Raw genomic sequence first — 70,866 nt, 5'->3', positions numbered from 1 at the left:
GCTTCTGAAACGGGTTGGCTCGTCGGATCCAGGTCGAACTCCAGTACAACAGAGAGGACTGGACTCTGGACCGGTTTATTGAAACGAGGGTTGCCATGGACAACCTGGCCCGGGACCATGAACCCCGTGTTTTCTGTGAAGTGCCAGAACCCATGCGAGTCTGACAGGGCCTTCTGACCCCCAAAGAGCAACAGCGCTGGATCAGGAACAACTTCTGTTTGTACTGCGGAGGTTCTGGTCACTAGTGCACATTCTGCCCTACCAGACCAGGACATGAGGTTAATGATCTCCGCCAACTGAGCACACAGTTAGCACTGCCGGTGGTGCTTACGTGTGGGGAGTATCAGGTCAGTGCACGGGCACTGGTGGACTCGGGCGCAGCAAGGTGCTTTATGGATATCGGTTTCATGAACTCCCGACAAGTGCCCAGGTGTGCCTGTGACGTTATGTTACGAATCAGTGCCTTTGATGGGCAACCTCTGAGGACTGGGGTTGTGGAGTCCTGCACAGTTCCAGTCCATCTGGAAGTAGGGGTCTCCCATAAGGAGGAGATTGAGTTCTTTTTTAAATCCCCAGAAAACCTCATCATCCTGGGTTTCCCCTGGCTAGTACAGCACAACCCAGTGTTCTGCTGGAGCAGAGGGAAGCTCATCACATGGGGGCCCCAGTGTACTAAGATGAGTGTGACCGTGCCGCGCAAGGCCACCTCGGGTCTACCCTCTTTCTCTGCCTGAACAGGAAGCAGTGCAGCGGTATGTAACCGAAGCGTTAGCAGCAGGCATCGTTTGCCCCTCAACCTCTCCAGCCTCTGCTGTTTGTCTTCATTAGCAAGAAAGATGGGGACCTCCGTCCCTGCATTGACAACCAGGGGCTCAATAGCAACACAGTCAAATTTCCACATCCCCTACCATTAATCACCGCGCTGCTTGAGTAAGTACACGGGCTCAGGTGTTCACTAAGGTAGACCTCCGAAGCACATATAATTTGGTTAGGATATGGAAAGGAGATGAGTGGAAGACGGCTTTTAGTACAACCCTGGGTCATTATGAGTACCTGGTGATGCCCTTCCACCTGGCCAATGCCCCCATTGTGTTTCAGGCCTTCGTAAATCATGTGTTGGGGGACCTGATTAACAACAGAGTCCTGGTGTATCTTGATGATATTCTCATCTATTCCCGGTCCCAGGAACAACACATAAAGAATGTAAGAGAGGTTCTCCAGCAACTGCTGCATCATCGCTTATTTGTCAAGGCAGAGGAGTGTCTCTTTCACCAGGAACGGATGGCGTTCCTTGGCTTCATCCTGAACAAGGAGAGGGTAGCCATGGATCCATTGAAGGTACAAGCGGTGACGGAGTGGCCCCGTCCAAGAACTGTGAAGGCCTTACAGAGGTTCCTGGGCTTTGCAAACTTCTATAGGAGGCTCATCCGAGGTTACAGTTCCGTGGCAGCCCCACTCACAGCATTAGCTGCAGGTAAGAGCACTCGAGTCCCCTGGACCAGTGCAGTACAGCATGCTTTCGAGGCCCTGAAGTTGCGGTTTACCTCAGCTCCTGTCCTCTGTCATCCTGACCCAAATCTGCTTTTTGTCATGGAGGTGGATGCTTCAGTCATGGAGGTGGGGCAGTGTTGTCGCAATGACAGGGAGACCCACCCAAGCTCCACCCATGTGCTTACTTCTCCTGTAAGGTATCCAAGGCAGAGCAGAATTATGATATAGGAAACAGAGAGTTCTTGGCCATCAAACTGGCCCTAGAAGAATGGAGGCACTGCCTGGAAGTGGCTGTGCATCCTGTCTTGGTCCTAACGGGCTATAAAAACCTGGAATACCTACAGAAGACTGGAAGACTGACTCCCAGACAAGCCCGCTGGGCTCTTCACTTGTTTCCATTTCCTGGTGTCTTACAGACCAGATAATAAGAACATCAAGGCTGATGCTCTCTCCTAGATATATGAGGGCTCTCCATCCCCAGAGACCCCAGACTTCATCCTGCCATGAAACTGTGTGCTGGCTCCGGTACAATGGCAATTCACCCAGGACCTACAGAAGGCACAGGAGACCGAACCAGGACCCTTCGAAACACCTCCAGGGAAGCAATACATACCAACCAGTGTGAGGCCAACTCTTTTACAGTGCGCACATGATACCCCAGCCACTGGTCATCCGGGTCTGAGTAAAACCCTTACCCTTCTCCAAAATCGAATCTGGTGACCCTCCATCAGGGAAGACGTCCATGACTACATCAGGTCATGTATCACCTGCGCACAAGCAAACACCCCAACCCAGAAGGCAGGGCTCCTCTAACCGCTGCCGATTCTAGCATGTCCCTGGTCTCACGTGGCTCTAGACTTCCTTGTGGATCTGCCCCCATCGGATGGTAAGACCACTGTACTTATGGTGATTGACTGGTTTTCAAAGATCTGCTGTCTTGTTCCCCTTCCCAAGCAGCCTACAGCAATGGAACTGCTCTTTGACCAGGTGTTTCCTCTCTAAAGCCTCCCTGAAGACATCATTACGGACCGGGGATCCCAGTTCACTTCCCAGGTTTGGAAGGCTTTCTGGCACAAACTGGGGGTCTCGGTGAGTCTGACGTCTGGCTATCACCCCCAAACTAACAGACAAGAAGAGAGTAGAGAGAACGGCAACCTCCCCTTCCTAGATGTTCTCGTAATGTTACGAGAGGTTGGGGGAGGTTGCCATTCTTCTCTTTCTCCATAGTGAACTGGATGTTGATGTGCCTTGAGTTCATGTGCTGTAAAAAATCATCCAAGGGAGTCGCTTCATGTCTCCAAATCAAGAAGATGTCATCGAGAAAGAGGAGAACGGCAACCTCCCCTTCCTAGATATTCTTGTAACAAGGAGGAGTGACGGCAGCTTCAGCCACAAGGTTTATCGTAAACTGACCCATACAAAATGATACCTCCATGCAGCCTCCCGCCACCACCTGCACCACCAGACCTGGCAAGCTGTCTGGGACGACCTCCAGCACTGTACTCAAAGGTATAAACAACAAGCCGAACGACAGGAGCCAGCTCTCCTTTTTGCCAGGGCAACGAGTGTGGTTGTCCACCAAGGACCTTCGCATGAAACTGCCAAACAACAAACTCAGTCCCAGGTACATCAGCTCATTCAAGGTGCTCCACCGTGTTTCCCCGGTCTACTACAGGCTCCAGTTGCCTCCACAGATGCAAGGGAATCCAACCTTCCATGCGTACCTCCTGAAACTGGTAGTGACGTCTCTTCGCCAACTGGTGGATGCGGCATCTCCCCCCCCCCAGTGCAGGTCGACGGGGGTCCAGCATATGCAGTGCGTGAACTTCTGGACTCGTGCCACAGACGGGGAGTCTTGCAGTACCTCATGGACTGGGAGGGGTACAGTCTGGAAAAGCGCTGTTGGGACTAGCAAATGATGTGTTGGATCCTGTCCTTGTGTCTGCATAAATTGTACTTTTGCTGAGATGTACGTCACTTTGGACAAAAGTGTCTGCTAAATGAATAAATGTAAATGTAAATGTCTGCTTTTCACAGGGACCACCCTGACCAGTCGGTGCCTCGGCGGCACCCCTAGGGGTCATAGAGTGGCCGGTGCCGTTCGTATGGGGGAGGGGGTACTGTCACACCCACGACCTCGGAGCAACTCAGCGCACCTGTGCATGATCAAGGACACAGAGCATAAAAGGACAATGCCGGATTGACCAGGTAGCGGAACCTCATCAAGCCATCTGCTCACCCACACCTGCGATCTCCTGCGATTTCTCCTGCGTCCTTGTTTTCCTCCTCATCCTTGTTCCCATACCTGTTCCAGTTCCTGTTCCTGCCTCGCCCTGTTCCTGGCCTCCCAGAACCCAGTTGCCCTGTCTCCTCGTTCTTTTCGTTCCCTGACCATTGGCTTCATTTGCTGGACTACGGTTTTGGATTGTCCTGGTATTGACATCTGCTCATCGGTGACCATTGCTACGACAAAGCGTTCTGCCTGCCGATTATGTATAGAATAACAACGTACAACTGCACTTGGGTCTGCATCACCCTCGCGAACATGACATATAGTAAATAAAAATACTTAGTCTAAGACATTTAATTTGAACAATTTACACTGAGATATTGAACGGATGCTTTTTTCCAATGCAGTTTAAATTATTTACCTATAAATAAATGTAGGCAATTTTTCTTGTACCGATTCACAATAATCTCTTTGCTGAGAGGTACAAGAGCATGATGTAGAATTCAAATCTGAGTAGTTCACATGTGAGGCAGCAGCTTTCACTGCTATGCCACCTGGGACCCCAGGTGACTTTGAGCTACAGGAATTAAGAATTAGAGAATTAAGTTTTAACTTAGAATTAAAACTGTTTTAAAAATGTCTTTCTACAAACTTTTATTCAATGCCAGCTGTTGACAGATTCATCGCATAAACCTCCTTCAGCTTGGTACTGATTACCATCACCTAGGAGCACCAGACACGATCTGCGAACCGGATTAAAGTGGCCCCACACTCCTGTTCCATGTGACTATGTTTTACTGCCAGCTAAGGACTGGCTTTGGAAACAAAATTTTGATGTGCAACAGACATAAATTTTGGAAAATGACATTAAAGAAAATTGTTTGAAAAAAGATTAAATATTTTTGAATCTTCAAAAATCTGGAACTCTTTTTCGGTACCACGAGGGGTCAAGTGTAGCACGTTTGGAAAAAGTATGCAACGAGCTCGAAATACTGACTTTTTAGCCAAACCTCCTTAAGTACCTGTTTGTTTTAAAGGTTTAAAAGGGCTGTGAATTTTGTATGTGGTTTTCTTTAGAACACAATATCGAAACTAAAGATGAAGTAAATTATTCATTGTCTGCTGCACATTGTTAGAGCTGTCGGGTATCTCCAGTCATAGTTAATTTTTACAGTTTTAACGGAGGACAGAAAGCAACACTGTAGGAATGCAGACCAACATGGAGCAGGGGAGGCATTTGGGGATTTTCCACTATTGTCAATAATTCTTTATTTATAAACTCGAAGATGCTCCCCACTGGGAAGCTGACTTTATCTGCAGAGCGCTGCTGTTAATGGGAAATCATGAATATTTGATGCTCACTTTGCATTCAAGTGGTAGTTGTGGGTAGGGGGAGGGGTAATTTACAGGAGGAAAACCCTGCAAGAGGAGCAAGCGGGGAAATTCTGAGGCCTGAACCAAAATCTTCCCTTAGGGACTCGCTTCCCTGTCGTATGCCAGCATCTTGAAACTTTGATGCTACCATTACTAAACATTAATAAAATACCAAACAGCAAATTAGCATCTGTAAATTAGTCCCCAGGAGGGACCAATTGTTCTGATGGGGTCTGCATAATAAAGCATGGGCACCTTATTGAAATAACCTTCAGATAAACATGAGCATGTTGGCCTGATTAGGTTGTATTGTCCTGAGAATGCAAATAACAACCTCTAACAATGGGACTTATTGACTTTCAGTAAGAACCCAAAGGATTTGTGTTTTTCTCAGGGCTAACATGGTTATTACAGGGATTGAACACATTACAATCCTCCTGGCCACACAAATTATGTTCGAACATCCTGTCCTGAGCACGTTATCTATAAATATCTATGATTACACATTTTATCTAGCTACAGAGCAAGTCAGACAAAATAAATAAACACACACTATAGAAAAACTACCATTAGCTGGGAAAAGACTTGATCAACTGCTACACCCCAACCAGATTGCTTCACTCTTCCACATCTGCCCGCTTTGTGGTCCCACACACGAAAGGTAAAGCACGAAAGTTCTCGGTTCTGGCTGCGTTGTGGTGGAACGACCTCCCCCTCTCACTCAGAACTGCTGAATCTCAGTCCACATTTAAAAAGGGTCTTAAAACTCACTTCTTTCACACTCACTTCACCCATAATCTCTTAAGTTCATGTAAGACGTAAATGTTCATGCACCACAACTTTAAGATCATGCCCAGAGAAACCGTTATGCAGCTACTCCTGTAGTGTAACGTAAATGTTTCTATAAATCTCAAAAAAAAAAAAAAAATTACTAGGAAGGTGATCAGGAATTGTGGATTTTCTAAAAGTTTTATGCAGGTACTTGTATGATGAACATTGGTTCATATGGTGGAAACAAACTAACTGCACTTCAGAATCACACGTCTGCATCTATGTCTCTCTTTCTCCTAATGTAATGAACACATTGTATTTTCTATGAGGTTTACATCGCTTTGGAGAAAAGCAATTGCTACATGGATAAAAGTAAATGTAAATGTAAAAGTGGCGCAGTACTGAAACAACGGTGTCATGGGCTCCACACTTCCATAACGTAGGTACTGTAGCTGTAATGACACAAACTGCTCATGCAATCTGTTTTTCCACAAGGCTACAGTTTATGAGGAAGCAGCACATAATGACCAAGACACAAACCGCCGACACAATGTGAAACATTCTCACAAACAGCCAGCATTCTGTCCCCCGATTACTGCAATGACTTTACATCCGTTCAGACAGCAAACAGGCAGCACCCCACCCTTTTACTGGCAAGCAAATATGTATCAGGAAAGAGTCTTGTTCCTGTTCTCAACTGGCAACTTTCTTACATTTATTTAGCAGACACTTTTCTCCAAAGCGACGTGTAATGAACTCTGTGCAGTGTTATCAGCCCAGACACCTTATTCACCAAGGTGACTTACCCTGCTAGATACACTAGGTCACTCATCCATACATCAGTGGAACACACTCTCTCTGTCACTCACACACTATGGGTGAACCTGAGCAGCATGTCTTTGAACTGTGGGAGGAAACCAGAGCACCCAGAAGAAACCCACACAGACATGGGGAGAACATACAAACAGTACACAGACGGAGTGAGGAATCGAACCCATGTCCTCTCGTACCACCCAGGTGCTATAAGACAGCAGTGCTACTTGCTGTGCCACCCACTGTGCCACCCTGCCACCCTAAGGCAACCTGTCTGTCTCGAAGCCGAACACACAGCAAACATCATCTTCTGCAGGACTAGGCTGCCTTGGTTCTCCATACATCCAGTTTGAAGTTGTTCATGTGGACTGTAGGAGGAATACCGCCAAAAGTTGTAGCATTCACATCACATGAAACCTTCACTAAAAGCAGAGATGCTATTTCCACATTCTCTTTAAAATCCTCTGCACTGTGGTGCTGAATTTCCTTTTAATCTAAATGAGCACCAGCAGCAAGGTCTAGTTTGGCCGCCAAATAGGCAAAGCTTCATTCATCGAGACCGAAGGCTCTCATCAAATCGGCAACTGAAAAAAAAAGCAAACTCTGGAGCAAAACATATAGGAAATGTCAGACTATCCATGCTCAAGCCTTACATGCTTACGATAAAAAACCTGTATTGGTGGTTTTAGAGTGAAAATGTGCAGTCTGGAGGTTGACGGTCAGGTGTCTACCACTGCGAAGGTACTAAAATTATTAAAGTACCTCTTTGGGTATCTCTGCTGTTGCTTAGCACCCTTCAGAGATCCCCTAGAGTTCCCTCTCCCTGGAGATTCAACCAGATCTCAACTCTTTTCCCTGCAAAGTCCAGCTGGACATAACTGCAAAGAGCTGGGCCAGATGTGATTTTAATTTTCATTTTCATTCTGGATTCACAAGCCAACCACCCCTTCCCTGAACTCTTTCTGTAGTTCAGCCACATCTAACAGGGCAGCTGGCAACATAGGGGTTAAAACTGCTTCCTTTGGATCCAAAGGTTGCTGATTTAAATCTTGCCTACTGTTATTGTACCCTGAACATGGTACTGACCCTAAATTGCTCCAGTAAAAATCACTCGGCAGTATAAATGTGTAAAGAGTTATAAGTAGCTTAAGGGTAAGACTGTGGAGAAAAGCATCATCTAAATGAATAAATATAGTAAATACAGGTCTTACTGGATGACTGATGGGTCGACTGTTCTTGTCCACATGTAGTCTTTGAGTTATAACATGTATGACTATGACTGATATAAGCACAACTCAGACTTACCACCACATTGAGCTCATTATATTATTTTCAACTCCTGCTGTTTGGTTCAAGAGTCTACGGACAACAGTTCCATCTCATGTCTAATGACATCGGCTCACCTCGCTAATGAATTCCTTACTGATAGTTACGACAGTTTGATACTTACGATTTTTTTATTATCATAGTTTGATAGCTTGATATTCACAATCATTTACAAAAAATGCTGCTTTCTTTGAAATTCCATTCCAGTTACATTTTATTGAAAATGGCTGGTTAGCAAAGATGTGAGTGGTGCGAGGGTGAAGAAAAGAAAAAAGTGAAAGAAAACAGATTTAGAAACACAAGTGAAAATAACAGTAGAGTGTGAAAATACTGTACTGTATCCATGTTATTAATATTGTGTATTAGTATTATTTTAGTATTAATAATGTATGAAATTAGTGAAAACGATGACAAAGTCATATTATACAACATAACATTCAGGCATATTAAATGTTTTTATATCCTTATGGTTTATACTGTATAATGCAGTATTAGAGGATTTGCGAATCATAACAAAGACTAAAATCTGCAGCATGTGCAGCTTTATTTGAAGCAGTGCGCATTTTATGTGATGTGTACATTTTTCAGGGTAACGCAGCCAGAAATGCATTTCCCAGAAATAAAGAAAAAAAAAAACATTTTTCAAGGCTTTTGTAAAGAGTTTGGAAGAGCGCATATGTAGATGGGTATTGATTGACAGATCTCGCAGGGCTGCTCTCAGAGCCATTGAGTCTCAGCGTGTTTTTCCATTTATTATCGATGTCAGAGAAGGTGGCTGTTTTCCAACAGGAGCACACAAGCACCACGTCACACACTCCACTCTCCCCGACGCACAAATCCGGAGAAACAATCAACACAAGTCATATAGAAAAGCTTCTGGTTCGCCTCTATACTCATTCATGCATTTTATTCTTCCTTTATTTTAATGACTTCTACAGGAGGCGTACTTCTTCTATCAAAAGTCATACTTTTTATTAATGTGGGTGATATGGTGGTGCAGCGAAGAGCGCTGCTGTCTCACAAAGCCTAGGGGGGTGTGACAGGATGTGGGTTCAATCCCCGCTCAGTCTGTGTGGAGTTTGCATGTTCTCCCTATGTCTGTGTGGGTTTTTTCTGGGTGCTCTGGTTTCCTCCCACAGTCCAAAGACATGCTGTTCAGCCATAGTGTGTGAGTGACAGAGAGAGAGAGTGTGTTCCACCGATGCATGGATGAGTGACCCAGTGTAAGTAGTGTATCTAGCAGTGTAATTGACCTTGGTGAATAAGGTGTGTGGGCTGGTAACACTACATAGTGTTCATTGGAAGTTGCTTTGGAGAAAAGTGTCTCCTAAATAAATGAATGCATTAATGTACACACAAAGAAATTATTATGCGGTTTGCTTTACTTCTCAGGAACTGATTGGCCCATTGATTAAGGACTGATTAAGCCTATTGATCAACCTACTGATTGAACAGTTTTGTTGAATGGCTAAAGAACTGTGTGCCGTGCTGAAGGACGACCTGTAATGACTAGAATCATGAGCTGGCCCTGCTAGAGAGAAATGCTTCTGAGACACGATTAGCGATATTTAATAAGCATGAGGCCCATAACACTGAAAAACCACCATTTACCGCAGCTGAAAGACAACGACTTCATGTTAGTAAAGAGGAGCTGTCGATGCTGCTGACACTAAGGACATGACTTTCAGCAGTTGTGCCTCTTGAGCATAAACAAAACGATGCAAGTGTATGTAATTATAAAAGAGGGAGTCCAATTCAGCGCTGTTTGTCGTCTCCAGCTTGTTAGAATAAAATGGAAGTTGGGAGGGACTCCGCTGTTATCATAGGACTGGGAGTAATGGCTTTTCTGCACAGCAAATTACCTTTTCAGTCGTAGAACTGCTCTTTCTTTACAGTTGCATGGCAACCGGTTTAATATATATCTGTATATTAATGCGGTTGCCATGCAACTATGAAAAGCAGCAAGGAGATTTTAAAATTAAGGCTTGAATGAGCAACAAAAACAAAAATTCTGATTACAAACTACATCACACATAGTAAGTTCTTCATTTTAACCATTTCAGCTGGTGTCATATCTTACATATTATAAGACACGCTTAAATGTTATGTAACAGCGGCAGCAGGCTCCACAATGGTCAAGTGTATGGCCTTGTAACTCCAAGGTTCCCACTTTGATTCCTGGGAGGCACCCTGCTGCAGGACTCCATTAAAAATAAAAATATCCAGCTGTATAAATGGGTGAAATGTTGCATTGAACGAACAGTGTCCCACACAATGAAGTAACGCATTATTTACAGATAATAGAAACTGTATCAATCCAAAAGGAAATTGCCCGAGGCCACACAAGCATACCTAAAACAAAGCAATGCCAGAAGACACTGGAATAACAACGACAAACAGCAGAAGCAGGAGTACAAATAAAAAATATGCAAATAAACAATAAGCGGCACTGTCCACTCAAGGATTAAAAAAGTGTGAAATTCTACGTTGGACATATTAAGGACCTATTAGGGACAGCTGGTAGTGTAGCGGTTAGAGCTGCAGCCTTTGGAGCCACAGGTTCAAATCCCACCTCCTGCTATGGTACCTTTGAGCAAGGTACTTACCCTAAATTGCTTGAGTAAAAATTGCCCAGCTGTATAAATGGGTAAATAATTGTAAGTTGCTTTGGAGAAAAGCATCAGCTAAATTAATGAATGTAAGGTCTTCCACATTGAGTGGTGATGTCAGTGGGGACTCAGTAACCCTACCTAGAATAATATAGTGAAAGTGAAATGACCTACACATGCCTTGCTGACGTGTACCTGTGTGCTATGTCAACAAATGTCAACGATGATTACATTCTATGATCATCGTAACTATGGGGGCAGAAATAAATCCTGCTTCATTGGACCGTAAGAATGAGATAAGTCCAAGTCAAAGGTCACCTTTGTCTACCAAATTTATCGTGAATGTCGCTGCAAGAAAATTCAGAGTGACTTTCTCTTACATATACTGTATATTTACAGCTGTAATAATCCTCGTACTTCATTTTTATATGTTTCTACACCTAATGACTTTTTTGCTTTAATCCGATTCTTTTGACAAACAAACAAATGGCCCATTAGAGGTTCCTGAGCGGACATGGCTCAGTAGAAATGCACTTGAACTTTCCGTTCCATCTAGCAAATGTATCTGTGCCTCAACATTAGTCTCATCCTCATCTTTTTACCCAACCTCCCCTCCAGTTTCCCAGTGCTGATCTTTTTTCCTGTACAAAATAATTGGCAGTGCTTATTTCAATATTTACTAGTGAAATGTAACTTTTTTCGTTTTTATTGTTATTATTGCAACGGGACATGAGAAGTCAGATGAGGTATCGTCTGGTGCAAGTGAAAAAGCAAAACGAGAAAAGAAATTTTTGCCATTATGAATCATATTCCAAGTGTTAAAGCACTTAAGGGCGAAAGAAAGGAACGCACATTCGTTGACAACTGTGCATGTTGTTTATATTTTGTATGACGATTCAGGACTGGATGGCAGGGAATACATTTCCTTTGTGTTTATTTTTTATTTTAAATTATTGGACATTTTTGTTTCACAGATTTTTGCCTTAAGGGCAGTTTTGGAGGAATGGATCACCTCTGTGCAATGGGGAGTTGGTATGAGAGATTGGCTCATAAATATACTATAGCTAGTACAGAAAATAAATTAAGATATATTTTTTAAAAAAAAAAAAATGTGTTCAGCTGCAGTGTTGTTTCAAAGTACTCTGAATCCCTTCTGTCCCTTAGTCTTACCATGAGATGGTTATTTAATGAGAGTCAGTGTTTCTCATGTGACATAAGAGGTGTGTAAAGACCAGTTCCATATGTTGCTTTAGAGGAAATAAGGTGTGTAGTAGAAACACGCAAGTAGTGCAGGTGCAAAAAATAAGTGAAGCCCAATTTGCATTGGTTAAACCAAGTAGGTAAGCAAAATCAGGTGTGTAAATCGTAATCATTTATTCATTTTATAAGTTTGTTTTAATATTTTATACAAAAAATTACCATTCCTATAGGGTTCCCATACTTTCAAGCTGCACCTTAAACACATGAACCCACATTTACTGACTGCATATAAACTAAATTAATACTTCACAATGACAGTTTAGTGTTCCAGAAGATTCCAAAGGCTGTGTTTTTGCTCACTTCCAATTTCAAAAAGACCATGCAACTGTAAAACTGTCCAGAGATGGTTCTGCTCTGACCTCTTCTTCCATTCATCAGGTGGCTTAGACATGAGGTGGGGGACCGTGCAAAGAACATGAACGCTACCGCGCAATGACTTTGGGTTTGGAAGCTATGACGGCACCTTAAGCCCCTTCTTTGGGTGCACCGGCAACCTGCATCATGTTTGTTGGTTCTCATCTGTGTATTATAGGAGAACTTTGTTTATCCTAAGCAGAGAGTCTCCCTACAAGGTGGATTACATTTACATTTATTTATTTACCAGACGTTTTTCTCCAAAGCAACTTCCAATGAATTCTGTGCAGTGTTACCAGCCCACAAACCTTATTCACCGTGGTGACTTACACTGCTAGAAACACTACTTACAATGGGTCACTCATCCACACATCAGTGGAACACACTCTCTCCGTCACTCTCACACTATGGGTGAACCGTAACAGCAGTTCTTTGGACTGTGGGAGGAAACCAGAGCATCTAGAGGAACCCCACACGGACACGAGGAGAACATGCAAACCCCACACAGACTGAGCGGGGATCAAACCCACGTTCTCTCTCAAACCCCAAGTGCTGTGAGGTGGGTAACACAGCAATACTATCCAGGACCCACAAAGCAGTGGAGGAGACTAGAAGGTGCTTGCTGGGGATATTATATTTCTGTATGGAGTAAAGAATGCTACGGTATTTATTTATTTATTTATTTATTAATCTGATATCTTGAGTCACGGGATATGACGTAGGTCGCAATAACAGAAATGTACATGCATGTAGGAGACTATAGGATGCAAGTATTCACATGTGAAAGGACATATCTTAACGCTACAAGTCATGCATGTGTCTATTTTTTCCACCAACTTTTGCTCAACAGTTCAGCTAATTCCAGGAAGTGAACCAAGTGCTGTTCCAAATTGATTTTCCAATATCTACCAGTAGGGTTGGTGTGGACTTCAGTGATTTTTCCCTTTACTCCCCCCCCGAATCCTTGAAAAGCTATTCACTGTTATCTGGCTGGGGATGGATGTGGGCCAGATTTGTGTGATCAGCCTGCACCAGGCTTCCTGCTTTTCTGAGCAGGACGAGAGACTGGGCATTTCCACTGGTTCCGGAACGCTGGACCCGAGCTTCTCTCTTATCTCAATGTTCTGAAGACCAACACATTACTCATGTTGCTAATACCATTTACTGCATGTTATTAATTGCCTGCGGTGGTGCAGCGGGTTTGGCCTGGGTCTGTTTCCCGGTGGGTCTGGGGTTCAAGCCCTGCTTAGGGTGCCTTGTGATGGCCTGGTGCCCTGTGTCCCCTCCAGCCTTGCACATTGTCTTGTTGGGTTAGGCTCTGGTTTGCCATGACCCCACTTGGGACAAGCAGTTTCAGACAATGTGTATTAATTGCCTGTTCCTTGAATACGCCCTGCTTACTCAGATCATGTTTTTGGTGTTGCTGTATTTCCCTAAAAAGGATGCTATGCGCGATTTTCTGAGACAGCACACACCAGCGTAGCACATTTACCCCTGGGCTCAGCACGTCCAGCTGAAACTCAAAAGGATCAGCATGCCTAAGTGGCAATTTTCTTACCGTCATCCCTGACATGCTACGTCTTTCATTCCCGGGACACAAACCGAGCAGCGAGTTCACGTAGCGGTGTGATGGACACACCGTAGAGGGCGTTTCACTGCAGCATGTGTTTAAAATGCCACTCATTTGAAACTGCCCTGTCATACATCAGTCTCATAATTTACGTAGCCTAATCGTAAAATACACAACGCACATTTTTTAATTTCATTATCGCTACCGAGATTAAAATGCCGAAATAATAAAGAAACCGCAAATATCAACTTCATCGATCACTTGTCAGGACTTGAATGTGCTTTAGCTGCTGACCGGAATACTTCCATCATAATTTTATTGCTCCATTACATTATAAGGGATGCTGTTTTATATTTTATCTATTTTTATAGTTACGCATTTTTTTTACTGAAAAGCTGAGGTTAAATACTCACTGGTCAACCAAGGGTTTGATGACAGACTCAAGTCCACAAGCACTCAGCTGCCTGTGGCCCCGCTATAATAAGCAGGCTGACGTTGCTCAGGACGAAGGCCCTTCCACGGTGGTGTGTCCTACACGCCAAAGACCCCTCCGAGTCCAGCTGGTGTGTGACCACCTCCACGAAGCCCAGGTGTTCCACTAATGAGGTAATAAACTGAAACAGATTTCCCACTTGCTCCATCACACATGTTGAGGAAATAACAGATTCTCAGCAAACGTCGTTTCCACCAAACAACGGATATTGGTCTAAGAATCTGAGTTGGTGCTGCGTGAGGATTTTTTACAAATACGCCATGCCAAAAGAAAACCAGTTACAAAACAGCCAAAAACAGCCAGTGGTATAAATACAAGGTAGCGATGCAAGTCCCGTTGGATGAAAACATCATGTAAGCAATTAAATAAAAATAAAAATATGAAAACATAAAGCCTACACAAACAACACATTAAAGAAATATAATCTCGATGTAAAGATAACTAAAGAATGAATTTCAACAAATGCGCAAATGTAATGCACAAATTGTATTTCTCTGAGATATAAGTTGCTTTGGAGAAAAGTGTCCGCTAAATGAATAAATGTAAATGTTACGTAAATGTGCTGAGCACAAAAATGCACATTACTATTGCTATTATTACTGTTATTACTATTACTTTGTTCATTATAGTATTACATTATTATAACATTACTATTATTACTACTATCACTATTATTACTCCTAATTACTATTAATATTACTATACTATCATTACTGTTATTACAAACAATTGTACTCTCCAGTGAGGAAAGCCTATGGATGACCTTGCAAGAAGAGCTATTCTTTATGACTCTGATAAATCCCAATAGTTAGACTTACAAAAAATCCCATAACTTCAAACTGCAAAAATTAACATAACATGAAGTCATTGTATTACTATAGTTATCTGACACTTTGCACCAAAGCAAGGTAGAATTAAAAGGCCAAGCCACTTAGAAGCATTTAGCCACCTTGGCAATTTCAGCAGAACAACACAGGATAAGTACCCTGCTCTAGGATATTAAAGCAGGAGGTGGGGTTTGAACCTGCAGCCTTCAAGTTTAAAAGCAGCTCTAACCACTAGGGGCTAGTTTGGTTTTCATTGGACCTGTACTTCCTGAATGGGTGGCTCAAATTATGTTTTTGGAGTTACCCTGGTAGTGTGGGTTTTCAAAAATTCCTCAGTCCTAAGCCAGACACTGTTGAGATCTGCATGACCACCCGTCTCTTCAACCCAATTAAACACCAGCAATCTCCCATCTCAACTCCCATCTGTTTAATGAGACCACCGCCAAGCCGTGTGACTTTATTTATGCTGCAAAATGTTTCTGTCGGCATGAAGAGATTCCATTTCAGTAACTCGATAGCACTGGGGCAAGAATTAATTTGCTCTACACACTCTGCCATATGGACTAGATGAGTTCCGACACAGTATTTCGCAATTTTTGACTTGGGACTCTTGGATAAAGAGCGTAGCTGAAGAACGAATCATGACTCGTATTCTGAAACGGGACTCGCGAACACGAACTTTTCCGAGAGAGCGGGACATGATGATCAACGTATTACTGTTATTATTTTGTTGGATATTATTAGCTGGTGCTTGTTGCTGAGCTGTGTTTCCAGATAGGTGTATTTCCTGCTGAGCAACACTGCTTGTCGCACCTCTGCCGGTGCCTTGGGAGCGGCTGCAGAGTCATCGGCAGGGAGCCTCACTCATCAATGTTTCGCTCCGTTAATCACGGAACACCTCCTGGTGGTGGGCCAGTGCCATAGAGTCCTCCAGCTGCCTTCGTGAGCCGTGTGCTCATCAGTTTTTACCCAAAGCTTTCCGTTTCTACCTCCTTGACCAGCTCCTTCAGTACCTTCCTCATCTTTGCTGCAGTCACACTGACACCCGTAGTAGACGCAGGGAAGATGTCCTCGCACAGCCTTGGGATCCTACCTTTACCAGACAGATGATTGCCCTCCATCCTCCTTCCCTACATTTAGCCACAAGCTCTGAGCATTTCTGCCTATTCCTTTCACGGGTCGCCTCCAAGCCTTCCTCCCAAGGGATGACCAGCTCCATCATTACAACTGTTCTGACTGCTGAACACTGCACCACAAAGTCTTAGTACATCGTTGAACATTTTCGGCTGGCACTTCTTACTTCGCAATGTACAATTCCACCCATTTACCCAACGTGAGGGTTCACTAGTCATTTTGATGAAGAACCCTGCTGAAGGGTACCCAAATAAGACCACTTCTAGGACTTCAGCCTGCAGCCATCATGTTATAAGCCTGAGTCCCCAACCACTATGCCTCCTCCTGCTTTGGTTTCTTGAACAAGACTTTGGCAATACTGATCGGCGGCCAGGAGAAGCACAGTGTAACACTGCGATTTGCCTCCCCGTCAGATCTCCCTGTGTTTGTGCAACGTGACGCACGTGACTTTTCAAAAGGTGTGTTCCACTAAAGCAGAAATACCTGCTTGCGCAAGCAGAGGCCACGATCGCAGCAAAAGGTCAGACAGGGAACCCTGTCCTTTAACGCATGAGCGTCAGCCGGCCGTGGTACCTGATCTCACCGCCTCACTGCTTATCGATCCTCTGCCTGGCGTGTCCTTGAGCTCGGCAGCGGCCATTCATTTGGAATAAACGGGGAGCCACGCGCAGAACCTCTTGCGTCTTTCCGAAGGCGTGAAGTGTAATTGAATTTTAATTTTTTATCATACCAGCGGAGTGATGAATTTCACCCAGGTCACCGATGAGAGTGCGTATGGGGTTCGCTGCAGGCGGCAGAATGGCCAGAGCTCCGGAAAGATGCCTGAGCGCTGATTCTGCCTGTCACATCTGATCACGAACACGACACACTGATGCGAGCTCCTGAAATGAGTTGCCTTCACATTACGCATTCTTCAAATATATCCTCATCTCTATGAGCTGTAGTGCGGTGATGTGGGAAGCAATGAGCGCAGACATTTTTTTCATATAAATACCACTGATTTAACCGTGGAAACCTTTGTAATTAGAGGCTCTGCTACCACCTGGTACAATACACCTTTGTATCATTAGTGAATTCTGGAGCATCAGGCAAAAAAAGGAAATTATTCCCGCTTCCACTGACCAAAAAAACTGGAATATACTTGAGATTTTATCTGCATGTCAATGCAGAGGCATCGGAGCGGCGCTCGCTTTCTACTACTGAATAATTTAAATACAGTTTCTTCATTTCAGGCGGCATCAACATTTTTACAGTGATGTTGTGTTACGTACACCTTTAATGTTTTATACAACGTCCAAGTCAGGCAAATGAAATTATAGTGTGGGAGCTGTAAAATGTCTCACTTTTCACCGGAGAGGTGAAAAAATATTGATTGCCAAGGCTTTACCCAAATATTGTGATCGGTTCACTTCGTCTACATTTACATTTCCATGTATTCATTTAGGGGGGGTGCGGTGGCGCAGTGGGTTGGACCACAGTCCTGCTGTCCGGTAGGTCTGGGGTTCGAGTCCCGCTTGGGGTACCTTGCGACGGACTGGCGTCCCGTCCTGGGTGTGTCCCCTCCCCCTCTGGCCTTATGCCCTGTGTTGCCGGGTAGGCTCCGGTTCCCCGTGACCCCATATGGGACAAGCGGCTCTGAAAATGTGTGTGTGTGTGTGTGTGTGTGTGTGTGTGTGTGTATTCATTTAGCAGATGCTTTTCTCCAAAGCGACGTACATCTCATAGAAAATACAACGTGTTCATTACATGAGGAGAAAGAGAAACATAGTTGCAAACGTGTGATTCTTAAGTGCACTTAGTTTGTTTCTTTCCACCATATGAACTAATGTTCATCACATGAGTAGTTGCGTAAAACTCAGAATATCCATGATTGCTGATCATCTTCCTACTTTTTTTTGAGATACACAAACATTTACGTACATCACAGGAGTCTAAATTATATTGTCATTCTTCTACCTCGCTGATGTTTGGATGCAAAGCAGCCAACATGTCTATGTACTTATACAGCTGGACACTTTACTTTCATAAAGCGTTAATCGTGATTTCATTCATTCGATCTACACCAATCCAAGGTGCATCTCCGTCAGGGGTTTCAAAAATAAGGTGAAAAAGCAATTTGTACTCGAGATGCGGAACGATCTTCATAAGCAGAATCTTGCACAGTGGACCAGGACGAGCCCTGGGAGACCCGACGAGCCAGCTGTCTGCTTCTGCTTTTATGACTGCGCCAGTTAACTGTGCTCACACCGATCCTCTTGGATCTCAATGGACATTCCAGCCAAACCTAGACCAACTCCATCATTACAGCTAAACCTACACCAACTCCATCATTACAGCTAAACCTAGATCAGCTCCATTCTTCCAGCTAAACCTAGACCAACTCCATCATTCCAGCTAAACCTAGACCAACTCCATCATTACAGCTAAACCTAGATCAGCTCCATTCTTCCAGCTAAACCTAGACCAACTCCATTCTTCCAGCTAAACCTAGACCAACTCCATCATTACAGCTAAACCTAGATCAGCTCCATTCTTCCAGCTAAACCTACACCAACTCCATCATTACAGCTAAACCTAGATCAGCTCCATTCTTCCAGCTAAACCTAGACCAACTCCATTCTTCCAGCTAAACCTAGACCAACTCCATCATTACAGCTAAACCTAGATCAGCTCCATTCTTCCAGCTAAACCTAGACCAACTCCATTCTTCCAGCTAAACCTAGACCAACTCCATCATTACAGCTAAACCTAGATCAGCTCCATTCTTCCAGCTAAACCTAGACCAACTCCATTCTTCCAGCTAAACCTAGACCAACTCCATCATTACAGCTAAACCTAGATCAGCTCCATTCTTCCAGCTAAACCTAGACCAACTCCATCATTCCAGCTAAACCTACACCAACTCCATCATTACAGCTAAACCTAGATTAGCTCCATTCTTCCAGCTAAACCTAGACCAACTCCATTCTTCCAGCTAAACCTACACCAACTCCATCATTACAGCTAAACCTAGATCAGCTCCATTCTTCCAGCTAAACCTAGACCAGCTCCATCATTATAGCTAAACCTAGACCAGCTCCAACATATATGCAGATGGCATCGCTCCTTTCATCCTATGTGGGCCGTGGGCAGCGCCTTCCACCGCCTTCTTATTGACCAAGGAGTCTCACGGCTTAACTTTCTAACTGGCACCGGTTTGGTTGCCCCATTAACGCATCGGTTACGTTTTTGAGTTCCTCCTGTACCTTCTCTATTGTCCTGCATTTTAAACAGGCTGCGAAAAGCACGACGCAGCTATCGAGCTGGAATTTCCACCACCTTTGTTTTCACGTGCTGAGGATATGCTCCGCACTCTTGCCTTTAGACGGAAGCAACCAGAGCACTTAGCACTTCTTGTCACTTGTCAGCTTTTATTACTCCAGAAAAAAGCGCTTCTTTGTCTTACATCCCCGCTCTCGGCTCTTCAAGCAAGGAGCAGAGAGGCAGAACAGACAAGTAAGGAGAACGGCAAACGCTACACTGCTTCAGCTATAGCTACATGCATAGTGGCAGTGGGTAGTGTACAGGTTAGTGCTGCTGTCTTTGGACCCAAAGGTTGCAGGTTTGATTCCTATCTCTAGCTGTGGTACCCTTAAGGAAGGCACTTACCCTAGATTGCTCCATCTTAAAAAAAAATAAATAAATAAATTAAAAGACCCAGCAGTGTGAATGGATAAATAACTATGAGTATCCTAACACCTTAAGTTGCATTGGGGAAAAGCATCAGATAACTGTAAATGCCTATGAGTTGCAAGACCCTGGCTGTCAACTGCATACAGTGCTGGGTGGAAGTTTTTTATTTGTTTGTTTTTGCCAAGGCGATTCTTCCCTCAGCGCTGTTCTGTCCACAGTTTTGCAAGTCTCATGTGATTTGATTCGAAGTTCATTTTGTTCTCCTTGAGCTGTGTTTCACCACATTCTCAGAGGGAGCTGCCTGTCTGCGGTCAGCAGCACCTCCCCTAATTTTTATTCATTTAGCTGACACTTTTCTCCAAAGGTACTAACAGTGTTACGGTACCTACAATGAGTTTACCCATTTACTGTATACACGTGAGCTCCTTTTACTGGAAAAATTCAGGGTAAGTACCTTGATTAAGGGTACTAGAGCAAGAGGAGGGTTTCGAACCAGGGACTATCAAGTGGAAATCAGTGGCTCTAATCACTATGCCATCTGCTGCCCATGAATCACATACCTCTGATTGCATTCTGGTTAGACCATGTCCTCCAGCTGGACAGTGCTGGAGTTAAAAACATGGTAATTGACTCTGAAAATTAAAAACTTGACTGACTGATGGACTGGTTAATGCAGGGTAGGCAGTACAATACATGCAGTGGACAAGTGATTGCTTCAAATTACACTGTAAGTGCACTGAAATCGAAAAATGAGGCATTTCCAAACTATGATCTATTAATATTCAGCATAATGGAGAGATAATCTCTCATTTTGCCCTTTTTATTGCCTTGCCCTAGGAGAACCCCGTTGAAATGAAAGACCAGAGCATGGCGGGACAAAAAGTCCAGCACGCTACAATCTGCTGAAGTGCAAATACTTAATAATTTTATCAGTGTCAAGGGAACAAATCTGTCATATACACCTATACAGAGCATTTGAGAAACTAAACTGGATTCAGGATGAAGTTTTGAAGGTGCCGGTGGCCCAGTGTAGCTGTCATAAACATATTCCTTCAGGCAGAATGGAGAGTTAAATATTTCACGAGAGCATTTTCAAAGCAAAGTCCCTCACTGGGTCATCTTCCTCTTCTTTGGTTTTATGGGGGTGGGTGAATAATTCAGACTTGCCATGCCAACTCTGTAGAGCGCTCACAGTGCCAGGGGACGAGCCATGGTGGATGGCCCAGGGGTTGAGTTTGGACCTGGATCTGAACCCGCAGCCTTTGTGCTTCGACATGAATCCCATAGAATGAACTGTGGTGGGTTGAAAAACACTGATATGTGTTGAAATGGATTGAGGTGAGGTGACATGGATGGAGATGACCTCAAACAGCCTGCATTGTGCTGGAATGGCTTGGAATTGGTTGGAATGGACTGGGATCATCTGGAAGGCTCGGAATGGATGGATGATAATGTGCCGAGATTTTACCGAACATATTTCATAATGAGGTATTTGACTCCGAAACACTGGGAACATCTGGCAGCATCAGGCGAAAAGAGCCAACAGAGGGAACAGTGTGGGTACAGCAGTGGAGATGTGGATATGGCCTGTCAGGAATAGCTCAACAGCACTATTGGTAATTCACTTTGAGTAATGAAGGCATGCAGAAGGCGCCTGATTTGGGCTAAACAGTGTATAGAGTAATTTATATCAGAGAGTTGGTTTGTGACACATCCTTCCATTGCTCTCATAGCAATGGCAATAAAGTGGGATTTTATGGTGTTGAAAACAGAGGTTCATTGTGGCCCGAAAAACATTTGTGTCTTGTTGGTGTGCGGCCTTGTGGTTGTTATTGACCAGAATTTTTTTTCCATATAATTGGGATTATACCAGGTAGAGTTCCTCTGCATGTGACCAGCCCTAGGTGACCGAATTTTGGAATGACCAGAGAGTCCAGTGCATCACAGTACTATTTTTTAAATGCACTTCCCAAAAAGAAAGAAAACATTGGAGAACTGGAACGTAAATTGTCAAAAAAAATCATTTTATTCCAGTATTTTAACTGACTCACTTGCATAAAACTTTGAATAATAGCATAAAAAATATTTGATTAAAAATGGAAATTTGATAAGGAAGTAAATCACTGCAGTGCACTGAAATGGAAAATGAGGGGATAATCTCTCATTTTGTACATTTTATTGCCTTGCTTTGGGATGGAGAGATAACATTAAAAATATTTTATCATAAATATTTCACTATGCATGCAAATTTGATAATAAAATGTCATAAATCTTCCAACATGCACTAGTGATCGTGACCACTAGTAATTCTTCTCTTGAGTGGTTGGTTAATCGTCCAAATATTAAAAATAAACCACTTTATTTATTTTAACAAGTCTAATATCGTGTAAAAATTTTGAAATAATCACTTTACATGATAATTGGATACGAGTGGTAAATTACTTGTCCAGCGCCCCCCTCCCTCCCATCAGTCCACATGAACTGTATATTTAGAACAAAGACTTTCACCAGTGCCTGTTCAGCTCAGTACCCAAGGAGCTCCCCCCTCCAACCCAAACACAGCTTCCACTGTGCTAATCTGATAAGCTGTGGTGAAAACACCGTACAGTGATCAATACTAACAGGCTCAGGAAGGGTTAGAAGGACATCTCCAGTTTGCTTTAAGTGGATTTTCCTGCCCTGGCCCACGTGTTTGGAATGCGTGCGGCGGGAAAAATCAGCGTCATAAATCCAAACGCAACGTACAGACGGCCCAGCTGTGCCATGGATGTAATGGTGCCTGAATTGTACTGCAGGGCAGTGCAGTAATGGAGAGCGCAGACACTCCGCACACCGCAGCTCCGAAACCGTGTGCTGGTCCTCTAATTGCACAGCTATTAAACATGAATGTGCTAGCGGTGCGTTATAATTAAATGTACCAGGCTGCTGCGTACCACGCCGTTCCATCATCGGTAAATTTCTAACAAAAACGTCTGTCTCTCGGCTAATGGGCTCCGCCAAACAAAACACGTGTCAGATTGAATCACCAAAATGTTTACCATGGTGCGTATTCTCTAATTTGCATTTACAGTAGCTCAGTTGCTGAGGAACAGCTGGGGACAGACCTTTGGCCTAAGTGTTTACCGGGGGGCTGCTGATGTGTGTATCTGAAAGCTGGGAGGTGGCAATGGGGCGAGGCGGACGTGTGGTGGGGGTCATTTAGGGTCTCTATTGCTTCTCTGCTCCCAGCTATTTAGTCAAAATCATTTACTGCCACTGAGCAAAATTCTTCTCTGATAATTTGCTGGGAGGTGGGAGATGTGTGTATGCGGGGGTGCAGGGGGGTTGTTGCACGTGAAGCACGAGACTTTGAAGCGCGGACCACTTTGCAGAGCTACGAATGATGAGAGCTCTCGGTGAGGATGCGGGGCAGGCAGAAGGGAGAATGGGAATTGGCGCGGGCGCTGAGGATGTTCCCCTGCTGGCTCCGCACAGCCTGTTCAGGGACATCGATCTGACGGCGGCGACAGAACACATTAGCGCTCAATTCCAAGGAAATGCCTTGAAAGGTTGGAAATCAGCAGCGGATGTCATTCGTCTCGAGGAGCGAATAGCTACTCATGTGTGTTTCTCAGGTCTGCGCAAAATTTTTCAAGGCTGCATTCCAAGAACCCTCTAGACCAGCTGTATCAGTGTGTAATCCTGACTATCTGAGGTTAGAGTAACAAAGCACTCTCTTTGTGGCACAGCATGTAGCACTGATGCTTTTCCATGCCTGGGATGTGGGTTCAGACCTGGCTCTATGCATTTGTATGGATTTCCTCCAAGTGCTCTGGTTTCCTCCCACAGTCCAGAAGACATGCATTTCAAATGGTCTGTGTGTACATCACATAGCTTGGTCACACAGACAGGTAGATGACTGGAGTTCAGCAGGTCTAGCAGTCGAAGGTGTTATTGATTTGACACTTCTCTCCAAAGCAACTCACAACATTAAGGTATTTACAATTATTTACCCATTGAAACAGTGGGGTCATTTTTACTGGAGCAATTCAGGGTAGAAGTGAGATTTGAACCTGTGACCTTTGGGTGCAAACCCTGCAGCTCTAACCACTACACTACTAGCTATTTAGTCCACTAACTGCTTTTTTCCAATGATTTACCAGTTTACCAGTTTAAAGAGCTGGACAGTTTTTACTGTATCCACTTAAGGTGAGTACTTTGATCATAGGTACTGCAGCAATAGGTGAGATTTAACGGACGACCCAGTTGTGTCTCCAGGGACTTTTTACCGCGGTGGACTGGTCCAGTTGAGTTCTAGTGCTTTGTCTTTCGCTGTTTGTTCACATCATCACCTGCTGAGCTGTGAGTACTGCAAAACGCGGTACACCTGCTGAGTATATGTGACTCCTCGTGTTACCAGGGTTACATTGACCTGCACCCGGTCCTCGGACAGCACAAGGGACAGCGCTCTCCGGGACGGGACGGCAGTCCATCACAAGACACTCAAACTCACACACTCTCACCCACACACACTCATACGCAGTGGGCACGGAGTGGAGCGGAGTGTGAGTGAACTGAAGCGCTGCACTCTCGCAGCAGGGTTATTTACACCGTTCCCCCCAGGCTTTCTGCTCAGCCCTCTTCGGCGCAGAAGGAACGAGGAAATCCCGACGAGCGCACGGTCTCCGGAACTCTCCTCAGCGACATCTGCTCCTTTCACTGATCTGCCCACACACAGAGCAAGGAGGCCCAGCAGATGGGGAGTCGGCGCTCTCGCACAGCTGCGTGACACACACACTTACACTCCCTGGATAACGACAGCCACCCGTACATGACATGCAGCAAAGGCGCACTTCCTGAAAAAAATTAATAACCCTACCTGTGAATGAAAGGAGCAGAAATGCAACATAGGGGAGCAAAGAAAGTCAAGGCCGGTGGACAAAAGCCCACGTGGGGAGTGAAGTGAACGTCCTCCAGAATAGAGACAATTTCTGTGGACTGATGCTCCATGACAGCACCTGTTCCGCAGTTTAGCCTCGCACCTGCGGAGCTCCCACAATCCTCCCTGCCGGAGTGCTGGGGGGTGCTCTGTGAAAGCAGTGGGGACACACACACACACACACACCTGGCTGAAGACCTCCACCTGCTCCTCTCCAGCGCTCTTCTGCGCTCTCAAGCTCAGCTGGATAAATATGAAAAAATATGTATATTTTCCCGACCTATACCGAGGCGTCACTCCCGTAAAAGTTCTAAGAAATATTTTTACGAGTCTTTCACCAGCAGTTCAATAGATGTGCCGGCGGCCCTGGGCGCGGTGCAGTTTTTTGCTGGTTTTTTTTGTACCGCACAGATGAACACGGAACGCGACGCAACACAGGAAATAAAACAAAACCTAAATAAATGAACGGGTAAATAACACCGATGGGAAATGTGAGGCTGAGGGGCAGAGCGCGCTGCGCCGCGTTTGCTGCATTGCACCTGTCCACCCCCCACCCCCAGGGAGCCGCGCAGGTGGGAGAACTTGGCGCGGGACGAAGGCGCGCGTCCCGCCGCCGGAGCGCGAGCCGCCGACGGCACAGCGCGAGGCACCGTCCGCTGCACGCGAGCAGCGCGGAGCGCCGCCGTTTCCATCCGCCAGGAGTGTAACATAACTGAGTGTAAAAAAAATAAATTAAAAGAAAAAAAAAACAAAGTCGGGGAGAACACGAATACGGGCGACGTGAACTCGGACCGACGGCCGGACATTAATCGTCTCAAAACAGCACATTTTACTGCCCTTAGTCTTAGTTAAATATCGCCTCTTTGTTTCATATGAGGTATAAGAAAGACCTTACCTGCGTTCACTGTACTGCGGGCGCCTTTGGGGGTGGGGGGTGGGGGGCGTGTTCCTCGCGCTCGGTACACGAACGTATGAATATAATAGTTCCTCGCGCGGGGTCTGCGGCGGAGGAGCACCGGCTGCTGTTCGCGTGCAGCCCCTTCAGAACGCGGGGGGGGGGGGGAGGGGCGGGTGTGTGTGTGTGTGTGTGTGTGTGTGTGTGTGTGTGTGTGTGTGTGTGTGAGAGAGAGAGTGGGGGGGGCGCGGTCACAGCTGTGCAGCGCGAGGACGGCCACCGCTGGATCCCCGCCGGGGCAGCGCAAAGACTGCTGCTCTTTCCTTCTTCTTTCTTCTCTTTAACTGTCTTTCCCCCTACAGCTTCTCTCTGGCCCCACAAAATTCCACCCGGTACGACACCAGCACTTCATTCCATTAATAATATATTCATAACGTGTTATTAAAACGGTTGCCCTGAGAAATTAATGTGAGATCATACTTTAAAGACACGTGAGCGGGATCTTTTAATACATAAATGTAGCGACTGGCAAATGAGCGAAAGGTTAATCACAGTTTGGGGGGAATGTGTCCCTGTGGATGCGAACAGCATTTACATGGGCGTAATATTTCTGTTATTACAAGTTGTTACACCACTGCAATATTATATAAAACAGACAGTTTCCGAACGAACCTTGAATGACTTTCATATTTAAATTATGCGTATATTACGCATCTTTGCCCTTTACCGGTCTGATATGTGGACCTTTTTACACGCCAGACTTTCAGACGATTACTGTCGTGCACTTGATGTATCGAAAAACCTTTAATTATTGTACATTAACATGTGAATATTAATTTTCAGGGTATTTTGGAAGTACTGCGGCTCTGAGACTGGGTTTTAAAAACCAAAGAATGTCATGTGTCTCCATCTGGTGTTAGACTGTACTCATTACACCACCTTTTTATATTTACCCTGGCTTTTCGGGTCACGAACCTTCCACTGTCGAATTTTTGAAGATATGCGCAATTTTAAAAATAATTTACTGACATATTTTTAAATTGTATTTTTTTTTCCACTTGTGTTTTTCAAAAGTAGCGGAGTTAATGTTCGCTGCGCTTCTGCAGCTCGCCGTTAGGTGGCAGTAAAGAGCACCCAAACCCAGCAGGAGTGAGAGACCACGTTCACTCCGTTCGCTTCCAGCGTTTCCATGCGCTTGGTGCTGCTGAGCGGTAATAGGATGATGAATACTGTACATATTAAGGGAAGAAAACGGTCAAAAACCATAATTAACATAGGAATGTGCGGGGATCACACAATTTTATTCCCAGTCACTCTTTTAAGCATGAATCACGTCAAAATAAACGTCTTGCAATGTCTGTATTATGTATTATTGCTATCTCAAACTCTTACAGGAGCAAACTCGTACCCACGCAGCAAATAAATCTTAAGTATTTCTCTGTTATTACACTTTCATTGACTGTATCCATAATAAAGCACATGATGAGAAAGTAGCCAGATGCCAGAGCTATATATATGTGCTCAGGATGGACTCTGACACCGCGTAACTGTAAAAGATGAGGAGCTGCATAAAGTAAAATAAAATAAAATTCAATTCAATGCAATACACGTCTTACAGCAAAATTTTTGTTCGGCTTGCCTAGGGTTTTTCTAAAACCATCATTTCCGCAGCACTGCACAGCCCCCCCCCTCCCTTTCTTTTAGTCTGACCTTCGCACTCCGATGTAGTTCTGTGGAAGTCATTGCGAAACATGAAAATAAAGCGCCTCACATTTCAAGAATGAAACACACACACACACACACACAGAACCGCTTGTCCCATACGGGGTCACGGGGAGCCGGAGCCTAACCCGGTAACACAGAGCGTAGGGGACACACCCAGGACGGGACGCCAGTCTGTCGCAAGGCACCCTAAGCGGGACTTGAACCCCAGACCCACCGGAAAGGAGGACCGTGGTCCAACCCACTGCGCCACCGCACCTCCCGGGAATGACATACTTCTGAGTTTTAAGGTAAAAAAGAAGCCCGATGCGAACACGCAGCGAAGCGCCGCTCCGTATCGTGTCTGCGGAGGACGTTCCACCCCTGCGCGCTAGGGGGCGCCAGAGGAAGCGCCGCTCCCTGTCGCCCGGCTCGAGCTCCCCGGTCTGCGGTCACCGCCCGTCAGAGTGACGGGTAAACAGGAACCGCTCTGTGCGAGTGTGTTTGTGTGTGTGCGCGCCTGTGTCAGGGGAGTGTCTACGAAGGCGGACGTGGCTTCAGCTGCGCGGCTCCCTGTGCTGCCTTGACTGTACGTGTGGGAAACAATCATGGAAGAGTTCCACTCCGGCGACGAGGTGACGTTTCTCGCGGTGTTTGTGCGGCGGCGGCGGCGGCGAGGGGGGCGAAGTAAAAAAAAGCGCGCTCGGCTCGGGCGGCGCGCGGCGGTGTCCATCGTCTCTGCGGGCTCGCGCCACCTTTAGTTTACCTTGCGCCACGCGCAGACTCGGTGTCAGCCGGGGCCAGTTGGGCCTCGCGCCCCTGCAGGGTGTGGCCGAGCGCGCGCTCTTTCTTTCTCTCGCCCCCACAGACAGAGTCAGTCACACACGGCGCAGCTCAGCATCCCGAAAATGAGCTTTTTCGGCTCCGAATCTCCTTAAGCTCAGTTTAATCCGATATTCGGCCCAAACAACCGGGTCCAAACTTGTCCGCGAGTTTAAATGTACAAAAATTTGTAACAAATCAATCATTGTGCCCGTTTGTAAAACAGCAGAGAAAACGAGCATTTGATTTGTCGATTGATGATAATAGGAGGAAGAGCCTTGATTATACTCCTGTGTGCGACAGACCAACACATTTCACCTGTCCTGTGTCTGGGGGGGGGGCACTGAACTGCTGACTGACACCGTGTCCCTCCTTCACACCCCACACCTGCCTGTGGGCCCTGCTGTGCTCCTCTTTCTCATGATTTAATCCTCACACCTTCTGCTTCTCCTCCCCTGAGATGCATCCAGTGCCTCGCACCGGGTGTGAGAAGATCCATCGGAAGGAAGGAGAGCAGTTGAAAGCGTGCGGATGGAGTTTCAAAGCGTCAGTGTGCAACAGGAGCCGTTGGAAGTGCTTTTGATCTCGCAGCGTCTCGTGTCCCATAACTGCACCGCCGTGTTTTTTTTTACATTGTAGGTGTCCTTCAATTCCGATGAAGCCAGTAACTGTGTTAAAGAGGTAAGTCGCTGCTTTAATATTACACGTTTATTTATATTCTGTGCCTGTATTTTGTTGGAGCAGGTAAAGTACCTGCAGTTTAGGGTAAGTACCTTGCTCGAGGGTACTGCGGCTGGGGGTGGGAATCAAACCTGCAGCCTTTGGGGTTCGAAAGCAGCGGCTCTATCCACCGCGCTACCAGCTGTCTGTTTGTATGCACGGTCCATGACGTTTTGGTGTTTTTCCACCCAGTGAAGTCGACGGAACGTGGCTAGATGCCTACGGCAGTGGCTTTACACAAAGAGGGCATTTGTGATGTTTAAAGCGCAAAATCAGCTGAAAAGGGGGGGGGTGACAGCAGTTCTCGTGTCAGCGCCACATCCCCAGGACATGTTCCGTTAATGCTCTGCCTGTGTTTTCCAGTGCATCGAGAGCATCATCGGTGGGCTGGACTACAACCAGAACAAAGTGAACCAGTGGACAGCCAGCATTGTGGAGCACTCCCTCACCCAGCTGGTCAAACAAGGGAAGCCGTACAAGTACATTGGTATGATATTCAGGTTATGGATTCGTGCATCACGTTTGGTCGGTGGCTCAAACTCTAAAAGGGTCGGTGGGATAAGTGCTGTCGAGTCCAGTTCGGCTCATGCTGACCGAAGGCAAAGGAGGCTACCGACGTGGTTTACCATCGGCTTTTCAGGGCGTGCCTTTGGACTGTGGGAGGAAACATGGGGTGAACATGCAAACTCCGCACAGGTTGTGTGGGAATCGAACCGCTCGGGCGCTGTGGGGCACCTGCGTTACCCTGCATGCCACTGTACCGCTTAGAACAGCGGAAGTGATGTAAATCCTCTCATTGCATCATCAAGTTAATGTTACCCAAAAACTTCAGTGTTTTTGCTGGGTACAGTCAGGAGTCTAAGCTTCTCATATGTGGATATTAATTTCAGTTTATTCGTTTATCTCATGCTTCTGTCTAAAGTGGCTTACAACTCTAAGCTTCTAAGTGATCGAACCATTTATACAGCCGAGCAGTTTTTACTCGAGCGGTTTACTCCAAGTGCCTTTCTTAGGGGTATTACAACAGACGGTGGGATTTGAACCTGCAGCCTCTGAGTCCAAAGGCAGCAGCCTCAACTGCTATGTTATGTGCTACGCTTTGCTGACGTACAGGCAGAATCACGTATATACACGCGTTCAGAGTGTGTGGTTCAGTTCCCACAGCCTTGTGAATCCATAAATCTTCTGGAAATTCACCCTTTTAAAATGCCTCTAATGTGCTATTTACATAGAATCACTTAACATCAGTGTTTTGTGATGTGTATAGTTAAGAGTGGAGAAAACCAGTCATTTCTGAGCTAAAACTGGCCGTTGTGCAGGAGCCTCGTGTCAGTTCTCTCCGCCTACATGCGTTTGGTGTGTGAGCTGGAGATTAGCAACCCATCGGCTGCTGACCCATGGGTTGCTAATCTGCGGCTGGGGAGACTGTATTTGGTAACTCCGAGCCCTGTGTCCTGTTTGTGAAATCAATGATTGGTTACTGCGAATTTTATGCCCTGCAGTGAATTCTGCTATCATGCAGAAGAGCGGAGCTGGTCTTCACACCGCCAACTCTTGCTACTGGGACACCACTACTGATGGTGAGCCATCATGCTTCTCTTTGTCGTTGCTGCTGAGCTTGGTTAACTTCCCAGGCAGAAAACAGTTGCGTAATCCCACGTTAATCACAGCAAATGGAAGTGTATAAAGACCCCTTATAAAAATTATGATAATGCTTTTCATTTAAGGGGGCGCAGTGGCGCAGTGGGTTGGACCTGGTCCTGCTCTCTGGTGGGTCTGGGGTTCGAGTCCCGCTTGGGGTGCCTTGCGACGGACTGGCGTCCCGTCCTGGGTGTGTCCCCTCCCCCTCCGGCCTTACGCCCTGTGTTGCCGGGTTAGGCTCCGGCTCCCCGCGACCCCATATGGGACAAGCGGTTCAGATGGTGTGTGTGTGTTTTTCATTTACTAGGACTCAAAGCCGTGTATTAGCACAGTATCTGGTTTTAAATGCCGAAAAACATTCCTCCAATTTTTCCCCAAAATTTAAGTGACAGAGGTGACTGAAGTGAAACTTGTGACAAACTGTTGTGTTTTTCCTTGGCAGGGAGCTGCACAGTGCGGTGGGAGAACCGCACCATGTACTGCGTGGTTAGTGTCTTTGCTGTGGCTGTGGGGCTTTAGCCACTAAGTAAGTCAAGGTTGTGGATGGGGGAGGTGCTACTAACATGTCTGCATGTGCCACCAATGAGAGGCACCCTTCAGTGCAGGAGAACCACCAAAGCCTTGAAGATCTGATTCTGAACCCACCTGTGTGGAGGCGCATGGACGTGTGTTCAAAATCGCCACAGACCACCCGGAAAGTTGTCTCCTTGTTGTGTATTGACATGCAAGTTTAAAATGTTATCCTCCTGCTGTGCTTGACTTCCATACCCAGCCACTCTGCTTCCATATTTATTAGCATTGTTATTATTTAGTGTTATATACAGATTAACAGTCTACTGAAGGCATAGTTTTAAATAATTAAGTGCTCGTTGACTCATTATGTATGCTGCTCAGAGCTCCTTCGAAATCATGCGTACCTTCAACCGTTCGTCAGAAATGCTTCGTAGTTCCACGCTTGCGCTTCCTGCTAGACGACGCCCCGGTATTATCCTGTTACATACACATTACATAATATACATTGCACTTATTTATGGCAATATGTAAAACATTGTCCTTTCAGATTTCAGATGAGTCTAGACCTGCCTGTCTCCATAATAAAACTCCCTGTCCAGGCATGGGCTTTAAGTTGGAATAGAAAATTCCAAAAAACAATTTTTTTTGTAATTGAAGAATTATTGTATCATTATGCTGGTATGCAAACTAGCAGAAGTGAGTCCCGCCCACTAAGTGAGAGAGCATGCGTGACATGCTTAAAGTGATAGTTAACCCTTAATGTTGTCACAGTCTCTTGTAGAGTTATTAATGACGAGCTCCAGATACTGAAATTCAGGTACTTTTTCTTTGTTAGACCGGCTCATGGTCTTGTGTCATAACGCTACTTTTGCATTGCTGCTACAGTATGAATTAAAAAAAAAAGAAAAAGGAACCCCTCAATTCATACAGATCCCACTTTCCAAAAACAGGGAGATTTGGTGGGGAGTTATAGTACAGTGCTGTATGTGTTTTGTACAGCACAGAGGAGATATTTATCGTTGCTTCCTGCTCCTATGTACTGTGACTGATTCGTTGCTGCAATAATGTATGTGCAGCATCCTGAAAAACAGCCAAATACAGTACTGCGGCCATCAGTGAGAGCTGTAACAATAAGCATCGAAATGTATCAAATACAGTAAAGGGTACATTAGAAGGGTCAATATGAAATATAGATGACGCATTTCCTACACTGTACGCATTCCATATTATTCACCTCCACAGAATATCTATTAGCTTTGTGCTACTAGTGTCTTATGTTTTTGTGATGTGTGTTTATCCATCCCAAGGGTCTTTAAAAGTTTACCAAACAAGCTAAGGTGCCCCCAGCAAAAAAAAAATGAAAAGGTGAACTTTTCTGAAAAGGGTGCTTTTCTGTCGTTTAATAATGTGAAATTACACCTTATTAATAATGTGTTCCATTATTTCTCACAGGAGCCACTTTCTCAGTTGCTTCACTTTTTTGGTTCACGTTAGTGTTGTACAGCGAGGTCCTCTGCGCTCTGCATCCTGTGTCGCACTATTCCTCGCATCACTCGTTTTGTTTCGCTTCACATCTCGAATAGGGGAAGTGTTTTGTACAGGGAGCCAAGCACAGACGAGCAGCTGCTCATTAGCTCCTTGAAACAGGAGTTTGAGACGAGTTTTTTTTTGTCTGAGGTCTGTTTGCCTTCTTTTAATTCCCTTTCTCCTCTCAGTGAAAGTGAACTTTGAAAAAAGTTTGTTCCTTTACTGCTGACAATGTCTGTAACAGTGATTGTTGCAAAGCTAGAATTCCTGTTTGCTTTTGCTTTAATTTAACTAATGCTGCCATTGTTGGTCACCCTGTATTTAATGGTTTATATTTTCAAGCAGTAGAATGTTTTACCTCTTGTGGGGGGGGGGAAGTTGAATGACTTAATATAAACAAAATAATTTTGTTCCCGTTTTATGGCATAGTCTTAAAACCGCAGTTAGTGCTGATTCTGTCAATGTGCTAAAAATGTTACCTAACCTTATTTGCATCCCCCCCCTCGAATCCCATAAGTTTAATTATATATTCTTTAATGTTATTTTTATTAATAGACATTGCTAATCATCTATAATGTTTTAATGGTTATTATACAAAAAAGGCAGAAATTTTCTCCCAGCAGAAGTTAATTATCGCTGTGACAGATACTGTAGTGTTTACTGTACTTTGAGTCTTGTCCTCCTGGGTTACTCTGAATGTATGAGTGGACCTCGGTACTGCACAAGTAATGCTTTTCTAAATTGATGGAGCTTCCAGTGCTTTGGTTTCAGACGCTGTCAAATGTAATCACCACCACCACTATGAGGAGAGGTGTGGCCAATTTCTGAATGTCAGAATCTTTACAGCTGCGTATCTTGTACAAAATATTTGCCATTTTGTTCTTGCATCAGAATGTCTTTGACCACATATTGTAAAAAATGATGGGGTAGACATGTTTTTTGACTCCCTGTGTCCATCGGGCCCTGACTGGGGAGAGTGGGTGGAGGACAACGGCTGACATTGGTCACCATTGTCTGGCAAGTTGAATTGGACTATGTCTCTAGATAGGCAGCACAGTTATCTGAAGACAAATGCATGGTAAATTGAGATGTGAATAAACACAATTAATCCTTGGCATGTCGCGAATTGTGTATCTTTAATAAGCTGAACATTTTAAACTTGCACATTTAATCAAAGAATTCCGATTTGGTCTGTCCATATTGTACATAAGGAGCTGTCCATAATGTGTGTCTCCTGCATATGGCAAAGGCTTGGCTGTGGTTTCTGCAAGTGGAAGTTCAGAGAAAATTCAAATCCTTTATTAATCCCCGTGGGGAAGTTCACTCAGGCTGCTGCTGCTGCTACAACAGCAGCACATCTTTGAACTGTGGGAGGAAACCAAAACCCATGCAAACACAGGGACGCCGTGTAAACTCCACGCAAAATGTATGGGTATCGAACCTGTGTTGTCACATCATCCAGGCGCTTTGAGACAGCAGTGCTATCTGTTCTGTCACATCCACAGTCAATGTGACGCTGGCCTTTCACAACACTGAAAAATCCACTTTAGAAAAGAGGAAGAGTGGTTTAGAAACCCAATAACATCGTGAGGCATGACAAGGGCAAGAGCTCATATCAAGGCCTGGTCTATTCTAAAAAGTGATTTCTTAATACATTTTGGTAAGAGAGCTATTTTGAAACCGCACAGTGCAAACAAATGGAATGTCAAAGTGTGACCGATGTCCCAATAACCGCTTCCTCTTTTGAGACTCTTGGTTGAAACCACAGAGATACGTGCAACCGATTTCGGTATATCTACTCAGCACTGCTACTATCTATACTTCACTGAATTTAGGAGTTGTAATACCAACGTGCAACCGATTTCGGTATATCTACTCAGCACTGCTACTATCTATACTTCACTGAATTTAGGAGTTGTAATACCACTAATTGCATTTAATTGTTCTTTATTGGACAGGGCTATTAAATAAACAGTATGTGACTGTCAGACAGTTCTTCTCCATATCAAAGTGACCGATTCACAAAAAAGTTGAAAACGATCATAGTCGTAATTCAAATGAGGCTGTAGGCTAATAGCTTCCTTTATGTACAGCAACAAAACTAAACATAAAAATGTAAAAATGACAAGTTCATGTGCTAGATGCTATTATAAAGTTAGCAAATGTTAGAGAAAAATACTAAAGCACTTCACTTTGGATGAATTTAACAAAAACGTAACATTGGAAGCAACTACTGAGTGTCAAAGCTGCCCTAAACTGACGCCATTGTTCCGCAGTACGCTTTACTCGTCCGCCTTAACTGCTGTGTGTTTAGCTCTGTGACGTGTCTGCCGTTCAAGCAGGATGGCTGTTGCCGTGGTTTCCAGGGTCGAGGGGTGGAAGGTCAGATAGGAGATGAGCTGTCAGTTCAGTTGCAGCAGATTAGAAGTTCTCCTTGTTGAAGATGAATTTGACTCCAGAAACCGAATGGGTACGGCATTGTTTTCCCAAGGTTTTTGCCAGTCCGAGTGGTCCGCAGAGGAAGACGCCAACCTTTGCCCTGTGACACACACGCACAGTAGTCCTAAAGCATCAAGCCGAAGTACTTAGTCCGTTCACACCTCTAAAACAGAATCAACCCTTTTATCTGCAGGGATTTCCTATGTGAATGTAAGGTATGGACTTCTCCTGGACGTGAACCATTAGCCGTCAAGGTTCCTGCAGCGTCCTTATCCACTGTGCTACCTGCTGAAACTCAACCCATATCACGCCAAAACATTTTTGCTCTCAGAACTTCCTCTTTTGCCAATAGGAAGTGAAGGACTGCGGGGATGGGAAACTCCGTGGAATAGAGCAGAAATTCACAAAACTGGAGGTGTCTATGATACTTGCTCATTACACACATGAGGTTTCACACACCAGCACCGGTGGGTGGGATGGCCAACCTTGGAAGACTATAACACATCTATAAGGAGTCTTGCATATGCTCACCCGTTGTGTTTTGCTGCAATATTGTTGAACTCAGTGGTCCAGTTGGGCTTCCCATACAAAGTCTTCTGCTTCAGTCCAGTGATAGGGTCATTTTCCGCTTCATGGTGAACTGTGAAGTGGGCAGCCTTCACAGAAAGGTTGAATAATGGGGTGAGATGCTAGCGTGTTGAGATGTCTGTCCTATTTTATATTTTACAGTTAACACCATTAGAGAAATACAATCCTATTGCACACTACAGCCCACAAGGGACATGGATGCTTGTTTGATGCGTCAGCTGATTGGAAAACAATTCCGACACCGATAAAAATCACTTACCTCGGACTCTTTCCACCTCGTCAGGTAAATATTGCAGCTGAGGAAGTCAGTCAGGCCTTTCTCCACCATCTGACCCTCCAAACTCTGCAGGAGGTCAGCAAACCACTCAAAGGCCTCAGTTTCTGGGCACAGCCAGTAGAAGTAGATCTGAAATAGAGCGTGGAAATCCACGGTTCACATTAAACCTCAATGAAAACCAAGTCCAATTTTCTTCAAGAGCTAGAACCAAATTTGAGCTTCTTATGTCAAACCAAAATCCATCCAATTTCAATAACCCCTTGTCCTGAGCAGGGTTGCAGTGACCCAGAGCCTATCCTTGAATCATTGGGCTCAAGGCTGAGGAAGGTACACCAGTTCATCATAGGGTAGCCCTCCTACACACACATACACAACAGGCAGTTGAGCATCATAAGTTCACCTGAACTGCATGTCTTTAGACTCTGGGAAGAAACCAACAGACATGGAGATAACATGCAAACTCCACACAGACTGAGAATCGAACCCAGCGCGTTCTCACACCACCCAGGCACTGCGAGGCCGCAGTGCTGCACGCTCTGCTACCTGCTACCCTTTAATCGCAAACCATCTAAAGTATTTAGGTATTAGGATTCGATTCCCAGGTACTCATGGGAATTTTAATTATGCTAATTAGCCAGCATTAAAAGCAATGGCAAGATTCCTTTATTCCTCACCTTTCGGGTGAACACGTTGGCATTTTGTTGAACGTACTTGTACCACACGGACTTGAGGATGGAGGCGAAAGGTGTGACGCCAATGCCAGCACCCACCAGCATGACCACCTCGTAGCGGAAGACGTCCTCGCTGGCTGTGCCGAAAGGCCCGTCGATCGCCATTCTACAAACAGCCAGAGAGGACAAGTAGATATCCAGGTGTACGAATGAGAAGAAGCAAAACAAAAAAAAAAATAGCGGCATCTTTGAGCTGCATGCTGCATGCCGTGTACTTCTTCGTTTTCCGTTTGTTTCTCAATGCTACCGAGCTGAGCTGATGTTGTGTTACATCCTCTTTTACAAAACCATGTGTCCTGGGATGTGGTGTTAGAAAGCAACTAGAGTACAGTACTCTAGTGTGTGGGATTTACCCCGTAACTTGATGTGACAAATTAGAAAAAACTGAAGTTTTACTCACTTTGGGAGCGTCCAGGCATCCTGGACTTCGGTCTTATCGCCTCCGCAAGCCTTGTACAGAGCTTCCGTCCAGTCCCCCACGATGCGGATGTGGACGCTGAAATGGTCTTCTTCTGGGGCTGATGTCAGTGTGAAGGGGTGCCACTCCAGCTGGGAGATGGAGGGGCACTGCATGAACACATACTGGCCCACCTCCATCTTGAAGCCCTTCATTCGCATCTGCAGCTCCAGGGTTCTGGAGGGGTGCATCACCACCTTTGGGGTGAAAGGGGAGCAATGTGACATAGGAGCTGCAAGGATTCCCCAGCTCTTACACAGCAGGTGGAAACCAGAGCAGAGCCCAGCATCGCCTTTCTACTGACATAATTAAGACGTTTCAGTGTTCGTATCTCATCGAACGTTTTCTCTTTACATATCAGAGACCCTTGGCTCGTGGCCAATACATATCCTGGCAAAGCTAATCGATAGTTGAGGACACAATCATTAATAAGAGGTCATTACGTTCGGTCGGTGAACACTAACCTTTGTAATGACCACTTTCTGCTGAGAGCGGACGAACCTCACCACTCGTTCACACAGGTAGAGAAACATTGGGCCGACCACCCACTTCCACGTCTGCAACCACAAGACCAAAGCCGTACAAAAGTCAGAGATGCGGAGCAGAGCGAGGCATACCCGGCGTCACTTCTCATCCAGGTAGATTCATTTGGATGGAGAAAGAACAAGAGCAGAAGTGATGTTTCTGCAGCAAAGCGACTGACCATCGGTGGGTTGCCAGCAAAATTTGGCACGGGGCAGAAGGTGCCGTTTTTCCCCCATTCGCGGTAGTATTTCTCGCACTCCGCTGGGTTGTTCTCCTGGAAGCTCGTCGGGGTCTGCCCTCGCACGATTCTCCTGTCAATTCCAGAGCAGCACCGTCATCAAGAGCGTACCACTCTTTCGCTGGGCACAGAGTACCAAGTGGTCGTCGGGCCAGTGGGAACACCTACCCGATTCCATGGAGCACCAAGCCAATGAAGAATATGACGAAGAGGTGGTGGGTGAACCAAAACACCTCGAAGTAGGACCTGCGGATGACCTCAGTGGACGACGTGATCATTAGGATGAGAGCCAAGGTCATGAACACTCCAGTCAGGCCGGCAATTGTAGTGAACATGACGTAGGTGGGATTCTGAAAAGTACGACGCACAGATGATCACTTTTAACTGAGTGTAAAGACATTGACTTCAAAACTTCACCGCTCCCTGCAGTCTGAACCGTGTTAAAAGTCCAGGTTCTTTTATTCACTTGGTTCTGCTTTTCAGTAATGTTGTTTTCCGAAGAGGGGGGCGCGGTGGTGCAGTGGGTTGGACTGGGTCCTGCTCTCCTGTGGGTCTGGGGTTCGAGTCCCGCTGGGGGTGCCTTGCAATGGACTGGCGTCCCGTCCTGGGTGTGTCCCCTCCAGCCTTACGCCCTGTGTTGCTGGGTTGGGCTCCGGTTCCCCGCGACCCCGTATGGGACAAGCGGTTCAGAAAGTGTGTGTGTGTTTTCCAAACAGATGCCAATGTAAGGTTTTAGCTTAGTAAATGTGCCTGGGAGAGTCCATTTACAGTTGGAGAAAAAAGGTCGGACCCAGAACCTCCACGTTCTTCGCGCTGCATCACCAGCCATGATGTCTGGAAACTTTCTTCTCCGACTAATGCCGGGGGTGAACGTCCAGACTCGCTGTCCAAGCTCATTCTTATATGTGTGTAAACCAGCGCAACCGAATCGAGTTTCGTCCCCGTCACGCACTGCCACCTCTCCGATCGCCCAGTCAATGGAGAAGGAGGAGGAGCTCACCGTGTCTTTGGTGCGGATGGGATTCAGATAGGACCGGTTGTCCCCGTTGCCAATCTGGGAGAGCACGTACTGCAGGGTGTCATTTTTGTCCAGCTGGGCATCCATGAACCGCTCAAAGTTAAAGAGGTGAGCCAAGATGTGGATCGCTGTAGCACCGAAAACAGAGGTCATGGAGGCGCCACGGTAACTTCTAGTAATGACCAGTGTGAGATAGAATGGACCGGTTACAGTGTGATTGACCGTATCGGTCCCGAGGGAGGAAAAATCAAGGAACCTCTTGAGTTCTCTAGACAAAAAAAAACAGAACTTGCTACTTCCGTCTGAGTAACACATGAAAAATGATCATTTAATGGATGAATTACATCCTGATAACCGGGAATTCGGTGTTTGTCCATATGGAACAGTGCCAGGCAGCCTAGATATGGATGCGGGGGTGATAAGCTCGGCGGCGCTTCGCATGTGAGCGTGTGCGAGATGCCCCTGCAGGGTGGGTTACCCGTGTGCAGCGCGATCATGTAGGCCACCAGCTTGTGGAACGTGAGGTTTCGGTCCAGCTGCCGGGCAGCACTACGACTGCAGCGCTGACAAATACAAAAAACGCACACGAGTTCACACGTGGAATTCCCATGCACAAGAATCGTGGCCACCTACCGTATACTTGAAAAACTTGAAAAACATCCAAATATGTAATAAGAATGACAACAGAATATTTGTAGAAATGATAATTGGTACATATATAGCATATATAATAATATACAGTATAATTATATACATTATAACAGGTACATTTTTGGTCATTTGAATATAATGCAAAATCCCATCACCATCTACATATCACTAATAACTGTACCGCACACTATCTTCATAATTATTTGCGTTTGTTCTTTTTTCGTGTTTTACAAATGCCAGCCGATCAAAACGGAGATGTCGAGAAATAAAATCAGGAAACGCTCTGCCTTTGTTATATTGTTATCAGAACACGTGTTCACATACGACACAACCAGGCACAATGTATAAGGAGCTACAGAACAGAAATAGCTGAGATTTCCCAGCATCCACACCTGCAACTGATGTGTACATGACTAACCGTATCCCCCCCCCCCCAACATTTACCAGCTCATTGACAGAACACAAACACAGCCAGCACTGCATACTCCCTCACACACACACACACACACACACACACACAGAGTCACACACTCACTGACTTGGATGGACCCGCGCAGGAAGGAGAGAAGGTTCCGGCACACGGGCAGCAGTATCAGCATGCAGTTGAAGTTGAGGCAGGCGGCTGGGGCGCGGGCCCAGGGCAGGGCTTGCTGAACCGCAACGACACCACAAGGGCACTTACTCTCAATTCCTCCAACGGCTAATTAAAGCACACACACCTGCGCCCCCCCCCCGTTAACTCCCAGTTCAGTCATACATCTAAATCTGTCCGCAAAAGTGACACGGGATCTATTTTCAGATGAAAAAAAAAAAAAAAATCAACTTTAAAGAATCGATACAGAGGTGTCCAATGATTTTTGGTCAAACTCCACAGCTATGACGGCGAACTGGAAAGAGGGACACGTGTAAAAATCATAGCAAGTGTCATTCTGAATCTTAAACGTCTCCGCTGAAAAATTCTTATTTATTTCATTGTATTTTGTCTAGGTTCAAGCGTGCGTGTCTGTCTATTATCATGCAATCCAACAGAATTATGGTATTTATGGAAAGTACAGCGTATTTTCATTTACAAATGTTCTTGTGAGCCACTTGACATGAAATGGCGAGCTGCACGTTGGGCACCCCTCTATTAATATTTCGAAAAGTTCAAAGAGTTGCATAGAACCCGGGTTAAAAATCCCCTCTCCTCGATCAAGGTGTTAAAACTGAATTTATACAGTAAAAATGACCCAGCCGTACCAATGAGCTAAACGATGCAAGTCGCTTCGGAGGAAAGCGTCACATAAATAAATAAATGTAAATATCCTACTTCAGGTGTGCCAAAGTGAGAGAAAGAAGAGCCGATGCCGATTAAGTTTTCTTACCTTGGTTTACCGTGAGTGGGTAAAGGAGCAGTGTAAAGAAGAGAACCTCACTTACCCCCAGGATGGCCCTGCTGTAGAACCACCTTTCCACGAGGAACTGCATGTAGAAATGGACAAAGAGGAAGGCGTTGATTCCCAGCCACACCAGCTGAAAGAGAACCAGTTCGCCCGGTTAGCGGCGGAGTGTTCCGGGTCACCCCGAGCGAAACCGCACCGCGCGGTCCGAAGCGGCACACTCACGATGACGAAGAAGGAGAGCCCGTCGTTGGCCAACCAGTTACCCATTTCGAGAGGGAGCGCGAGTGACCTGCTGCAGCTGGAAATGGTGGAGATATAGGCTCACAGCAAGAGGAAGTGAGAGCTGCGAAGTGCGGGGAAAGGCCTGCTACCGCGTTTGAGGAAGTGCTGTGCTGCATTACGGCATTCTGCTCGCAGCTTTCGCTTCGCGGTATCGGGCGTGTTGCCGATAAGCCTGGACCGTCGTGTTTATTCCAGGCATCTATTAAATGACCATCAATTCCTTTTTTCCAGAGCAACTTGCAATGCCTTACATTTATTTATTTAGGAGACACTTTTCTCCAAAGCAACTTCCAGTGAACTCTATGTAGTGTTATCAGCCCACACACCTTATTCACCAAGGTAACTTACACTGCACGATACACTACTTACACTGGGTCACTCATCCATACATCAGTGGAACACACACTCTGTCACTCATACACTATGGGTGAACCTGAACAGCATGTCTTTGGACTGTGGGAGGAAACAAGAGCACCCGGAGGAAACCCATGCAGACAGCATGCAAAATCCACACACACACTGAGCGGGGATCGAACCCATGTCCTCTCAAAGGCACTGTGAGACAGCAGCGCTGCTCACTGTGCCGCCGTGCCACCCGTCCTACCTATTTATACAGCTGGGTTGTTTTTACTGTATCCAGAGTAAGTATCTTGCTCCACAGTAGTAAAGCAGGAGGTGGGATTCAAACCTGGGGTTTTAAACTGCAAGGCAGTAGCTCTAACCATATCCCCCCACCTGTTGCCCCAACGCAAAGCAGGCAGGCCTACCCCCATCGCGCACACCGGTATACTGTCCGAAGGGCTACTGCTTTCTACTGGCGAACGGTGAAACACCCTGCCTGCCATCACAGCCTCTTCTTGTTATTCTTTCCTCTGAGGTTAATGGTGGTAAAAATAATTAATTCATAATGTATAACGTGTTATAAGTACTTCTCTGCTATGTAGGTTGCTCATCAGACAAACCATTAACCTCCCACACCAGACACACCATGCAAAATTTCAGCAGGCAATGTACACTTTATTGTTCACTTTAAGGCAGAAGTCAATCAGCTGTGACTCAGAACTGAACAGTTTAATACTGGGATACTGTACACAGGTACCTTACAAGCACCTAATAATTACACAGCATATAGTATAATACAGTATAATACAGTATAATACAAAGTCCTATTCAAGAGCCGCATCAGCATCCGGTTACCTCGTCCCACTGGGTATGTCTGCTCTATGACCAAAGACAAACCTGGTGCAGTCAATACGATCTAAGACGAACAACAGAGCGACACTGATGTTTGCTGTTCAGCAGCGCCACATGGTGGCCACTCTTAGAACTTACTGACTGTACCATATATGAAGCAAAAACCTGTATCGCACCTGCCCTGTAATACAAATCTCAGACAATGAAAATCTTCACTTTTCTGCAGCCTTCGTGAGCAGTTTTCCCCGCCACTGCCAGAAAGAGAACTCCAACAGATCGACAAATTAAATAAATATAATATATTTTTTTAAAGCTACTGGAAAATATACAAATGAGTAATTTTCGTAGGTTTTTGGTGTAAAACAACTTGAAAATTTGTTCACCTGCTGTCTCTGCCATTGCTGCTCCACTGTTGTTTAATTGAATTTTATCAGTAATGTATGGAGGCAGCTGTGAGTGAGGGCTTCACGGATTCTTCTTTTACCAAATCTCAGTTTTGGGGTCTAGATTCAGAGGAACAGAGAAGCCTTTGTCACACTGTGTGGGACTGACTGGAACTGGAATCACTGCATATCTCCTCTGCTCACTAGAAGCCAGTACACAGTATTAACACAAGAGGACCTGTACGGTGATCATCCATGTAATTTACCTTAAATGCATGACTGCTTTCTTCCCACAGTGTAAAAACATTGATTCTGTGTGTGTGTGTGTGTGTGTGTGTGTGTGTGTGTGTGTGTGAATGCCCTGCTACTGCATACATCCCATCCAGGAAATACCCTGCTTAGCCAAGTCCTCTAAATAAAACCCAGTAGAAGACAAATATCAGAATGGCCCCATGGAAAAATAGTTACTTAATTTATCTGTTCTGTAAAGCTCACTAAATTTAATTTGCTATAATTTAATTTACTTTTACTTCATTTAATTTTCCTTAATGCAATTAGTTCTACAAGAGTATTTAATAGGGCAGTTGAGTCTTCAACCCTATAAAGTGCAATATATCAGAGGTGCAAACTCTTTGGCTTCCGTGCACAACAATGGTTTAGGAACAGAACATCAAAGCAAATTTTTAAGATAAAGTATATTTTGTAAACTGTTTTTGAAAGGTAATGTGCAGTTTTGTGAATTTTCATAGTAGTACTGCACTTGGTCCCCATTGTGACATTTCCAAATTCAGCAATGCACTTCTGAGGGACAGAAGGATGCCATTCCACCACATTGGAGCCAGAAGCCAGAACCTTTGTGCTTTGACTTTGGACCTCCAGTGTGATGGACCACCAAGCAGGCAGAGGTGGAGGAGTGTAGCAGTCAGGTTGGGGTGCAGTGAATGATCAGGTCCTGACCCTGCTTAACTCTGCAAACTGACCTTCTAACTAGTTCTACGTGGAGGTCCATTACAAGGTGCAGGCAAACTCGGATGAAAAACCCAACACAGGACACAAATTGATTGGTAAATACCAAACACAAACATCCATCAGAGGAAAACTGGCAGAAAATGGCGTGAAGTTGCTCCATGAGTTCCATCACAGACATAGAGTAGATGATCATGGAATTATCAAACTCAGTACTCAAGAACTGAGCAATAACTGACCAAACAGCTTTGATTGGGAAACTGTGGCAACTGAAAGTCAGACCAACATCTCCATGAACAGACAACATATTTTAAGTGGAGCATCACCATCCAGAACAGTCATGAGTTATCATGGAGAATGAAGAAGCACTGAATGCACTAAGCCTTTATGCAGGGACCGTGGGCGATAATGCATCACTCTTTATGGCACTGCAGGATCTGAACTCTTGGTAGATGAGGGTTCAACCAGAGGCTCAAAGAGTACTGCAAAGACTCAAGCTGACAGCACTGTTCATCTCAACAACCCTCTCCTGGGTGCCTTCCTTGCTATGGGGACTAGGCAATTCCAGCCCAGTCTTGTCCATAGGCACCTCCTGTGGGCGTGGCCTGCAGGGCAGGCAAAGGATGTGGGAGCATTCCCATAGACCTTGGGAGACATTGGAGGTAAAGAGCCTCCTGCAGGGGTGGCAGAACTGGTAGAAAATCAGCATGAAGAAGATGGCGACCGCATAACTGGCCAGCAGCTGCAGCATGAGCAGCGGCGCACAAACAAAGCGGTACACCTCTGTCCGGAAGGTGTACCAGAGCAGCAGAAGGGCAGCGTTCTCCACAAGGCGTAGCATGTAGTACGCTGCCATGCGGTACCAGTTCTGCGACTTGCTGATCAGGTCCGGATCGCTCAGCTTCAGCTGCACAGCTGACCAGCAGAACACGTTGATGCAGGCATAGAGGAAGGTGAGCATTCCCAGGGCCATGGCGGTTCCCACCCGCGTCAAAGTCTTCTCGATGTTCTCTGGGAAGGGCGAGCGGCTCCGCCAGAACAGGACCCAGGGGTAGGAGAAGAAAGCCAGGAAGTTGGCCAGCACCACGGGCAGGATCCAGATCCGGAGCACGGAGCTGAAGAGGACCAGGACTGCCACCCTGGTGGCGATCTCCAAGCTCCTCCACAGGAAGATGCACAAGTAAGCCACAGGCCTGACCTCCACATCGTAGTCGTCGTACTTGATCTTTATGGCCAGGATGTTGCAGCGCAGGGCACCGTACACAATTGACAGCAGTGAGATCACCATCAGGGTGCCTGAAAAGGTACATAGAATCCCCTGTTAAAGAAGGATAGTGTAGTGGCATAGCAGCTTCAGCTCTTGCCTTGCATTCCTAAGGTTGCTGGTTTGAATCCCGCATGTCTCCCTTGAGCAAGGTTCTTACCCAATGTATCCTCTCCCTTAATAGTGATTATTACTACTTAACTGATACTTCTTAGCGACCGCTTGTCCATTGAAAGGTCATGGCGGTTAGGTGCCCATCCCGGAAGCACAGGGCGCAAAGCCAGATACGCTACACCCTGCACTGGATGCCAGTCCATGGCAAAAACACAGACACACACATGCACACAAACTCATTCCCTCATACTTACTTACTCATGCCTACTACCCCTCCTGGGGCATAGGCCGCCAACAAGGGCTCTCCAGGCATCTCTGTCTGAGATGTCTTGAGTACTTGTTGGCGTTTCTGTAGCGGTGTGGGTTTTTTACGGGATGGGGTCGCTAGCCCCATGCCCAACCCTCCTCCTTTATCCGGGCTTGGGACCGGCAGGGGACCCTGAAGGAATCCCTAGGCGGAGTTCATTCCCTCATACACATGCACGATCTAAGGCCAGTTTAGAGTCGGCAATTCAGCAGAAACACATATTTGGACACGCGCGACAGGTGAGAATTCTTCCTCTTCATTGCTGTTTTAAAGGTGAGGACTCCGGCTCAGAGCAGAACTTCCGGGGACATACAGAATGCATATTCCTGGATATTTTACTGCGGCGACTCAGGTCAAGCTCCTCGCTTTAGTTAAAAGTGTCTCCTTCGGTACTACAGTGGCCAGTTTCCCAGCAAATAAATACTGTAAATCCATAAATGCCAAGGTATCACGAATACAGCTGCTTTTAATACAGCTTTGCTTCAAGTAGGAGACGATCCAGTGCGTCAAGCAAGGTTTGTCTGGGCAGAATGCAAAGTGCTTTCAATTATTAATAGGGCTCACAGATGGTCGACGGAGGTGGCACGGCGGACCGATTCCACCGGAGAACCGTAACTTTGCTCTAGAGCCTTTCTGGCAGATACGGGAGCCTCTGGGACACCGGGCCGCTGGGGTATGCGAGCGTGGGCGGAGGAGCTCGGCGTGGACGAGGCCACGCGGGAACACTCTCACTCCAGCTAACAGTGGATCATGTGATAACCGAGTGGGTGGTCCTCTTATGAGTGTTTATTTCTAGGCCCGGCACCTTGGTCGTATCGGGCTGTGCGGATTCGAAGCCGGTATGACGCTGCCCGGAGGTGCACCGAAACGTTCCCTTGAAAGGGGGCATTTAACCAGATGCGCGCCGGGAAGATACCCACCCGTGCACCGTGGACGCAGTGTAAAACCGTACACCCGTGTCGGGGAAGCAGCCACTGCATTTAGAGTTCAGACCCAAGAAGAGCGGCTCTGTCGGCTGCGGAAAAGTGAGGGACGACGCACCCACTCATGGTTTCGGGTTCCAGAGTGCAGACGCATTAACGCACCCTGCTGCCAGAACGGCATTCGGTGACGGCAGTCCCCCCCCCCCCCCCAGGCCTCGCACCCTCAGCCCTGGACCTCTTCATTAGCGCACTGCTTATTCTGCTTTAATTAAGATGTGGCTGTTAATCGAATTCATAAACACATTTGCATGTATTCATGTAGCAGACGTACACCTCATAGAAAATACAACGTGTTCATTACATTAGGAGAAAGAGAGACGTAGATGCAGAAGCGTGATTCTTAAGCACAGTTAGTTTGTTTCCACCATATGAACCAATGTTCATCACACGAGTAACTGCATGAAACTGTATCAGAATATCCACGATTCCTGATCACCTTCCTAGTAATATATAAATATTAAAAAAAAAAAAAAAAAAAATTTATTTATATATATATATATATATATGGACAGCTGGTAGTGTAGTAATTAGAATGACTGCCTTTCAACCCAAAGGTTGCAGGTTCAAGCCTCACCTGTGGCTGTCGTACCCTTGAGCAAGATACTTACCCTGAATGACTCCAATAAAGTTACCTAGCTGTATAAACGGGTAAATAATTGTAACCTTAACATTGTAAGTCACTTTGGAGAAAAGCACCAGCTAAAGGAGTAAATGTATTTTTGAGATACATATAAACATTACATTATTATTATTATTACTACATTACAGGAGTGTGTACAGCTGTGTAAAGGTTTATTCAGGCATGATCTTAAAGTTATAGAACATGAACATTTACACCTTACATGAACTCAAGAGATGATGGGAGAAGTGAGTCTCGAACAGGTGAGTTTTAAGACCCTTTTTAAACGTGGACAGAAATTCAGCAGTTCTGAGTGAGAGGGGGAGGCCGTTCCACGACAACGGAGCCAGAACTGAGAATCTTTGCGCTTTACCTTATACCTTACCTAAATAACCCAGTTTTAGATCTTACTCACTTCTCCAGCGCTCCTATGAGTGAATTAATGGTGTGTAAATGATTTGCGACGTGTCTCCATTCTCGCACGCGTCGAACCGTCATTCGCAGGTGGCAAAAATGCCGAGGGCATCGTTAACGCTGAGAATTCGTTCTGTCGCCTCAACGTGCAAATACACTTGGTGTCGACGAGCTGAATCACAGAACGCAACACGCCCGCTTCTTTTGCCGCTTTCTGAAAGTCGGCACTTCCTGTCTAACGGAGGGCATCTGCGGCGGCTCACGGCAGATGCGACGATCGCGTGAAATTCTACCAGAAAATTCCGCCCTCGTCATTGCGCTTCGGCGTTTGTCCAGCAACTGGTTTTATCCACGGTGACAAACGTTGCCTACTGATGTGCAGGTTCACCGGTTTTATCCGCCACGTTTGGAAACCATGTAAAGTACCACAATCAAGGGTACAACACATGTTCCCAACCTACACACACACTGTGTGAAACCGCTCGTAACAAGTGGGCTCACGGTGAGCCAGAGTCTAACCTGGCAACACAATGCGAAGGGGGAGGGGACACACCCAGGATGGGACGTCAGTCTGCCACAAGGCACCCTAAGCAGGACTCGAACCCCAGACTCAGCAGAGAACAGGACCCAGCCAAACCCACTGTGCCATCGTGCCCCCCTTATCAACTTATATTTACATATTTAGCAGACGCTTTTCTCCAAAGCAACTTCCAATGAACTCTACGTAGTGTTATCAGCCCACACACCTTATTCACCAAGGTCATTTACACTGCTAGATACACTACTTACCATGGGTCACTCATCCATACATCAGTGGAACACACTCTCACTCTGTGTCACTCACACACTATGGGGGAACCTGAACAGCATGTCTTTGGACTGTGGGAGGAAACCAGAGCACCCGGCGGAAACCCATGCAAACACAGGGGAGAACATGCAAACTCCACACAGACCGAGCAGGGATCGAACCCATGTCCTCCCAAACCACCCAGGTGCTGTGAGGAAACAGCACTACTCGCTGTGCCACCGCGCCACATTTAACTCAGAGTACAGCTCCTCGGTCGGCGGCGTGAGATGTCGAGACCGGTGCCAATGCCGTGTGGATCAGGGTGTTTGGAGCTCCACACCATCTGGAACATGGTGAGCTGGGGTGTTTACCTCTCCCAATGGACACGGCCTGCTGCAGCACGCAGATGTAGAGCTGTAGGGTCAGCTGCGGCGCCGAGCCGAGGAAGGCCTGGATGACGGAGGTGCGGGCGAAGGCGGCCCGGTGCGCCACCAGCTTCCCCTCCGCCTGGCCCACCTGCCTCTCCACCTCCTCGGACTGCACGCCGCGGGCCATCTGCTTCTTCCGGGTGATGCTGACGTAGGGCTCCTCGATGCCTCCCGCACCCCCGTAGATGCTGAAGGCCTCTAGACACCTGCAGCGGCAGCAAAAGGCCAAGGCACGGTTACAGCGTTTGGACCTCATCTTTACTGCTCCGAGATGCTCTCTGCTCTCCGGTGGACTTTCTGGGTCTCCCTTTCTGCAGCTGAGGACACGGCATATTTGTTACCGAAGCATTTCCAGTTACAGAAACGAAGAGCAGATCTTTTTGCTTCTCTCAGCACAGTGATGAAATAACCTGGTCCTGCAGATACGTCCTGCATGACAGCTGCAGGATCTGCTCTTACCTCACAACAAAGTCTACGCAGCCCCTGGTCCAGACCATGGTAATATCCCACCTGGACTACTGGAAATCTCTCCTGTCTGGTCTTCCAGCCTCTGCCATCAAACCTCTAGAACGCTGCTGCACGAGTCGTGTTTGACCCTCCCAGGTGTTCCCATGTCTCCCCCTCCTTGTCCCTCTCCATTGGCTGCCTGTAGCTGCCCGTATCTAGTTCAATACTCTGTTTATAGCCTACATGTCCAACTATGGGTCTGCACCTTGATACCCTCGGGACCTGATCACTCGTTACGCCCCAACTAGACTGCTTGGTGGTCCCACGCACAAGAGGTCCAAAATCAAACGCGCAAAGGTTCTGGCCCCAATGTGGTGGAATGTCATCCCTCTGTCCCTCGGAGCTGCTGAATCCCTCTCAACATTTTCAAGGCTCAAAATACATCTCTTTGAAACCCACTTCTCTCCTGATCTCCTATCTGCCCCACGAATTTCCTCTACATTGTGTGTAACAATTAAAAAATAATTTCAGTTCATATGCAGCTACTTGTGTAATGCATGCCGCCAAAATCAGCGGTATTGGACTAAGTGTCTGCGTAGCACTTTGCGAATTGCACGTCTGCATCTGTATCTCTCCGTCTGCTGCCGAAACGAGCTGTTGTTTTCCTCGAGCTGTACGACGCTTGAGAGAAAAGTGTCGGCGAAATGAACAAATGTAAACGTGACTGTAAAACGAACCCTCCGACCTAAGGTATTATCTCACTTTATAGAGTACTGAGATAAGGCAGCTTTTAAGAACACATTAGTTTGGTGCTGGTCCCGGTCTACTGAAAGCAGACGGGCCAAAAAAAGCAACACTTGTCTTGAGATGCCTGAAGGCCTGGTGTCCAGTGAGATTCTCCTTATCAATGCCATAATAATAATAATAATAATAATACATTACATACAATTATCTTATGCTTTTCTCCATAGCAACTTACAATGTTCAATCACTTACAATTATTTCCCCATTTATACAGCTGGGAAATTTTGACTGGAGCAATTTAGCGTGAGTACAGTGCTCAGAGGTACTACAGCTGGAGGTGGGATTTGAACCTGCAACCTATGGGTCTAAAGGGAGTGGCTCTAAATAGTAATCACTCCGCTCCCAGGCTGATAACAAAACAAGAACAGCAACTCTCCTTCATCTGTCTCTACTGTACTGCCATTATGCCTGTGTGCCATAATAATAATAATAATAATAGTAGCAGTATTATTGCACAACATACTGTAAATCAACAGCCATTCAGGACAACAGCACTGAGCGTTGACTTCTGCGCCGAAGGCACTTGTCACCTTGCTATACTACTGTCCCCTATTTAAAACCAGCTGCCCCCCCACCTCAACCAGACTCCTTATTTAAAACGGATGAATTATTAATACCCAAACACAGGGCAGCGTTGATATTATTGTTGCATGAATTCATACGACTGAAAGAGAAGACGCGTTCGAAAGCAGAACAACAGATGATTCAGTGTCTGTACCTCCGACGGCCACATCCTAAATGCGACACTTATAACGTGAAGCTCTGTTTGTATTTATGATGTTGTGTTGATACACAGTTATGATTTTAGTAATGTTCACATGACTATCAGTCCTATGAGTGCGAGGTGATCACAATAATAAGTAAGATCGGGCGTTGCTCAGACTTTACCACGGTTCAGTGACAGGGCTACAGAGCCCAAAGAAAGAAGTTTTTCTCAAAATAATATTTAATATATATTGTTATATTTAAGATATAGAAAATAATAATTACCGAATCTGGATACACGTATATGTACAAAATTAATACAATACACTCTTGTGCACCTTCGGACTCAGGGGACCCAAGTTTGAATCCCACCTCCTGCCGTACTCCCCCCAAGCCCTAAACTGCTCTGGTAAAAATGATCAAACTGTGTGTGATCACTGTAAATAGCCCATGTGGTGGTGGCCAAAATATTAAGTACAGATAAACCACCTGCTCAGCTCTGAAAACTGACCTTCTAGCTATTTTCACATGAAGGCCCATATCTAGGGGGTGCAGTAGCACAGTGGATTGGCCCGGGTCCTGCTCTCCGGTGGGTCTGGGGTTCGAGTCCTGCTTGGGGTGCCTTGTGATGGACTGGCGTCCCGTCCTGGGTGTGTCCCCTCCCCCTCCAGCCTTATGCCCTGTGTTGCTGGGTTGGGCTCCGGTTCCCCACGACCCCATATGGGACAAGCGGTTTCAGATTGTGTGTGTGTGTGTTGGTCCATATCCCACTGAAAACCTCAATGGGGAAGGTCACCAAAAGAAGAATTTTGCTATAACGAGGACAAAAAATGAATTTGCTTGAATTACTCATGGTTGGCTTGGTGTCACGACGCACATGGATGTATCGATAAATATGAGCAGACGAGTTCCCGACTGTGACGACAGCGATTATCACCGTCCTCATGGACGACCTCCGTCGGCAGAGCCCGCAGTCTCCGTGCAGGGTCACGCGCTCACACACACTTGGACTCCAAATGAGCGAGCAGAGGAGAGGAACTTCACGCCACAAATGGGTGGCCAACGCGCTGCTCCGCTGCCCGGCATCTTGAGCAAATCGCACCGACCGCACAGCAAACACTGCGGTACAGCACTCCGCTTTACTGCTTGCATTTAGATTCAGGTATATTAAATAAAAATGAACAAAGACGGAGCAAGCAATTATACAGAATAACATTTTTCATATTTATATATAACACGCATTACATGTTGTAATATTTAGGACTACATGTAAACAAACACACACATACATACACACACAATTGTATAGATATATAACATCTATTACCATATAATATTTATTACCAAATTTGGATACATCCACAAAATTAATATAACATACTCTCGTTCACCTTCGGACTCAAGGGCCTCGGGTTTGAATCCCACCTCCTGCCGTACTACCCTCTAACCCTAAAGTGCTCCGGTAAAAATGACCCAACCGCGTGTGATCTCTGTAAGTCGTTCGGCACTGAGCTGCTTTGGAGTAATCAGTTCCAAGAATTAATACACAACACACACCCGTGTGACACGGGACACCACAAGCGTGTACCGATAAGGGCGGCAGGTGGCGCAGCGGTTGCAGATGCTGCCTTTAGACTCTAAGGATTCTGGTTCGAATCCCACTTCTTGCTGCAGTACCCTTGAGAAAGGTACCTACCCTGAGGAGATAGAGTAAAAAGTGCCCAGCTGGATGAATATCCAAGTCATTTTGTAGAAAAGTATCATCTGAGCAGATATGAATGTGCGCGATATGAGTCAACAGCTATTGTGTGGTACAGCGTCGGCAGGAAGCGATCAGTGTGTCGCTGCTTCTTTCCGCTTGGGGTGGGAGGGGAGCTGCAGGCTGGTACTATACTGGTACTGCACTGGGACTGTATTGGAACTGTACTGGTACTGTATTGGTACTATACTGGTACTGTACTGTTACTGCACTGGTATTGTACTGTTACCACACTGGTACTGTATTGGGACCGCACTGGTATTGTACTAGTACTATACTGGTACTGTACTGGTACTGTATTGGTACTATACTGGGACTGCACTGGTACTGTACTGCTTCCACACTGGTACTGTATTGTGACCGCACTGGTACTGTACAGGTACTGCACTGGTACTGTATTGGTACTGTACTGGTACTGTACTGTTACTGCACTGGTATTGTACTGCTACCACACTGGTACTGTATTGGGACCGCACTGGTATTGTACTAGTACTATACTGGTACTGTACTGGTACTGCACTGCTACCAGACTGGTACTGTACTTGGACTGTACTGGTACTATACTGTTACTGGTGCACTGGTATTGCACTGCTACCACACTGGTACTGTATTGGGACTGTACTTGGACTGTACTGTTACTGCACTGGGACTGTACTGCTACCACACTGGTACTGTATTGGGACCGCACTGGTACTGTACTTGGACTGTACTGGTACTGTACTGGTACTGCACTGGGACTGGCGCACTGGTATTGCACTGCTACCACACTGATACTGTATTGGGACTATACTGGCACTGTACTGTTACTGTACTGGTATTGTACTGCTACCACACTGGTACTGTATTCGGACTATACTGGCACTGTACTGCTACTGCACTGGTATTGCACTTCTACCACCACTGTGTATTGGGACTTTACTGGCATTGTACTGGTACTACTCTACCGTACAAGCTGCTGACACCGAATCCCCCACCATGGCATGATATGCACGAGCCGAGGAAGCGGCAGGACAGAGCGCGAGACCGGCCGCACGCAGCCCGTCGACAGAAACGCAGCGCAGGGCGCGACGTCGCTTCGCGCTCGCTTCGCGAATTCCACCTGTAAATAGCGAGCGGCGAAATGACAAACGCTGCACGGGTACGGGTGCGCGTCCCCGCTCCTCCGCCTTGTGCGCGCGCGCAGCCACCTGAGGGAACGCCGTCGAACTTGCGGGTGCCGCGCGCGTGTCCTACCTGACGATGGGTCCGAGCTGCAGCAGGTGCAGGAGCAGCACGAGCGGCCGGTCCCGCCCCAGGTCCCGGTGCACGAAGGTGAGCGCGAGCTGCACGAGCGCGGACGCCGCGAGCGCGAAGAGAAGCGTGAGCGCCTGCCAGATGCGGTCCCCCGCCGAGCGGTACATGGTGCTCAGGTAGAGCGCGGCCGCCGTCTCGGCCGTGAAGAGCGACACGGACACGAAGATGGAGCTGGGTGGCCTCATGCTGACGGAGAGCGCGGCCCGCGCTCGAGGACGGAGCTCAGGCGTCGCCGCGCGGGGTCCCCATGGCCGCTGAGCGGGGCCGCGCGCTCCGAACCTTCGCGCCTCTGTCTCGTGCCGCTCTTCGGACTGCAGCTGCACGCATAGGTGGCGCTATGCGCGCGCCAGCCTTGCGCGCGTCAGGCTTACGCGCTTTACGCGGAACACCACGTTTTCCCTTTTTTGTTCAATCAAAAAACACTGAATACATGAAATGAATAAATAATTAAATAGAAGTAATTCGCGCGCGCGAATAATCATGCCTCTGAACGCACCGCGCCCCGTCTCCCTCATCAGACCTCCACCGGTGACTCATCATCATCCACAGACACTCTGTGAGCCTCCCGCCCTTTCTCAGCACATACTGCTCTTTATTTGCCTAATTACCGCCCCCCCCCCCCCCCCCCCCCGCGCACACTGTTTCTAATGAATTTGTAGTCGAGCCGGCAGGTGGCGTAGTGGTTACAGCCGCCACTTTCCACTCGGCTGCAATTTCCACCTCCTCCTCTACTGCCCTTTATCAAGGTACTTACTCTGAACTGATACAGTAAAAAAAATACCCAAGTGTGTAAATGGGTGAAGTGGTGTAAGGAACTCAGGATAAAAGTGTGAGATAAATGACCCGAAAGTGTGGAGCTAATTGCAACGCACACTTTGTTGGAGTGTTTGTTATTATACACTATCTACTCTTACTGCTTTGTGTAAGACTGACATCATATCTGTTCTGTTTGTATGGTTACTGGTGCTCTTTGTCTGTGGCACTACAGTATTCACACTCACACTCACACACACACACACACACACACACCATCTGAAACCACTGGTCCCATGCGGGGTCGCGGGGAGCCGGAGCCTCACCTGGCAACACAGGGCGTAAGGCTGGAGGGGGAGGGGACACACCCAGGATGGGACACCAGTCCATCACAAGGTACCCCAAGCGGGACTCAAACCCCAGACCCACCGGAGAGCAGGACCCGGTCAAACCCACTGCGCCACCGCACCCCCGGCTACAGTATTCAGTTCAGTACAATTCACAGATGGGGGGGACAAGTACTGTTATAATAACTAAGATACTGTGTTCATATTTTCACAGTGAGTCTAAGTTTATTTTTTTATATATTGCAATGCACCTAAAGGCACAGTCAATGATGTAACCTGGGTCACTTTGTATTTTGGCCTTTTCCTCCTCACCCAGGTGACCCCACCAGGAGTGATCACACCTCGGCTTACAGCCAGGTAGCGGTACCTTGAATCCACGGCTCACGTGTCCTGGTCCATTACCATCTAGATGTCCTCTCTGCGGCCTCAGTGACAGCTTTGACAGCCTCTCTCCCTCTGGCTGCCTGTGATACCCAACACCCTCTCGACCCCATACAGCGGCCTGCCCCCCACAGCCCCCCGCAGCTTTCTTCAATGGACACACACCATGTCCACCAACATTTTGAGCTGCTCCATGAGTTCCTTGGACTTTATGTTCTTCCTCCCATTGGGCTCCTCTAAGTGTTCCTCCCATGGGACTGTGATGGTAACCATCAACTGCGAGCCTTGCACCGTCACCAGTTGTCCTGAACTGGTGCTGAGTGCTGATTTTACCTTCCCTACAAGATCTATGAGCTGCCTTGGTGGCTGGTAGGTCCTAAGACTTAGTATCTTACTGAACCATTTTTTGTAAAATTTTTACCACAGTTTTATTTACCATCAACACCAACAATGTATACAATTTATGTTATATACAATTAATGGTGCTTGTCCACTCCATGTCTTGTGTCTGGATTCTTTAAAGCAGCTCATCTGAAGGTGCTACACACTGACATTAAGACACAGTCGCGTGAGTCCAGCAATTTATTAGATGAACCAAGTTTTCATACTATGCTTAATGAAAATAGCGTAGGACATGCAAAAAAAAGTGCCACATAACTTCAAAAACAGACATTTATCTTTATAAAAACACGTGTTTATAATTGTAAAATTCCAAAGTTCTGTTAAGCTTTGTTAAAATGTACATCTTCATTTTAAACGGAGACCTTTTTTTTTTAAAAAAAAAAAAAAAACAAGACTTTCAGCACTTGGGAGGAAATATTCATTATCATCGCTGCTTCCTATTGTCAATTCTGGTTATTAGCTGCTTGATCGCATTTGTACAAAATCTTGTGTTAAATTCACAAATGTTTACAAGGCAACTAGCGAAATTACAGTAATATTCACTGTATTGAACTAAATACCAATCCTTCAGAATATGCATGTATGAATCAGGTAGTACATGAAGTTTTAAACCTTGACGCTACGTATAAGTGGAAGCTCAGCACATACCAACAGGGTATCTGAGGTCTCAGGAGGTTTCCTTCATTACTTTCTCCTCTGACCACATACTAATATTATTCTGCTCCGCATGACTTTTGCATGGAAAAAACACACCTAACTAAACACTCTAGCTTCTCTTTGAATACACTCAATGCACACTTGAGGACAACAGCAGACCTGTTACTTTCAATATCAAAGCGGTATTTCTTTTTCACTGTATGGGTCAGGTGCGGTGTTGTTCGTGCGTGCGACTCTGGGCCAACGTTAAGCGGAGGAATCTTGCGGAAACAGTTCCGTTCACCGCAGTTTGATACCAAATGCGCGCTTATCTTTTGTTTCGCAGGACTTTGTTAAATGTGTGCTTCCGAGATGCTGAAACGCTCCGGCATGTGTGGCAAAGCGGTGTCAGTCAAAACCCAGCAGGAAGGTGACAGCTAATTTAAGATAGGTGGGGTGGAGCCTTATATGTCACATGACTACACTGTACCGTATAGCGGGGGTATTCAACTCTCGCTCCTGGGAGCCACAGTGTCCGCAAGTCGACATGCTTGTTTGAACTCTCATCTTGCCTGATTTCACCAAGTAAATAAGACTTACCGAAATGTTCAAAAATTTGACTGAAATTACAAAGCAATAAACTGTTAATATTTCCAAACAATGACCTTGTGGTTTAATTTTAGACTGTGAGCGCAAAATAGTTCTGCCCTTTATTGAGCGTAATTGATTACATGATGATGATGGTTGCAGTGGAGACCGGCAGATGCCGTGGCCTGCGGGAATGAAAGCCGAACACCCCGGATGTGCAGGAAAGCACTTGAAGGTAACCCGAGAAGAAGGGACAATGGACCACGCACTTCGCAAGAAACCACTGGGGAAACAGTGAGAACGGCGGACAAGTTACCAGTAGCACTATTGTTTTGTTGTGTATGAGAAATGTTTGATTTATAACCACACATGATTTGTAACAAAGTCCCTTCACCATATATAAAAATCAGTTACAGTTAGTCCTTTCATGACCGGGTCTCGGGTGGCCGGATACTGGAATGACCGGACAATCTATATATTTCTATTGTAGCATAATTTAGCACAGTTTTTATAATTTAGTTGAACAGAATTTTCAAAAAAATTACAAAGTGTAATATAAATTCTTGAAAAATCACTTTATTTCAGTATCTAAAGTGATTTGGTTGTATAAAACTAATAATTACATTAATCTGACACTTTTCTCCAAAGTGATTTACAATGTAAAGCTACTGACAGTTATTTGCCCATTTATACAACTGGGCAATTTTTACTGGAGCAATTCAGGGTAAGTACCTTGCTCAAGGGTACTACAACTAGAGGTGGGAATTGAAGCTGTGACATTTGGGTTCAAAAGCAGCAGCAGCTCTAACCACTATACTACCAGCTGTCCCATAATAAAATAAAATATATAGAAAATATATTATAATTGGGAGGGGCGCGGTGGCGCAGTGGGTTGGACCGGTTCTGCTCTCCAATGGGTCTGGGGCTCGAGTCCCGCTTGGGGTGCCTTGCGACAGACTGGCGTCCCGTCCTGGGTGTGTCCCCTCCCCCTCCAGCCTTGCGCCCTGTGTTGCCGGGTTAGGCTCCGGCTCCCCGCGACCCCGAATGGGACAAGCCGGTCAGAAAATGTGTGTGCGTGTGTGTGTGTATATGTATATTATAATATAAACACACACACACACAGAGTTTCGGAAACGCTTGTCCCATACGGGGTCGCGGGGAACTGGAGCCTAACCCGGCAACACAGGGCGTAAGGCCTGAGGGGGAAGGGGACACACCCAGGACGGGACGCCAGTCCGTTGCAAGGCACCCCAAGCGGGACTCGAACCCCAGACCCACTGGAGAGCAGGATCTGGTCCAACACACTCCGCCACCGCACCCTCCTATAATATAAATAAAATATAATAAAATAATGCCATTCTCCAACATGGCATCGTGATCATTACTCATTTTCCTCATGAGTACATACAATTTATTTATGTATGACAAGATTACTGTCATACCCAAACGATACAAAAAAAATCACGTACATGATTTATTAGAACGACCGGTCAATCGCTTTCCCACACCCCCCGATTAGTCAGGTCATGTGAGGATAAACTGTTGCTTACAATCGAGCTTCTTCACCGTAGCAATGTCAAACAACTGCAGCCACTAAACACGGCGAAATAACACAAAAATGTTTGAAATGAGGTTTTCCAACTACTGTTCTGGAGAGCCAGCAGGTTGTCAAACTCCTTCGAGTCTGAAAGAGACAGAAATTATTTTTATTGATGTCGTTTAATCCGAGACGGAAGGGCGAATCAAGAGGGCCGCTGCCAGGCTGAGAGAGGGTCTTTTGGCTCCGGACCCCAGAACCGTAGTTGAAAAGCCCCCGGTCAGTTGTGAACTTGAGCTTAATAAAGATGATGACGTGTGGGAGGAAAACCGCCAGCCCCCCCCCGACCGTGTGCGTACGGATCTAGGTGAAGACGCTGAAGAGAGGGAACTCTGACTTGTCAGGTTGCAGCAGGTCCACCAGAAAGCAGACAGTGCCCGAGAGTCCCTCGAACAGGCTGTAGATGCGGTTCACCGAGCTGGACCCAGCCTTGAACTCTTCGGTGAACAGGAACTCAGCAAACCTGGAACACGGGGGGGGGGGGTCTGTGAAAGGGGGATGGGGAATCCGACAGCGAGGAACTGAGAACGGGATCAGCCGTACCTCTGTGCGCGGTAGATGTACTTTGAATTCCCAGTGAGGCGGTAGAGGAGCAGGAAAACGTAGGCGCTTCCTGCCACTCCGTGACAGATCCCGGGTCCTTTCTTCAGCAGCCCCTTCTGCCACACCAGCTCGGCACAGCGGATGCACGTGTCCAGGTACTGCGGCCTCTTGTTGATCAGGTAGGCTTTGGCAAACAGATACGCCACACCTGTCCAACACAGCGTCAGCAGAGTTTCGAAGAACAACAGTTACTGTAACACTCATACTGTAGAAATGAAAAAGTGTACATTTAGCTGGTACTTTTCGTCCAAGCAACTTTGCAATTACTTACCCATTTATACAGCTGGGTAATTTTACTGGAGCAATTTAGGATAAGTACCTTGCTTAAGGGTACTTCAGCTCAAGGTGGGAATCAAACCTGCAACTTTTGGGTCCAAAGGCAGCAGAGCTCTAACCATCATGCCACCAACTGTCCCAACTCACGCACACATATTCTAATTGGTTTTCATAGACATATTTATAGTAGTTTTACTAAAGGTATAACACTAGTAAAGCCCCTCATGCCCTTAACCATTATGTTCATTCATTTTCAATAACCAGTGGAGGGTTGCGGTTGTCCGGAGCGTATCCTGGAAACACAGGGCACACGTCACTCAATCAAAAAGTGATCTCACACACACTTTTATTTTCTCGCATTCACACATCAAGGGCAATTTAAAGTCATTGAAGACACACCTGAAACACGTGTCTTCGGACTGTGGGAAGAAACACACATAAGGATGGGGCGAACATGCAAACTGAGCTGACACAGCTCAGCGGGGGGGGGGTGCTCACCTGGAGCACCGTGGCACCAGTGCACCAACTCGTTCTCCCGCTCAATCATGGTCCCCAGCTCTGCGGGCCAGTTGCAGTTCTGCTCTTGGTTCATGAGGAAATCCACGCTTTGCCACACCAGCTCTCGCTCCCCGGGAGACAGAACATCCTGGTAGGAGAGCGCCATCTGCAGGATGGAAGACAGTCCGTGCGCTGCACCTGAAAGGGAGGAAGGGCACACATACAAATGCACACACACACACACACACACACATAGATGAATGCATACATGCAAGCACATGCTTGCTCTCACACACACACACACACACACACACACACAGAGGTGCATGGTGACTAGAAATGGCACCAAATCACAATATGATCCGTATGATTCAACATACAAGGCCTTGTTCACAAAACATTTTGACCTGTCATTTGTGCGCTTGAATTTAAAAGAATATTAACTCACAAGTAAAACACATACCTAAAAAGATCAAGATTTCTGTGAACAAGGGGCCCAATATATGTTATGCAGCAACTCCACAATAATTATTCCAAAACTCTACATTTTACCATTTTTTTCCCCAGAACAATCCATCTGAAAATACTTTTGAGGATCAGATAAGCTAAGACTATTTCAACTTCATTTAATATATTATTTTACTGCTGAACGCTAGTAGTATGTTACATTCGATGACGGAATTGAAGGAAGCGTGTGCGGATCATCTGCAGACGTGAGGCAGGGTGTTCACAGTCTCGCGATGACAAATTTAAGCAAAGACTCAGCACATCTGATCCTCAAGGTCACAGGTGAACATGCTTGAATCCCACAGAGCAGACAACTATATCAGGTCCTTCCTACAACATGTAATACTGTCAAAAGCTTATTCAAGCTAAATAAAAAAGAAAAAAAAAATACAAAAACACATGCAAACAATTCTGCGATAAAATAAGGATGCCGTCTGGGTTTGATCTGGAGAAATGCTTTCTTGCGTAATGGTCAAACCAACAGCAAAAGTGGGAAAATCTTGAGATGAACTAAACTCCGGTTTACGCTTTCTTAGCTGACGGCGGAGCGCAGACGTGTTGCGTGGAGAGCTAGCGGAGCTGAGTGGACAAAACCTTTTTTGTTTTAACCAAATTATGTCTCGGATGTGTAAGCAGCAAATTTACAGCCATGTTAGCTTGACTGTTTACCATTCTCGCAAAGTAAAGGATGGGTCACATGCGGAAATCTCACGGAAAAACTAGGTGTTAAACCCCGAGACCTTTTCGAACGTACGAGGACATGTGGCCTGTAATGTGTTTAAAGCAATACATGGATTGATTCTGTTGAATGCAGAGGGATAAAATGATAAGCATACAGAAAGGGCATTTGGGGAAAAGCATGCACTTTCAGATTATACAGCTGCCATGGCAGTGGTACACTAACACTCAGGTGCTTTTTACTGGTTTTGCCACAGCCTTGTCAGGCAACCGGTGCAGTTTTTCTTTCCAGTATAGATATGGCTGCTTTCATGCAATCATTGCTTACTATGACCTTTGTGTTGGTGTGAAAGTAAAATCTTCACCTCTGAAGGACTTCTTCATCTGTCGCGATCAAGGAAGAGTAGTGTTAGCTTCAGCACCAGAACAGAACAAGTCAAAAGTGTGACTGGGATGTCAAAAAAAACAAAAGAAGGTTCACCAGAAGGAATCTTTCACCACAAACTGTGTAATTTGTGTTTAGTTTCTGTGCAAAAGATAACGCTGTTATGTAAAATGATCACATTAGGAAAAAGCAGCTTTTAAAGTACAACTATTGCTTATGCCAGAATAACGTTCCTTACCCAAATATTCTGTGCCATAATAGGAATACATGAGTGGAAAGGGTTTTCTTTTCTTCCTTGCGTACTGTTTACCAGACTCTATTATCGCCTGGCAGATTGCTTTTATTTGCTCCGTACTCAGTATCTGTAAATGAGAAACGCATGAGTGGAAAAACTGAACACAAACAGCGACCTGATCAGGAAGAGACAAATACCAATTCATCGCAATCATCACAAAAAGGGGGAGATTTAATGCACGGACTGTCCGTGATGTACAGCGCTGCGAGCAGCGGAACCGTTTTACCTTGATAAATAAGGGACAGCGCTCTTTAGTGCGTACCGATCTGACCCAGCTCCCTTTTTAGTGTCTGTTTTAGAGCATTTCGACCAGTCACTTGTTTGGTCCAGATGACAAATTGGAATTCTGACCTCCAATGCCCCTGCTTTGCTTGAGGGTAATGTAACAATAGGAACTATTGTTCTATATGCTGTTGCAGCAAGTGCCAGTTTTAGAGTGTGCACCGGGAGAAAGCTAGCCCAGACAACCTGAGTGTGTAAGAGCAGTGTCCTAAGTTTATTAAACAGTCATTTTAGAACTGAGATTGTCTTTATTAGGAAGGAGAGACGGAATGAAATAGATAGGAACCCAGAGCTTTGGTCAAGAAGATAAAGGAAAGTCTCTGTTTTTTACTAGAAACTTTGCTCAGGCGAAACAATATAAACTGGCACAAGTTTGCGCAAAAAAACACAGGGTAAGACCCTGGTGGGAAAATCATGTGACCCGTTTCGGAGGATGCGCTGAGACGCGCACGTCATCAACTACACTTCATAAAGTATTATTGTCACTCTATTGATGTAATCAACAATTATTATTCTAACTTCGATTCAAATATAAGAGGATGCACGTCCAGGCGCCACGTGGCGCACGGAGCAAAACGGCCGCAGCCCCTCCTCGCGGGCAAAAAAAATCCACCGTGTCGCTTGGGCTCGTTGCCATGGTAACACCAACCCTTCGGGTCTGAACGGTCCTACAGATTCCGATTGAAAGCAGTTGAAAGCGCTGCGTGAAACGATGGTAATACGACACAAATGCTCCGATCAATCACTTTTTTTTTTATAAACCACTTCGGCGCAATCGGCCGGAAATGTGTTTTCTCGGTAGGTACCGCTGAAATAGTGAGGGACGCGCGGCAGCGGCGAAAAGCAAGACAGGAAAGGCGCGCTGTTTTGCGCGACACGGGCGCCCCCTGTCGGCCAGCGAGCATTAGCGCAATAACACGCTATAAGCGCGCGGAAGGTAAATGGTGGTCGTGCGTTTGAACCACACCCAAGAATGTGGTGCTGCGAAGCGCGCCGTGCGTTGAACCCACCTCTATCCCCAGCCTCTGCTTGAGCACGAGGGCCGCGCACAGGTAGCCCGCCCTGCCCACGAAGAGCTCGTCCGAGCCGCACTCGAGGAAGTGGATGGGCGCGCACACCTCCCACAGGTTGCGGAATTTGGTGAGGGGCTTCACGAAGTCCGACAAGCCCATGGCTTTGTACACCATGGCGGCCACGGCGTAGATGCCGGCGCCGCCGAGCAGGAAGGCCACCCGCAAGTTCTTGTCCTGCTCCGCGTCCACGCACTTCACGGACACGTCGATGATGTGCTTCGCGCGCTTCAGGTACGCGTCCCGGCGCGCGGCGAACAGGGGGCACTCGGACACGTAGTACAGCGCGTATGCCACCCCTGCCGGGCCGTCGTAGAGGCCGCCGTCGCACTCCGCGGCGTCCAGCGGCACCTTCTTCAGGATCCTCTCCACGGTGGCGACCACCACGGGCACGACGGCCTCGTTGCCCTGTCCCGCCAGCAGCGAGCCGCTGTAGTCCGCGTAACGGTTCTCGAAGCAGCGCTTGTTGCTCTCCATCGTCACACCGGTGACACCGGCGCTCGCAGCGCAGCAGCAGCAGGACACTGACTGTGACTGACGAACAGAGAGAGAGAGAGAGAGAGAGAGAGAGAGAGAGAGAGAGGGAAGTCAGCAGCGGGCGTCCGGAGGAACTGAACTGCTGCTTCGCGCTGACAGAGAAGGGCGGCGCGCGCACCACCAGCACTTTAATTTCGCGCGGAGGGCTGCGCGTGTCGCTGCTGCGGCTCCGGCACAAGCCGGAAACGTTGTCGCGCGCCCTCTCCCGCCCCCGCCCCCGCTCGCTTTGTGGGATTTGTATTTTCCAGAAAAGTGGCGCGACGGTAAAGCCGTAAAAACGCGCTCCAGCGTAAGCGTCCCTTGCGTCTACCGTGTTTCGCCGTGTTCCGAATACGCCGCGTTGTAGTCAGACAGCATACGCGCTGACTTCGTCGTCTTGTACGTGCGCTCTTATTTCAAGACTTTGAGGTTGCCTGTGAAAATTACTTAATTGCATCATCATTCATTATTAAATTAAAATTATTGCAAATACTGGTTCAAGATGAACCCCGCTGGTATGGGAAATTAACACATACCCGACTGTGCGTCACACGTCACGTGCCGTGGGCTCATCAGCTTTGGTGTCATAACTGTAACGATCGTACGAAATTTATGAAAGAATTCCGACTGCCTCGCGGTCCACAGACGTTACATTGTGTTGCGAAGCAAAATGCAAGACGGGACGAAAAAAAGTGTTGGGATCCAGTAGATGGTGATATCCGCTTGCTTCTGGATGTTTGCACCCGCAAGCCAATAACGCAATCTATTATAAAATAAGCAAATGGACACAATTTCCATTACCTACACAGCATACAGTGTGTTCGGGTTCGCATCCCGGAATTACATTTTATTATTTAACAGACGCTTTTTTGCAAAGCAACTTCCAATGAACTCTATGTAGTGTTATCAGCCCACACACCTTATTCACCGCAGTGATTTACACTGCTAGATACACTACTTACTATGGGTCACTCATCCATACATCAGTGGAACACACTCTCTCTGTCACTCACACACTACGGGGGAACCTGAACAGCATGTCTTTGGACTGTGGGAGGAAACCAGAGCACCCGGAGGAAATCCACGCAGACACGGGGAGAACATGCAAACTCCACACAGACTGAGCAGGGAATGAACCCACATCCTCTCGTCCCACCCAGGCACTCTAAGACAGCAGCGCTACTTGCTGTGGCACCGTGTAAAATTAAACAAATTAATTGCCCCATGTGCGCATTTTTGATTTGAAGCTGTCCATGTATGAAACAAGCTGTAACCTGACTGGTGTCAGTAAGGCAGGGAGAAAGTCAGTGAAGTAAAGTGCGGTACAACCATGGTAACCTTCACAGATCTTTGGTCTGGGTATCTGGTCGCTATCCTTGGTCCTGAAGCTCCACTCGACTGCATCCAAGTGAAGCAAATACATTTAATGAACAGTTTCTGCAGGGAAGCATCACTGGTGAGCTCCTATATCAGTGATAACAGGGACAAATAAAAAAAAAAAAAAAAACATCTGTTTATGCATTCCCCAAGCATTTTAAAGTGTCTAGGTGTCATTTTTTTTCTTTCAACAACACTTCAGTACTATTAGATGTCTGAGCTGAAGGATCTGTTCCTATCGCTGTGCTATGACACACTCCAGGAGGCATGACCCATGACAGTCTGTGTTCCACCAGCTCCAATCTCCAGATCATGCAGTCAAGTTCTTTAAAAGCAGTCGCGGAGCAGTCATCTCTTCCCTTCTGGAATATTGCTATATTCATCACTGTGCCCTTTATATTAGCCTGTATATTTTTGCTTGTACAGGCCTAACTATTAATAAATGCAGTTTTTCTTTAGGTTGCTACAGTCTTACCTGAATAACATGATATGGCTCAGTGTAGCAATCACTTGAATGAAAATAGTATATGAGTCCATTCTTTGATGTAACAGATATGTTGGTGAGTTTATGGAGTATGAGGTCAGCTGTTGTGAATTTAGGATGGAATTTCCTGCCTGCGATTAATAATGTGCTCTGCATTCTTATTAGCCTAGTTATTGTGATACTGATCATGACATTACCGGTCTGAAGGGGCAAAACTATCATTCGTCCTTGGCCATTTGGAACATATTCTTATCAGAATCTGTTCCCAGGTTATTTTAATCCTCGCAGCCTTGACAACATTGATAAATTGAAACGATGACGCCGCACACCTGAGTCAAGAGCCTTCTGACAAAGGCTAATTTGAACAATTGATGGAGAGAGTTGTCTACAGAAAGAAATTTCCTTGGAACCCGGGCTGGCTGACACAGAGCGAGTGGGAGAACAGTAATGAGAGCAGTGGGAGAGAGAAGGGATTAGTGTCACAAGGAACAGGAGATTTAATGTTAAGGTTATTGTTCGCAATATGCGTTATACAGCAGATGTACGAAATATCAAGCTTTTCCAATGTGGAAGTATTTTAGTTGGCACTGAGGATATACACAAGGCTCTCATGTATATCTATATGGATATGAGACCATTCATTCAGTCATTGATTGAGTGATGGATTGATTCATTCATTCATTCTCAATAATTGCTTGTCCAGTGTGAGGTATCTATAGTCCAGAACTAACCTCAGAGGCACAGAAGGTGAGGGAGTGTATGCCCTGGTTCAGGCTCTAGGGATATGATTCATTTTTTACATTTTTATGCCAAGAGTAGTATGAGGTCAGCCTCACACTCAACTGCAGCTTCTTAAAGTGGTGGCAGACATAATACAATTTACATATACATTAAAATATGCACTTCCTGTACCTTCAAAACCAGCATACTTCAGATATTTAAAATAGAAATTGGTGCTCATAGAAAAAGTTTAATCAGAGTGGCTCCTTTTTCATTTTTTTTCTCTTTGTTGTTTTTTTTTAAAGGTTAGGACTCTTAGAGAAGAACTTCCAGGGACATTTAAAGGTGAAAGCAATCTCAGACAGTCAGTTGGATTTGTCTTTATATGTTAACCCTGCAATTTTTCCTCAGTGTAGCGAAAAGGGTTTCGTACGACAAGGAAACAGTTTATATATGTAAAAACGAGTTTAAAAATATCACAGCAGTTCCATTCATGGCTTTCTAATTACGAATATTTTCTGCTGTCTGGGGAACAGTCCTCCAAGTTTCCCTCGTTATATTTACTACAGGAGGCTTGTGATCATGTATGCAGTGTGGGCTAATATTCAGATGTTGTTCTTGGGCACATGCAGACTGAATATAAATGTGTGCATTAGTGTCTGTCTGAAAGCGCAAGGCATTAGGAACGCTTTGACCAGTCGTTTGTTCTGCCCAGATGACAAATTGGAATTATGACCTCGAATGACCCTGCCTTGCTTGAGGGATGGGAGCCCACGGCTTTGGACAAGCAGATATAGGAAAGTTTCTGTGTTTACCGGAAACTTTGCTCATACAGCCTGCCTCTTCTAGCTGATATGATATAATATTATATATTATATATATTACTGCAGCGGGTTCTGTGCTTCGTGTGCTTCCGGGTAATTAATAAATATCACCACTTGAGCTGAAATGGAAATAGTGTGTTTTCAAAATATGCTCAAATTTTTCCTAGGCAATTTCATATAACTGTAAGTGTCAAAACTGGTAATAAAAATGGGATTAAAACCTTCATTCATAATACTGCCTGCTGTTCTTGGGGCGTGACAAAATATCGGTTAGCTGGATTTTAAGTGTTTTGACATTAATAGAGTAGTTGAATCACCTTGTAAGAAACTTGTGAAATGTATTTATTGAGATTACAAAGGGCCTAAAAGTTTTGAATTCTGATTTCGGTAGTGTTAAATACACGTTTTCACGCGTGACTGCTTCGTTCGCCACCCTCGGCGGAAGACGAAATTTGAAAGCGAACGGAAAGGGCCGCCTTGATCGCCGTGTTTATCGTTTCTCGCAGGGGAACTCTGCTGACTGACAAGAATCACAGCGTGGAAGCTGATTAAGGCTGGCTTTAAAAGGGCAGAGCCGGGGGCCGCGTTTCGGCTCGAGTTCCTGCATTTCTCAGCATGGCTGGGAAACAAAATATTCTGAGATGAGGCTGTAAAGGGAGACACGGGCTGCAGATCTCCAGGAAATGTGTCTCCATCTAATTAGGGCCTTAATAAACGCCTCTGTCAACAAGTGGAGGACGGAACACGGAATGATCGCCATTAGAGGCTCGTGCTGTATGTTCCAGCCTGCCGCAGCTGAGATGTAATTGGACAAATTACCTGAAATTGCAGGACTGGTGTCGAGCCGAAATGTAAAACGCCGGCGCAAAGCTATTGCGGTCTCCAGCTCGGACATTTCCATTCAGATTCGTATATTCCGGCCCATTCATCAGCGCACGCTCGTGCTGTTTGGACGGAAGTCTTCAAGGTGCTGCGCGGAGCGTCTGTTTCCGAACATCCAGGATTCGACTCAGTCGCTCAGTGTTGCAGCTTCCGCCAAGCATTTTTAAGCCCGTTTCTGTCGCGGCTCTTTCGAACGAATTACGGTTAGGGCATCGATACGTGCGAAAGGGGTGCGGAAAGTGGGAATAAGACCTCGCAATCCGGATGCGAATTTATCAGCGAGGGAATGGATTGGTCGGCCTCCTCGTCCCTATTAATATTTGAGTTCAAACCAAACTTTAATTGGGACACGTGGGAAAAAAAAACAAAATGAAAAGAGACAGAGCCTCATTTTAGTGCGCGTCAGTATCTTGAAGCAAAACACGAGAAGGTCAGGAAATTGACATTCTTTGTGTTTTCGGCCATTGATAAAAATGCAATTTGGCGCGGGCAGGAGACCGCTTCCCAAGAAGAGCACTGGAGAGCCGAATGCACATCTGGAGTAATGCGGCACGGAGCAAAACGAATACCTGCCTTGTTTTCTCCTGCTCTATTTATTGTCCTAATAGAAGCATCACGTTGTCTGAGAAGCTTCGAGACATTGTTTCTGATGGTTAGTTTGCTTTCCTATTTGAGGTGGTCTGTTAAGCAACAGCACATGGGTTCCAAACTGGCACTTAGCAGTCTTTACCGGCAACGCCACATAATAGATCACGCAGCTCCATTAGACACGTCTCATAAAACTTAATTCCGCTGAGTCGCTGTGCAAAAGTCACACTCATATAGTCAATAGTACATTAGCAAGTGTTTTCTATTACACAATAACTTCTGAATGTACCTGTAAAAAACATGAATGCTTCGATAAGAAGTAGGAAAAGTATTTTAAAATGCTGATAATGATAAAGTCAAGAAAAATAAATTGTAGTTTAAATTATATTGTACCCTTTGGGATTTTAAACGGTCAAGAAGTTTTTTCTTTTAATTTTATTATTTTGCAAACTGAGGAAAAGAAAACCATAGCTTTAAATAGAAATTATTCAGAAATATAGACAACTTGTAATATTATGCCTTGCCTCCAGGCTATATATATACTGTATGTATATATGTATGTGTGTGTGTAAGTCTTCTGACTTCATCTTTTGAAGACATTTGCATTGCATTTACATTTATTAATTTAGCAGGCGCTGTTTTCCAAAGTGTTTTCCATCTCACAGAACAATATAAAGAATGCATTACATCAACAGCAGGATAGATTTGGATGCAAACATGTGATTCTAAAGTACAGTTCATTGTCATATTCCACTATATGAACTGGCAGACATTACACAAGCTGCATAAAGGCTTTTTGTTTGTTAAATAAGTTATTAAAAATTACATGTATATCATGCACTTATGATATCGGGAGAGGAGTGAGTCCAAAAGAGGTGAGTTTTGAGATGTTTTTTAAATGTAGAGGGGGATTCAGCAGTCCTGAGTGAGAGGGGAAGGTCATTTCACCACATTAGAACCGGAACTGAAAACTTTTATGCTTTTGGAGCTTTCATGCGTGGCAGCGCCAAGCAGGTAGAGGTGGAGGAGAGTAGCAGTCTGGTTGGGGTGTAGTAGGTGATCAGATTCAGTAGATATCGAGGAGAAGATCTGATTTTGAAGATGATTTTGTAGGCTGTAACCAGAGTCTTGAATTTGATCTGGGCAGCTATAGGAAGCCAATGCCGAGAGATGGGGGGGGAGACCCATCCGAGAAGACCCATCCATCACCTTGGAACCATGTAGCATCTGCTTTTCTGTGTTACTCATTGAACTTTCTCACAGTGTGTCACTGGACTCTTAACCTCATTTTACTTGTACAGTAATTTAACTTTGTCACTAATAATTTGTTGCTTCTTGTCTCAGTTTGTAGCATTTTGACTTTGTTAAATCCTGACAGTTGTGTCTCCTTCGAGGGTGATCTTCAGCACAGAATTTCAGCCAGGCTTTTCACCATATGATAATTCTTGTTTAACCTTCCAGGCACTTTTTTGCATGAAACTAACATTGTAATCCAGATAGATTTATTAGATACGTATAATGCATGTTTATAATTTGGGGGGCGCAGTGGGCTTGGCTAGGTCCTGCTCTGTGGTGGGTCTGGGGTTTGAGTCCTGCTTGGGGTGCCTTGCGACGGACTGGCGTCCCGTCCTGGGTGTGTCCCCTCCCCCTCCAACCTTGTGTCCTGTGCTGACGGGTTAGGCTCCGGTTTGCCGCGACCCAGCTTGGGACAAGCGGTTTCAGCCAGTGTGTGTGTGTGTGTGTGTGTGTGTGTGTGTGTGTGTGTGTAATTTTGATATTTCATGTTTATAACAGCTTAAAGGCTTGAGTACCAGCTGGATCAATTCAGTTCTCCAGTACAGTGCTGCATTATCTCAAAAATAAAATATATGTGTCATATAGAAATCTGGTGAATCAGATTTTTCAAGACTACATTGCAAGTAAAATGTGTAGAGTTTTCACAATCAGCCCCCATGGTTCATTTATATGCTCTCCACCCACAGGTTTTTAATGTTTGGTTTGTGCCAGGATTTGAAGCACTAAGCTCTAACCTAGTGCCCAGACAGTTATTCATCATTGGGTGAAACCGCTTGTCCCATAGAGGGTCGCGGGGAGCCAGATGCCTAACCCGGCAACACACGGCGAAAGGCTGGAGGGGGAGGGGACACACCCAGGATGGGACACCAGTCCTTCACAAGGCACCTCAAGTGGGACTTGAACCCCAGACCCCCCTGGAGAGCAGGATGCAGTCCAACCCACTGCACCACCATGCCCCCCCCAGTTATTCATTCCTCTTGGAAATGTCAGTCCTATTCAAACTCACTCACACACACACACACACACACACATTTTCAGAACCGCTTGTCCCTTACGGGGTCACGGGGAACCGGAGCCTAACCCGGCAACACAGGGCGTAAGGCCGGAGGGGGAGGGGACACACCCAGGACAGGACGCCAGTCCGCCGCAAGGCACCCCAAGCGGG

The 70,866-nt window shown here is 46.0% G+C and overlaps 4 protein-coding genes across 6 annotated transcripts; 1 reads left to right on the top strand and 3 right to left on the bottom strand.

The window, feature by feature from the left end:
* Positions 1-27,874: 27,874 nt before the first annotated feature.
* On the top strand, positions 27,875-33,771 carry dynlt3 (dynein light chain Tctex-type 3). 2 transcript variants are annotated; one of them, XM_029253302.1, is made up of 5 exons: positions 27,875-28,073; positions 28,900-28,941; positions 29,344-29,467; positions 30,483-30,560; positions 31,064-33,771. In XM_029253302.1, exons 1-5 carry the CDS (start codon positions 28,047-28,049, stop codon positions 31,138-31,140), a joined length of 348 nt encoding a protein of 115 aa, XP_029109135.1. In that variant the 5' UTR covers positions 27,875-28,046; the 3' UTR covers positions 31,141-33,771. The 2 variants fall into 2 exon arrangements, with proteins under 2 accessions (XP_029109135.1, XP_018605623.1); XM_018750107.2 differs by lacking the exon at positions 27,875-28,073 and adding an exon at positions 28,134-28,806.
* A 16-nt stretch (positions 33,772-33,787) lies between these two features.
* Positions 33,788-41,274, bottom strand: cybb (cytochrome b-245, beta polypeptide (chronic granulomatous disease)). Of its 2 annotated transcripts, XM_018750108.2 has the most exons (13): positions 41,190-41,274; positions 41,005-41,097; positions 40,125-40,235; positions 39,413-39,497; positions 38,917-39,062; positions 38,085-38,266; positions 37,857-37,989; positions 37,618-37,710; positions 37,097-37,350; positions 36,640-36,802; positions 35,948-36,094; positions 35,632-35,756; positions 33,788-35,200 (listed from the first exon to the last, which is right to left on the bottom strand). In XM_018750108.2, exons 1-13 carry the CDS (start codon positions 41,232-41,234, stop codon positions 35,083-35,085), a joined length of 1,695 nt encoding a protein of 564 aa, XP_018605624.1. In that variant the 5' UTR covers positions 41,235-41,274; the 3' UTR covers positions 33,788-35,082. The 2 variants fall into 2 exon arrangements, with proteins under 2 accessions (XP_018605624.1, XP_018605625.1); XM_018750109.2 differs by lacking the exons at positions 41,005-41,097; positions 41,190-41,274 and having other exon boundaries at positions 40,121-40,188.
* A 2,924-nt stretch (positions 41,275-44,198) lies between these two features.
* Positions 44,199-53,951, bottom strand: xk (X-linked Kx blood group (McLeod syndrome)). Its single transcript, XM_018749924.2, has 3 exons — positions 53,657-53,951; positions 48,652-48,914; positions 44,199-45,088 (listed from the first exon to the last, which is right to left on the bottom strand). Exons 1-3 carry the CDS (start codon positions 53,899-53,901, stop codon positions 44,265-44,267), a joined length of 1,332 nt encoding a protein of 443 aa, XP_018605440.2. The 5' UTR covers positions 53,902-53,951; the 3' UTR covers positions 44,199-44,264.
* A 4,175-nt stretch (positions 53,952-58,126) lies between these two features.
* LOC108933071 (lanC-like protein 3) lies at positions 58,127-63,994 on the bottom strand. Its single transcript, XM_018749892.2, has 5 exons — positions 62,955-63,994; positions 61,606-61,729; positions 59,798-59,995; positions 58,964-59,171; positions 58,127-58,883 (listed from the first exon to the last, which is right to left on the bottom strand). The coding sequence occupies exons 1-5, from the start codon at positions 63,489-63,491 to the stop codon at positions 58,724-58,726; spliced, it is 1,227 nt and encodes a 408-aa protein (XP_018605408.2). The 5' UTR covers positions 63,492-63,994; the 3' UTR covers positions 58,127-58,723.
* Positions 63,995-70,866: the final 6,872 nt, after the last annotated feature.

This window comes from Scleropages formosus, chromosome 1 (genome assembly GCF_900964775.1).
Source record: "Scleropages formosus chromosome 1, fSclFor1.1, whole genome shotgun sequence".
Classification (NCBI taxonomy): Eukaryota; Metazoa; Chordata; class Actinopteri; order Osteoglossiformes; family Osteoglossidae; genus Scleropages; species Scleropages formosus.
Note: the sequence above shows the minus strand (reverse complement) of the source record. Positions and strands in the feature narration are given on the sequence as shown.

What these genes read in the sequence shown, in the direction of transcription:
- LOC108933071 (XM_018749892.2), bottom strand. Translation starts at nt 63,491, where the DNA reads ATGGAGAGCAACAAGCGCTGCTTCGAGAACCGTTACGCGGACTACAGC. An exon ending in AGCAGAGGCTGGGGATAGAG is followed by an intron (nt 61,730 to 62,954) that starts GTGGGTTCAACG and finishes TCTCATTTACAG; the next exon opens with ATACTGAGTACGGAGCAAAT. An exon ending in CTGGTGCCACGGTGCTCCAG is followed by an intron (nt 59,172 to 59,797) that starts GTGAGCACCCCC and finishes TGTGTTGGACAG; the next exon opens with GTGTGGCGTATCTGTTTGCC.
- dynlt3 (XM_029253302.1), top strand. Translation starts at nt 28,047, where the DNA reads ATGGAAGAGTTCCACTCCGGCGACGAG. An exon ending in GAAGCCGTACAAGTACATTG is followed by an intron (nt 29,468 to 30,482) that starts GTATGATATTCA and finishes TATGCCCTGCAG; the next exon opens with TGAATTCTGCTATCATGCAG. An exon ending in CTGGGACACCACTACTGATG is followed by an intron (nt 30,561 to 31,063) that starts GTGAGCCATCAT and finishes TTTCCTTGGCAG; the next exon opens with GGAGCTGCACAGTGCGGTGG.
- xk (XM_018749924.2), bottom strand. Translation starts at nt 53,901, where the DNA reads ATGAGGCCACCCAGCTCCATCTTCGTGTCCGTGTCGCTCTTCACGGCC. An exon ending in CAGCTCGGACCCATCGTCAG is followed by an intron (nt 48,915 to 53,656) that starts GTAGGACACGCG and finishes CTGCCGCTGCAG; the next exon opens with GTGTCTAGAGGCCTTCAGCA. An exon ending in GGCCGTGTCCATTGGGAGAG is followed by an intron (nt 45,089 to 48,651) that starts GTAAACACCCCA and finishes GTACCTTTTCAG; the next exon opens with GCACCCTGATGGTGATCTCA.
- cybb (XM_018750108.2), bottom strand. Translation starts at nt 41,234, where the DNA reads ATGGGTAACTGGTTGGCCAACGACGGGCTCTCCTTCTTCGTCATC. An exon ending in TTGCTGGCAACCCACCGATG is followed by an intron (nt 37,711 to 37,856) that starts GTCAGTCGCTTT and finishes TTGTGGTTGCAG; the next exon opens with ACGTGGAAGTGGGTGGTCGG. An exon ending in CGAGGTGGAAAGAGTCCGAG is followed by an intron (nt 35,757 to 35,947) that starts GTAAGTGATTTT and finishes CTTTCTGTGAAG; the next exon opens with GCTGCCCACTTCACAGTTCA.